Source organism: Lactuca sativa, chromosome 1 (genome assembly GCF_002870075.4).
Source record: "Lactuca sativa cultivar Salinas chromosome 1, Lsat_Salinas_v11, whole genome shotgun sequence".
Lineage (NCBI taxonomy): Eukaryota > Viridiplantae > Streptophyta > Magnoliopsida > Asterales > Asteraceae > Lactuca > Lactuca sativa.
In genome coordinates, this window is record NC_056623.2 from 149,847,325 (window position 1) to 149,918,955 (window position 71,631).

The window sequence follows — 71,631 nt, forward strand, 5'->3', positions numbered from 1 at the left end:
TTTTGGTAAACTATAGTATGCATAGTTTATGTTCACAGTCACTATTACTATTTCGTGCACTACACCAGGATTGGTTCCGGTTATTGGGTTTAAGTCCACATTAAATTTTCGCATTGTTAGACTTCAACTATAATCGTTGAGCGTATATGCTTGAGTCATACAAGAATTTAGTCTGGATTGGCTTAGAATTGGTGGTGCCCGCCTCATCTCCTGTTCCTCGTTGGGTTGTGGACCTAGGGCAGACCCACTATATTCAACGTTTTATCTAACTTAAATCTTATATAACTTATATACGCTGGACGATTATAGGGGAAATCTACGGGTCAATCTAGGGTTCATTAATACATCATATAGGAATATTCTGTTTACACTTAGCTAAGAAAATATTGGATTTTCTGGAAATCAACTCTATCGATTTTATAAGGAAAACGGTTTCTACTCCAAACAAAACTCTTATGAACTCACCAACTTAATTGTTGACACTCTTTCAAAACTACTTGTATTCTCAGGAAATCAGTGAAACAGGAAAACTTCAGCGCTTTGAGGATGGGACGTTAAACCGTCATAAATTTTTTTTTGTCATCATAATGTAATTGATTTTGAAACATGTAAACATATACTTGGTGTAACTTTTTCAATTATATTTATGAAGGTTGTATTTACTTTGAGCACTATTATACACGTTGTTGTGATACTGTACATGAAGTCCTCCACCCCTGGACGTTTCCGCCATCCTTGGTTTGGGGGTGTGACAAAATTAGCCGACAGAGCCTAAATGAAAGTTGTAGAGCATAGTCTCACCTACGCGTGGATATAAAGAACGTCGAAAACGGAGCTCATATGCGAATGTTACGCAATTTTGAAGTTTGGTATGTCGGTGTACGCTAAGCGTAATGGAGTACGCCCAGCGTACCCATATGCATGAACTGAAATGGGCCACGTCGACCTGACCCAACACTCGAGTACCCAGGATCGTAAGCGATGACGTATTTGGCCTGATCCAAAGCGTACGCCCAGCGTAACGCTTAGTACGCCCAACGTACTCCGAAATTACGCCCAGCGTAATCCTAGATCCAGCACCCTGTAAATAGAATGCAAGGGCAGCCGATTCCTTTGCTCATTTTCTCTTCTCTCTCTCTCCCGTTTTGCATCGTTTTGCGTGTAACAAATATCCCAAAGCCCCGGTATCATTCCCGAGACCCGAAGCAAGTCCCGAGGCCCCGAAGATCCCAAGAAGTGAAATTCCCGAGCCAAAGCTCTGCCTGCGAGGAACCCGGTTTTTGTGAAGATCTTCCAGATATACCGAAGAATACTACTTCTACAAGTCGTAGTGATGTCCGGGTATCGTCTAATCCAGTGAGTGTATAGTTACTTTCTTCTAACACATAAATATGAAGTATTTGCTGTGAAATACGTGCTATGTGTTTATATATTACTTGTCTATTTGAGATGGACGTGGAATTGATGTTGTATACAAGTGTCAAATGATTTAAACTGTGTAAGTATTTATATCTACGAAAATGTTGGGTAGAACTTGGGTAGATGGGATAGTTGGTGACTATGGAGTTAGCGCCTATTGTATAAACCTTGGCGACTATGGAGTTAGCGCACGTTGAGTAAACCTTGGCGACTATGTAGTTAGCGCTTGTTAAGTGAACCTTGGCGACTATGGAGTTAGCGTTTGTTAAGTGAACCTTGGTGACTATGGAGTTGGCGCCTGATAAACTATGGATTTAGTACTTGATAAATAAACTTTGGCAGCAATGGATTTCGTGCCAATTCCTTAGGAATAAATGAATGAAGGATAGTTGGTTCTTAGGGTAAAACCTTAAGAAGATAATAGGGATGGGTAATTGGGTTGATTGTTTGCTGATTAAATATAATAATTATATTATTGTGGGTTGAAAACCCTATATGCTCACTAGGCTCCCAAGCCTGACCCACTCGGTTTTCTTTTCATTACAGGTAATGGCATAAGGGTATAAGTTCGTGGACTTGACGAGAGATTTTGGATTATAGATCAGTAGTTATAAATAACTATTGTAAGGTCTATTTTATACTGTTTATGCTTTTGGTCTGTATCAGAACATGACATCCCGAGGTTTTATTATTCAAGGAAAATACATTTTCTTTAATAAATGCTTTTGATAAATTCTTATCATATTTTATTTTGGGAACAAATTCCGCAACTCTTTTAATCAAAAGACTGCTCTGATTTTATAAAACAAAACATAAACAAATTGGTCTTTTCTGGCCGTGAAATTTGGGGATGTCACAGTTGGTATCAGAGCATTAGTTTAAGCGAACTAGGAATTTGTAGGATTTCTAGACTTAAACTTAGAATGCTAAGCGATGATTGTGAGATGAGTGTCTACCATATTTTAGACACAAGCACTAGTATATTTTAGGAAAGATGCCTAAAATGCTTTTACGTGCTAAATGTTATATATTTTCCGTATATGATGTTATTTGTTCGGATCTATGGTCTGTTGCCGACCGGATCTGGAAAACTTATGTGTTTAGGATTTAAGCTTATGTCTACGATATTAGAACTAGCATGTAAACGTTTCGGAGTGATAAGGATGATTTGAATATCTACCATGAATAAAGATCTAAAATCACCTTATTCGGTGTATAGATAAAAAATGACAAGAACCAGGAGTGGAGTTGGAAACGTGAACGAAAATAGGAATCAACCACCTGTGGTTGAGTGAGTGGCTGTTGTAGCAGCAACACCTGAACAAATTACAATGGTTGGAGTGCGAACCATGATTCAAGCTATGATGGTTGAACAAAAGGAGGAAATGAGACAATTGTTGATGAACAACAGGAGTGAACCCTCAATACCAGTTGAAGAGCCTGAGCTGAATGAGGGGCAATCAGAAGAAAGGAACTATAGTGGGACCATTGGTCAAGCCAACCCACCAATAGTTCGCCGAAACAATCAGGATGGAGACAATGATGGACGTGGATGCAAGTACAAGGATTTCATGGCATCCAAACCACCATGTCTTTATGTGAGCCTGACACCGGTGCAAGTCATGGACTGGATCTCTGAGATGGAGACAATGTTTGAAAGTTGCGAGTGTAGCAACAGATAGAAGACCGCTCTTGCAATCCCTCTATTAAAATCTGGAGTACTGAGCTGGTGGAAGTTACTGGCTGGTTCGATGCCCAAGGGGGAAGCTAGCAAGATGTCTTGGGAAGAGTTCGTGGTGCAACTGAAAATGCAATACTGCTCTGAGCAAGATCTTTTGGAAATCAACAATGAGTTCCAGAATCTGAAGAAAGGAAAATTGAGCGTCACTGAATACGCTACGAGCTTTACGGAGAAGATGAAGCTTATTCCATACCTAATTCCAACTGAATTTTCCAAGGTCAACAAGTTTGCCAATGGATTACCAGCGGACATTGGTCCGATAGTCAAGCAAGCAACCACTCTGAAAGCCGCCATTTGGGCAGCGAAGAATGTTGAGACCCAAATAAAAGAAAAGGGTCTGGAAAGAGCTGAAGTTGGAGAGAAAAGGAAGCATGAAGGATCTTCAATAATCGACAAAGAAAGCAAATTCTCGAAATCTGGGGGAAGAGATGAAGCTAAGTGGTGTGAGAAGTGTAAGAAGAAACACTTTGGGAAATGTAGCGAGGAGATGACTTGCTACAAATGTGGGAAGACAGGGCACTACGCCAACAAGTGTGCACCTATCAAGAAGGTGTGCTATAGATGTAACGAAGAAGGGCATATTTCTAAAGACTGCCCAAAGAAAAACACACCTCCACAGCCAAGGGCATTCCACATGCTCCTCGATGAAGCAGAAAACGATGGGAGGATTAAGAGATGAAGACTTCATATTAATATATAAAGTCTGTATCAGGAAGCATAGCCTGTTAGAGGCATAGTATAGGGTGAACTTGAACTTTTGTGTAATAGTTTCAAGAAATAATATAAACCCTAGTTTTGTTATCTGATATGTTGAATGATTATATGATTTATGTATGGTAACTTGGTTGACTGCGAGACAATACTTGGGACGAGTATGAGTAGGTGAATGGTAGTAGAGATCTATACTACCGGAAGCACAGGACTCACGCTTAGATTAGGGAAAGTCACAAGGTTACCAAGAAGCAAGTAACTGATTCCATTTTATTCAAGTATGTCATTACCCTTGTTTCGGTAATGGCTAGTAGGATGATGGTTATTCCGACCCTAGTGGTCGTATCAAATTGAGTTCGACTACGATGAGAGATCATCAGGACACGACTCATCGGTCTATTACAATAAATAAAAGAATATATTTATCCTAAGAAGAAGAAGGAGTCCACAATAAGGATTTATTTTGTAACTTGAAGGTTTCGATTGAAAATCCAACATAGTGTGAAGAGCAGATGAAAGATTGAGCATCACAATTATTAATTAGGATGGAAAGTTAACGTATGGAATCATTGTTCAAGCCCTATTTCGTTGATGATATCCCGAAGCCCCGGTATCATTCCCGAGACCCGAAGCAAGTCCCAAGGCCCCGAAGATCCCGAGAAGTGAAATTCCCGAGCCAAAGCTCTACCCGCGAGGAGCCCGGTTTTTGTGAAGATCTTCCAGATCTACTGAAGAATACTACTTCTACAAGTCGTAGTGATGTCCGGGTATCGTCTAATCAAGTGAGTGTATAGTTACTTTCTTCTAACACATAAATATGAAGTATTTGTTGTGAAATACGTGCTATGTGTTTATATATTACTTGTCTATTTGAGATGGACATGGAATTGATGTTGTATACAAGTGTTAAATGATTTAAATTGTGTAAGTATTTATATTTATGAAAATGTTGGGTAGAAGTTGGGTAGATGGGATAGTTGGTGACTATGGAGTTAGTGCCTATTGTATAAACCTTGGCGACTATGGAGTTAGCGCACGTTGAGTAAACCTTGGCGACTATGGAGTTAGCGCTTGTTAAGTGAACCTTGGCGACTATGGAGTTAGCGCTTGTTAAGTGAACCTTGGTGTGTATGGAGTTACCGCCTGATAAACTATGGATTTAGTACTTGATAAATAAACTTTGGCAGCAATGGATTTCATGCCAATTCCTTAGGAATAAATGAATGAAGGATAGTTGGTTCTTAGGATAAAACCTTAAGAAGATAATGGGGATGGGTAATTGGGTTGATTGTTTGCTGATTAAATATAATAATTATATTATTGTGGGTTGAAAACCCTATATGCTCACCAGCCTCCCAAGCCTAACCCACTCGGTTTTGTTTTCATTACAAGTAATGGCATAAGGGTATAAGTTGGTGGACTTGACGAGAGATTTTGGATTATAGATCAGTAGTTATAAATAACTGTTGTAAGGTCTATTTTATATTGTTTATGCTTTTGGTCTGTATCAGAACATGACATCCCGAGGTTTTATTATTGAAGGAAAATACATTTTCTTTAATAAATGCTTTTGATAAATTCTTATCATATTTTATTTTGGGAACAAATTCCGCAACTCTTTTAATCAAAATATTACTCTGATTTTATAAAACAAAACATAAACAAATTGGTCTTTTTCTGGCCGTGAAATTTGGGGATGTCACAATGGGGATTAGTGTTTAGGGGGTGTGTTAAAATATCATCACTAGCCCAATTGAACCAATATACTATCTAGAAGAAGTTAACTTGTGATAGAATGCTCTGGAAGATTCTATAACGTTATGGAAGAATATGGAGGACTATAGAAGATGCCAGAAGACTATAGAATATTCTAGAATGACATGGAAGACCCTAGAAGGTCATGGAGCATCCTAAAAGATACTGGAAAGTCATAGACTTCTCTAAAACATGGTAGAACATTATAGAAACATATGGAAGCTTATAGAGCATCGTAGATAGTTCTGGAGTTATCTTGTAAGTAGTAAGTGTATAGTAGTATCTGAAAACTCCCTAATATGCCTATAAATAGGTGTAGAGCTCATTGGATCCAAACCATCTAAGAAAAAACTCAAAGTAAGGAAAGTGTAGTGGTATATCAAAGTGTAAGTTCTTCTCAATTGTTCGTGATAAAGTATTGTTATTTCCCACATAAAGAGTCATGCTCAATATAAGCAATGAATGGGTGTAGCCTTTTTATACTTGTTATTGCCACCCTACTGATGATGGCAGTGGAGTTGCCCATCTTAAACATATCATTTTGCGTCCAATTTTGTAATTGATAAATAAAATAATAAGGAAGATAAGATATAAGAATTAACTAGAAGGAGATAGAAGATGGTTATGGTCGTTAGTAGAAGGGAGATTGCAGAAATCAAGGAGTGGGAAAGTATTGGTGATATTGATATCGGTGGAACGTAACGCAACGATGGTGGTCGCAACCATCATACTAAATTTTTATTTTTGTAAAAGTAAAAGTATTTAAGTTGATTTAAAATTGGTAAAAAAAAATGTAAAGACTAAATTTCAGAAACGATCCACATGTTTCGTTAAATATTATATTTTTAGTCTAATTTTTTAATTTGTATCAGTTTTGTCCCTATTATTTGCAATTTTTATATAATTGGTTCATCCCCATTAAAATGGGTAAAGAAAATTTACTTATTTAATTATTGGGTTGTTAACAAAAACAAAAATTTATATCTTGGGTTAAATGCAAGAAACATCAATATACATTCATTTATTTGTTTACTATAGCATCTTACTTGTATTTCTTTCTATTATCACTGTTATAGCATTATATTCATATTTGTATAGTTAACGTAGTGTATTATAAAACAATTATTGAAATGTAGCATTGCACTTTGAATTTTTTTTTCTAAAGTGTTTACTTCAGATAATTTACCTGATTGTAGCAATCAAGATTGCTTTGTAATGACATGAGATTGTTATAGTTGGCAATATTTTTCATTTAGTATTTGCTTTCATTTATTATAAATTTATCTTTGATTGTGAATTTGTAGGTTTTAGTTTTTGGTTAAGATTTTTATTCCAAATTAGAGTTTATCGTTAGGATAAAAGAATAATTAACACCATAATAAATTTTGCTAAATAAACGTTAGAATATAGTACAAAACTATGACATCCCCAAAGTTCATGGTCCGAAAAGAGTTTTTGTTTATGCTTATTTAATTCAGAGTATTCTTCAAAATAATGTGTTTATGCGGAATTTGTCCCAAAATATGATTAAATCATTTCCGAATAAATGTTTTTCATTAATATTTTAATATTTGGGATGTCAAAACTGATATACAAAACATAAGCATAAACTGAATATTATGTGCCTTGCCACAGTCTTTTATTCTAGCGGCCTATACTCCTTAAATCACTCAGTGGATTGTTCCTTTGTACTGCTTCCTGTTATACATGAAACTAAGTGGGTCAAGCTTCGGATCCTGGTGAGCACATAGGGTTTGAACCATAATACTATAATTATATATTTTTCACAATAAGAAAATAAGTTGAATACCCATTCCCGTTATTCTTACCCCTAACCCTACGATGATGATCTCGTTGGACCTATCCTCTAACACTTGTTTTGGATTTGCTTCATTATTCGGGGCTACGACCCAATCACCAGTTTTCATGAGTTTTAGGGCCTTGGGGAAGAAAGGATTTGACCCTTTTTGGATGTGGGTGTTATGGTTTAAGTGATCCAAGTGTTCGATGGTATTTTCGGAGCCCAAGGGTATAACCGTAATTTGATAACTCGGTCTTCTATGCATTTTGGGTTTTGTTCAGGAAGTTTTAAGGCCATGGTGTATTATTAGGAGCATAGGGCTTCTTGCCACCTTTCAATGGATATAAAGAATGTCAAAAACGGAGTTGGAACGAAGAAGTTATGGTTGTTTGAAGTTTGAGTGGTTCGGGTGAGTGATCGTTGACTTGTTGACCAAGCTTATTTAAGGCTCACGGCGTGAGCATAAAGTTCTCACGACGTGGGACGCACCTGATGCTCCAAAACCCTTATTTTCGAGTATATAAAGGTAAAGGATGATTAGGGTTGCTTCTCCTCAGCCTCCTTCACTCCCAAGACCTCTGGAAACCCTAATCTCAGCCTTCATTGAAGTCCTTGGTCATTTTTAGTGTTATTCAAGAGTGTTTGGATCTTTGGAGCTCATTAAGTGTAACAGCCCAGATTCCCAGGTGTTAATTATTATTGTATTTTGGTATTTGTGAGGAGACTCGGCGAGTTAGAGCCCAAACTCGCCGAGTAGGATCGCGATTTTGGATGCGGGTTCGCATCTGGACTCGGCGAGTCCAAAGAGTGGACTCGGCGAGTCCATGCTGTTTAATGAAACCCTAATTCCCTGGGTTTGGAGCCTATTTAAGGGCACTTATAGCCACCCATTGCGGCTACCAGTCCCTTGAGAGAACCCTAAGAGAGCTAATTCGTTTTGGGAGAGAGGAAGTCATTTTTGGGCATTTGTATTCCTTGTATAGCTAGAAGAAGGTGACAAGAGCAAGGAGGAGGTGAGATTCAGCAGATCCAGAGTCCAGAGGCTTCATTTGGAGGTAATAGTTCGAACCTCCTTCAGTTTTAGGGTTAATCTTTAGAGTTAGGGTTTTCTAACCCCCTTTGGAGAGTGATTATGAGAAGCAAATGGTCCCTCCTCAATTTTGTGCCTTGGATCTGGACTCAAAGAGGTCCAGAGACCTTAACCCTCGGAGCTTTTTGGGTTATTATGGAGTTATTGGACCTAGGTGGTCATTTTTGGGACCAAATCTCCTATTGATGCCTTGTGGGGGTTATTCAAGCATCAAGTTTCAAACTTTACGTGGCATTCATGCTTGGGAAGGCTAGATCTATGGTTTAGGAAAGCAGATCTGACCTCAGAAGGTCAATAGAGTTTGTGCATGGCATGAACTCGTCGAGTTGTTCTTGAGACTCGGCGAGTAGGGTCAGGGTTTCACGTAAAGTGTTCAGCGAGTGGACTCACCGGGTTCGGGGATGACCCAGTGAGTCAGGGAGAGTCATTAGGGGGCTGAGTCACGACTGAACTCGCCGAGTTGTTCTTGAGACTCGGTGAGTTGAGTCGTGGTGGCCCCGCGATTCATGTCAGGTGGAACTCGTCGAGTTAGGGAAGTACTCGACGTGTCAAGAGAGGATTCGAGGGAGTCAGTGAACACGTATAGACTCGCCGAGTCGCTTTAGTGCACTTGCCGAGTCCGATCAAAGTTGACCATTGACCAAAGTTGACCAGTGTTGACTTGACAGGGTTAGTCAACCTTAGTTGTGAAAGTGTTAATTAGAGATATATTGTAATATAGGAGGATTATAGCTCGGGAGATCGAGCACGAGTGATTTCAGGGATTTGCGAGTTATCGAGATATACGAGGTGAGTCTTCTCACTATACTTAACATTGAGTAGGTAACTAGAGTTATGTGATACAGTGTTTGTATGCTATATATGTGTTATGTGTTGCATTGCATTATAGGGGTGAACAAAAACCAAACCGGCTAAAGAAAAACCGATAAAACCGCAATAAACTGCAACCGAAAAACCGAAACCGATGCAAAACCCAATGGTGCGGATTTAATTTTTGCAAAAACCGAAGGTCAACGGTGCGGTGCGGTTTTTATCCAAAAAACCGGTCCGCAAAAACCGAACCGCACCGCAAGCATGTATATTAATAAATCAATTAATATATATTATATACATGCTATTTAAAATACTTATAAACGATAATATATTTATTATATGTTTACTTTGTTTTTGTGTAAGACTATATGGGGTGCAAAACAAATTTTCTATTGTTAACCAAATGTACTAATCGACATGTGTAATAAGATTGTAACAAATTAAGACAAAGTTAACCAACCTTTGATTATTAATTAGTTTGTGAGAGTAGTCACATGGTCTTACGCTTTAAAAAACCGTACCAATAAACATAAAAAACTGCATCAAAGTTTAGACATGGTTTAAAACCGAAACCGCACCGATACAAACCAAAACCGCATTTAAAAACCGTAAAACCGAACCGTTGCAAAACCGCACCCAACGGTTTTAAGAATGCAAAAACCGCACCATACGGTTTGTGGTTCGGTTTGGCCTTAAAACCGCACCAAACCGCACCATGCTCACCCCTATTGCATTATTCTATGTGATTTATGTTGTGCATGTTTACAGAGTTAGAACCTGAGGGTTCACAGAGTTTGGGTGCACGGACCCACAGAGTTATAGCCTCAAGTGGCTAATATGCGTTATATTTGGTATTTTGGGGAACTCACTAAGCTTTGTGCTTACTGTGTTTGGTGTTATTGTTTCAGGTACTAGTGATGACCGTGGGAAGGCGCCGGCTTGATCTGTACACATGCACGAGACTTATATATTATGAGATCTTGGGATTCTTATTTGGCATGGATTGAGTTTAGGACAATGATGTTTTTATGAATATTAAATGAACTATGTTTTTGTAAATGCGAAAAATTGTTTTGAATTTTACGGTGTTACAAGTTGGTATCAGAGCCTTGGTTTGAGGGATTCGGGTACAGCTTCGGGAGTATTTGAACTCAAACTGAGGATTTGGAAAATACTTTCAAAAGAGAACCAAAATTTTCTAAAAGAAGTAAAAGGTTTTTAGAGAAACTCAGAGCAGAAACGTGTGTACGATCAGTCAGCGCCCGAATGGTGATTTCCCAAAATACCCTTATATTATATGTTTATGAGATTGATATGATGTATTCTCTAGCTAGAGTGGGCTAGGTATTCCTATTAGGACTAGAGTGCCCTGATTTGTGATGACTTAGCCTAGGGAGAGGTGAGCTGCTATGAGATGCTTGAAAGTGAATAGGTAGCAGCGAGGAGCTTATGAGAGGTCTGTTAGAGAGTGATTAATGCATAATAGAGTACTTGGAACTTGGGATCCGAAGAGGAGGATTTGGAGTGTATACTGAAACGGTGCGGACAGTAGTATTGGGCCCGTACTACTGAAAGCACCGGGGCGGTGTACAGTTCAACAAGAAACGGTACATTTTGGTAATTGTTGATGATTTTTCATAATTTACTTGGGTATATTTTCTCAGGTTAAAATCTGAAGTTGCTCAAACAATGATCGAGTTTATTAAGAAGATTGAGATAAGTCTGAAGAAAAATGTTCGAAAGATCAAAAGTGATAATGGATCTGAGTTTAAGAACAAAGTGTTGGATTCATACTTAACAGAAAAAGGAATTCCGCATAACTTCTCTTCGCCTTATACACCACAGCATAATGGTGTGGTTGAAAGACGAAATATGTCACTTTGCGAAACAGCGAGAACTATGTTGACATATGCGAATCTTCCTCAATATCTATGGGCTGAAGCAGTTTCGACAGCCTGTTTCACTCAAAATCGATCTTTCATTCATTGTCGATTCAATATCACTCCTAAGAATATATTAAATATAACATTAATCCTTGAATCAATTCTCTCTAAATATCTTAATAGTAATTGTTATTAGTTATGTGCATTGTGTTAAACCCATGCAGATTAAGAAATCCTAAATGTAGTTCATTAGACAACCTTAAATAACATCACAATAATGCTAGGCATAGCTAAAACCTAATTGGCTGGTATATTTCGGTTATCTTTCTTCCACCAAAAGAAGTTATGTGTGTAGAGTGAGCATCAACAACAATTCCATTGTTATTTCACAGACATATTTAATCGAGCACATGGTGTGCATTGTCACATCGAACATTGTATCGATTCAATATTTGTGTTGTTACTTCTTAAACCAAAAATCAATCCACTGGAATCATATCTTGTTGTCATTTGGACGGATTGATTTGAGATTATTAGGTTCCACTGTATTGGAATTGACATCGATAGATTCCAGTTTCTCCTAACTCCGATTAGGAGGAGCATCGTATACTAAGCATTTACAATAATAAGCATTTCGGTTATCATATACAGAGGAGATCGGATTGCTATTTGGTCAACAATCGCTAGAGGGTGGAACACCGAATCTGCTGAAATAAACCTCTGACCTAATAACGCCATAACCATGTTGTAATTGTGATAACCTTCAATCGATTACTAACATCAGAAAAAGGAGAGAGCATAAAACTTGTGTGAAAGCAGTCCATGATTTCACGTTTCGAGCGGTTTTAATTCATAAGAAAGCATTCGGATTCCCATGCTTCACCGTTGGCATCCCACATCAATGGAGTTGTGAACAAAAAATGAAGGTTATAAGTTTGGCATCCCACATCGCTGGTGGGAGAAAAAAATGAAGGCACACATATCTAATAAAAGGAGACTTAGGTTCCTTTAAAAAATCAAACCCAACTACTCAGTGGGCTAACTGGTTCTTTTGAGCCCATGGTTAGCTGGACGAATTTGGCCCAATTTGGGAGTCCGAGTTAGACTGATTTGGACCGAGTGGGACCGGTTTTGACCGATATTGACCAAGGCTGATTAATCGGCCGCCGATTTTTACAACCATGATATATATATATATATATATATATATATATATATATATATATATATATATATATATATATATATATATATATATATGAGTTGCTGCTAATGTGTTACCAAAGTAATGTGTCTAGAAGCATGGGAATCACCTAGCAGAGTCCACTCATCCCTCTGTGCAAACTATCGTTAAAGGGAAAAAAAATATTATCATCAAATGATAAAAAATTGTTCTTTTTTAAGAAGGCACACCTGATTAATTAAATTGCTGAAATATCACATGAAAAAATTTATGTTATTGATCACTTAAAAATTTGGCAGCAGCTTACACTGAAAATTCTCTAATAAATAAAACATAGTTAAACACAATCTATATGTAATTTATTATTATTATTGTTATTATTTTTTTTTTTTGGTTGGTTGGATGGAATGACCAAGGAACAAGATGGAACAAAAAGGATGGCGGAATATGAAAGGTGAATGTAATGAGTCCACTTACATTCCATGATCTTGTTTGGTTGAAATGTAGGAAAGAAATGAACTTCCAATAAATTCTTCCAACATAGTTGATAAGCCCCAATCATAGTAAGTCCAAGAAATCCAAGAATAGCCCAAAGTGTAATGTAACTTCTATCTGGTATATTGGTCTTTTTAGGATTTATGAATGCTATTGGCTGTTTTGTTATGTGGGAGCACTAACCGTGTGCCAGGTCTGTTTTTATTTGCTCCTTGAGGTTTTTGTTTAGTAGCTAAGAATTTATTTAAAAACAAATTATTATATACAGATATATCCAGATACTCGGTGCTGAATGTTTAATATAGAGGTCTGGTCTTCAATGCGTACAAACTCAACAGCAATGGTTTTCATGGTGCTGCCTGCATTCTGAAATTCATTTAAAAAATATATTAGGGGTTAATTAAGCTTATAAGAACCATCAAACATATTCTTTCATGGAAGTATTTGATATATTAAGACATCCCCTTGTGCATTTATTTATTTTTCTTCAAGCACATAAATCACTATACAAACATGAAGGATAACATTCATCTTTCCAGTCATTTTGAAAAGCTATCAAATACATTTTTTCATTGAATCTTGACAAATTTCTGTCAATTTAAAGCGCATCAAGCATATGTATGGAGCTTGAGAGGAATTTCTGTAGACATATGATACGAAGTATGGGAGGCAGATGATGGGTTTTTTAAGACACACAAATTATAGATAAAAACAGAGCAAAAGGCAGGGGATGGTGATTTTGAACCAACATTTAAGGGGGGCATTACAACGGTGTTTTGGATGATAATTTATGCAAGACATTGATGTGTTACTTTCTCTTTTCTTTTAAGAAATATATATATACAATAAGGTCAGTTTATTAACAAAAATATGTGTCATTGATGTGATCAATCCTGTTGTGCAATTGGCTGTGTGTTTTTGGCAAAGTAGATAAATATGTATGAATTAAAATGATCCAACTCTCTGGGACAAAACACCACCAAAATAAAATCACCTTTCATTAGTGTTAGAGAACATTAATAAATAAATAAAGACTGCTTAGAATGACAAAGCTGTAGAGCCACAAGTGTATGTCTGTTGAGTGACAAAGCTTAGCCTTGACTGCCAGCTGGAAATTATTTATTTATGTGATGGAAAAAGGGTTTTTGGGATATAAAAGTACCTTATGTGGCATTCTCTGGTAATCCAGACTTCCTTTGTGATAAAGCTTTGAAGTACAGTCGAACATCTAGTGAAAAGAAATAGATTAAAGTTTTTACAGTGATTGCAGAAAATCAAAACATGAAATCTTTATAACAAAAACACTACAATTTAGTTATTATCAACTTTTTTAGATTAAAAATAATACATAGGAATTCCATCTACCTTTGGAATTGGCGCCTTCTCCTAACTGATAATCATATCCTAATGAAACCATATTAAAGAAAGAATTGCAAAATCTTCTTTTGCTTAGGAAGTATGCTCCTGTTGTTGGCTCAAATGGAATGAGATCTCCACCGATGATGTGATTCCATGACTTGTAATAACCCAACACATCTTCATCTTCTTCTTCTTCTCCATCATCATACACAAAACTCACCCCACACTCCTTAATAACTGCATCACCATCATCATATTGACTCTCATTCAGTGTAATAGTAACATGGTCACCACATTCCATCTCATTCATCCCAAACATCCAATGGCTTGAGAACGTCAAATACATTCCACCTAGATAGACTACGTCAATATAATGGTGGTATATCCAAGTGAGGTTCTTTGTAATATTACTAATTATGATCACTGGAATATAAATGAACACATTTCCTACAGAACCAAGACCCTCATCCAGAGCAAATCGAGATGTCAGCACACAGCAGAAATTCAATCCTCTAAATGTGTTAGGAGATGATGGGATTGTAAATGATATTGATGACCATGTGCATCTATCCGTAATCCAACTCGGCAACTCTTCGCCTTCATAAAGTGTGCTGAATATTCCAAATTCATAATACATCTGCCACATACAACCACATTCAGTAATTGCTACATTAATAATATATATATATTCACACAAAGACAAATAATTATCTAAAGCAAACCTGGATTTCAAATTCTTCCTTTTCTCCGAAGATTGTCGCAGTTCCCACACGCCTTTTGTTAAGGATATCTGGCTTAGTCCAGCCCAAACTACGTAATACCTTTTCCTCAACACCTGCCATTGGTTTGATTTTCACCATGCCTTGAAGCTCAAAAGGTGAAGGTGGTAGCCTATCCCATTGTATCCAGAGCTGAAGTGGGGAACTTTCTGGATCAAGTACAAGTTTTTGCAGCATAGGCTTATCAGAATAGAGGTTCAAATTTGTGAGTGTATGTGGAGGATGTTCGACTGTAGTCAGCTTTTTACAAAATCTCATACTAAGTGTCTCAAGCCTAGGAAGACTTCTCACACAACTAGGGAGGGAAACGATAGGATTTTCATCTAGATATAATTCCTTTAACATTGACAGGCAACTAAAGTCCATGGGAAAGGATTCGGTTGACAAATTATTATTAGCAAATGACAAGCTAACTAAAGATGTCGGTAAATAGATTGTAAAGAACTTTGAATAATTTGGTATAGCCTCCACAACGGTAGATGGAACGACAGATGAACAGGTTGATGTGTGTATATCTACAATCCCAATTCGAGATTCACCAAGATTACAACCAACTAGCAATAGTGTTTTAACTTTTTTTAGCATGCCTAAGCTTCTTGGAAGTTTTTGAAGCTTGCTGCAGTAGCTCAGATCAACGAAAAAAGTTCAACACATTGCTCAATTGATTCACAAACATCAAACAAACCAATGCAACCTCTAAGTATTAACTTCTCAAGTACAGGGAGGTGGTCAAAGCCAACAAGACTACGAAGTTGTTCACAAGAACTTAAATTAAGAATCTTCAATGATCCAAGCAACCATTTGTCTTTTGAGAACGATCCAATCCATTGCTGAAATTGAGAAAATTTAGAATAGTAGTGAATTTATCTACTTGACATAGAAAAGTAATAAATGGAGACAAGTTACCGTTAGCCTCCTGTGAAGTCGTTGTGGATAGCTACAACAAATGCCAAACGATTCAATATTGCTATGCGACAGGTCAAGAACAACCAAATTCTCCATTGGTAAGTCCGATGGTATAAACTTCAAAGGGAACCCATGCATACACAACCATCTTAATTCTTCTGGAAAATTCTTGTAAGAGTCGGTTATTTGCACATAATTGAGTTGTAGAAGCATTAGTCTATCCATCTTACTCAATGCATCTGTTTTCAACTCAAGTGATCCATGTAACTTCTCTTTCACAAGCATTCTCATGTCAAGGGTGAGGCCTAGAACATTTTCTGTAGCCTAAAAAGAAAGGGATATGCAAAAATATTTTAGAATGTCATAGCCATATATATAAAAATACAAAATGATTAGAACAAATAGACATGACCTATTACCTTTTTTTGTTTCAGCACTTTGAATGTCTCCTCATGACACCATAATCTACTTCGTTCCCCGGGCTTATCAGGTGATTCTTCACATATTAAGAATCTTTCCATCTCTTGAACCAATTGATGCATCATCAATTCATTATTCCTTCTGTAACTAAGAAGACATCTGTCAATAAGATTTGTGATCCCGGATTTGGTTTCTATATCACAAGCCTTTAATATTGTTTCGGTAACATCTTTATCCAAATTTAAACACATCAAAAAATATAACTATTAGATGATTATGATGAAACATATTGAAATGCATAAGGAAAAGATGCTATTGAGTTTCATGCACTAATTTATCAATATAAAAGGAGTAAGGAAATATGGATTAGAAAGTAGTTACCTGCCATTTGCATCTTTCCCTTTTAAATCAGCAACTTCTATAAGCGCCTTCTTCCATCTGTCCATCTTTTGAGCCCATTGACTTCTTTTATTTTCATCTGTCTCTGCCTCCATCTTTTGTCTATGCTTAGCCATTGCATCTCCAAAGCTACTTTGTTGTTTCCTGACATGGGTGGGCTCCACATGATAAAAGATGGGAATTACAATATGTTTGGATGTCCTACGTTGCTCAAGGATCAACACAAGTTCATCAAGACACCATGTGGAAGTAGCATAATTCTTGGACAGTACGATAGCAGAAGCCTTGGATGATTTAATCGCACTCTCCAATTCTGGTTTCAGATCTTCCCCTGTTTCAATCTCTTCATCATCCAAGAAGGTAGTGATGTTGGCATGCATGAGAGCATTATAAAGGTGATTAATGAAACTATTACGAGTGTCAACACCTCTGAAACTTATAAATACATCATATGCACGACCATGAGTTGATGAAGAAGATGAAGATCCTTCTGAAATCTCATGGAGTTCAACCATTATGAGTTATGGGTTGGGGAGCCTTCACCCTTCCCAACAACCTCTGAAACTCAGTTTCCTCCAGACATCATCAGAAAGTAAATAAGTGCGTTCTGAAGCTTTAGATCCCACGCTTTCCTTACTTGTGCCTCAATCTCAAGATCCCATACGTAATGTCTCTATAGTCTACGTAAAATCAAAAGTATTAATACCTTATGCAACTTAATTCTCATCAAACAGTTTAAACCCCTAAAATAACACCTTATAGTCTTCAAAATAAAAACTGAAGTGTTTAATAAACTAGACAGATGCACCTCCAACTTTGCTGTGTGAATTAATATGATTCAGAAACAAAGAGTATATATGGCTATTTGAATTAATATGCTTATATCAATACCGTATGCAACTTAAGTCTCATCTAACAATTTAAACCTCAACAATAGAACATTATATCTTTATAATAAAAAATTGAAGTGATTAAAACCAAAAAAGAATTAAGTTTATTGACATGATTGTTTAAAGAGCCCCAAATTAGCAACAAAAAGCTTTTTCATATATGAAATTATTTATCACTAGATCTAGTATAAAATATCAGCATTAGTGAGCTTTTTTTAAATTTATATTTTTTAAATTAACAAGCCACACCATTATATATTTGCTCAAACAGACAAAAACTTAATGGCTCTTTTAAAAATAGATAAGCTCTAAAAAAAAGCAAAACCATAAAAGACCAGGTCACATGTTTCAAATATATGTATTAGTCTATTGCTATTAGACTAGTCTTTATAGTATATGGTACCAAAGTGTAACATTGTTTTAGTATATATATTCCTTGTATCTTATTCACGTGAATATACAATTTTACCAATTACTAAAGTCTGATTTGGTATCAGAGCCAATTCACCCTAAACCTAATTTGCTGCTGCAGCCGTCATTCTCCTTCCAGAAGTCGCTGATCACCATTGTCTTCTTCCTCTACCTGTTCATAAAATCAATACAAGATAAAGATGTCAACCATCGTAGCTTTTACCCAAGCCGACAAAGCTGTTCACAACTCACATAAGTTTGGTTTCAAATTATCCTCGACAAATTATGGGTTTTGGAAAACAATGATTCAACCCTTTCTCATAACAAACAATCTATTTGGTTACATTGACGGTACTGTTTCTTGTCCTTCATCTACTGTCTTATTGGCTGGATCTTCCTCTGATAAAGACAAGGAGCCGACTGCTACCACACAAGTCAACCCGGAGTATACAACATGGGTATCGAATGATGCTCACGTCAGGATGATAGTTCTGTCCACGATTTCTGAAAGTGCTTTTCAACATGTTCAAGGAGTAACTTCTCGGGAATTATGGTTGGCTTTGGAACGTGCTTATGCTCCGCACACTGCTTCAAGGGAATACACATTGAAGACTCAGCTACTGAAGATACAGATGAAGCCTGATGAGTCATCATCAGCCTACCTTACTAGAGCTCAAGAATACTCGGATGCCTTAGCCAATATAGGCGAACCCATGAAAGAGAAAGACGTGGTCATGCTTGTCCTATCCGGTCTCCGTGAAGAATACAATGGTTTCAAATCAACCATTCTTGCCCGTCAAGTACCCATTGCTTTTGTTGACCTTCACGCTCTACTGCTAGATCATGACTATATGATCTCAAAAAACTCCATTGAGGTTAACCCTGCGCAAGCCTTTACTGCAGCAGCATCCATTCGCAAACCGGTAACCACAACCGGCCCGTCACAGGTCTCTACAGATGCAGTTCAAGCCATCCAGCAACTTGCTGCTCAGTTAGGCTTTCAGTTGCAACCAATTGGTTCCCAACAGCCCCAAGCACACTATACAAATCGGTCTCAGAACAACCGTGACCGGACTCAAAACAATCGGTCAGGCAACTCCACCAACAACCGAGGACGTGGGAACTACAACAACCGTAATCAAGGCGGAGGTACTCGTAATCAGTTTAGTTGGGCATCTAATCAAAATACTGTGTATGGCACTTGTAACAGGTGTGGTATAGGGCATGTACCATCCCAATGCCCAAACCGTGATCCCAGTACTTTCCGATCGAGACAAGCACCATCTGCCAACTTTGCTGATTCCCGCTCCCAATCTTCAAGCACGTGGCTTCCAGATACAGGGTCAAGTCACCATGTTGCATCGCACCTCTCTAGTTTTGACACCTCTGAAGCCTACTATGGCGAGGATAATCTTCATGTTGGTGACGGTAAGGGTTTACCCATTTTACACATTGGATCTTCCCGCTTTTATTCACCTAACAAAACATTCAACCTTAAACACATTCTACATGTTCCAGCCATTACAAAAAATCTCCTTTCTGTTCAACAGTTTTGTCACGACAGTAATGTTTATTTTGAATTTCATTCTACCTTTTTCACTGTGAAGGACACGTCTACACACAATATCCTCCACATGGGTCCAAGTAACGGGGGTCTATATTCCTTCAATCTTCCAAGAGTTCAATCTAAAGTATCCTTCTCTGCGCGTGCTTCTTCAACTACATGGCATCACAGATTGGGTCATCCGTATCCACAACTCTTGCAGTCTATGTTTTCTAAGTTTCGTTTACCTTTGTCAAACAATTGTTCTAGTATTTCTTGTGATTCATGCTCTATTGGCAAGTCTTCAAAACTTCATTTATTACCGTCTAATATTAAAACTGCTCATGTTTTGGATCTTGTCTTTTGTGATGTTTGGGGCCCCGCTCCGGTTACATCGTTCGGTGGTCACCATTATTTTCTATTGTGTGTAGATCATTTTACTAGATTCATGTGGATATTTCCTTTGAAACAAAAATCTGATGTTTTCTCAACCTTTAAGCAGTTCCTCCTTATTGTTGAACGCCAATTTACCACCAAACTTAAATCTGTCCAAACCGACTGGGGGGGTGAATTTCGAAACCTCTCCTCATTCTTTTCCACTCTCGGCATTATACATCGCCTCTCTTGTCCATATACAAGTGAACAAAATGGCTTTGTTGAACGTCGCCACCGCCATGTAGTCGAAACCGGCCTTACCTTATTAGCCAAATCCAACGTTCCACAACGGTTTTGGCATTTTGCTTTTGACACCGCCACTTACCTGATAAATCGTATGCCCTCACGGACAAACTCCAACACCTCCCCTTTTGAACTTGTTTTCGGTCGTCCTCCTGATTACTCTTTTCTACGAGTGTTTGGGTGTCAATGTTTTCCCCACCTACGTCCTTACAACAAACATAAAATGGACTTCCGCTCAACATCGTGTGTGTTTCTCGGTTATAGTACCTCCCATCATGGCTATCGATGCTTTGATCCACAAACCGATCGCATCTATATTGCCCGTCACGTTCGATTCAATGAACAATCATTTCCCTTTACCATCTCTACCACTCCTCCAAGTATTTCACCCTCCACCGAGCCATATTACTCCTCCTATCCCGCTTCACAACCAGTTGCCAACTTAGACCCGTTATCTTCCACTCCGCTCCATCCCATCCAGGAAATCCCACCCCTACCTCAAACCGACCCACCACAACCATCACCCTCTACGCAATCGTCTCCTTTACCGACCCAAACGTACTCCCGTCGACCAACAACACACCAACCCACTACCTTCACCCCTTCCGCCTATGACCGGTATACCCATACTCAACCGTCTTCCGGTCCTTCTGATTCTGCCACACCGACACCACCAATCATACCACCCACATCCAACCCACCACCTCGTACCCGTCCACCAAACTTAAGACCGACTCCTAAAGCAAATCCCAAATACGCTGCCACCTCCTTTCACGCCCATCCCACCGTCTCTCCTACCGAACCCACCTCCTTTACCGTTGCTAACAGCTATCCCGAATGGCGTCAAGCCATGGCTGACGAGTACTCGGCACTCTTAAGAAATGGCACATGGTCTTTAGTACCACGTGTCCCGAATACCAATGTGGTTGATTGCAAGTGGGTCTATAAGCTAAAGCGTGATCAACGAGGGGCTATCAAACGTTACAAAGCCCGATTAGTGGCTAAAGGCTTTCGCCAACAACCGGGGGTCGACTATCATGAGACTTTTAGTCCTGTTGTGAAGTCTACAACCATTCGTCTTGTTCTCTCCTTAGCCGTCGCCCAGAATTGGCAGTTGTGCCAACTTGATGTCCAAAATGCCTTTTTGCATGGCGACTTACGCGAGACCGTGTACTTAAAGCAGCCACCGGGCTTTGTTGATCCACACAAACCGGATCATGTGTGTCTTTTACATAAGTCATTATATGGGTTAAAACAGGCTCCCCGGGCATGGTTTCACCGTCTCTCAGGTTCCTTACAGGATCTCGGTTTCAAGGGTTCCAAAACTGACCCTTCGCTCTTTATCTACTCTAAGGCTGGCACACTACTCTATATGCTTGTCTACGTTGATGACATTATTTTGACAGGCAATAATCCAAAGGCGATCAATCATGTGGTCCACAGTCTTAGTCTCTCTTTTGCAATCCAAGATATGGGCAGACTCTCTTATTTTCTGGGGATTGAAATTATTCCACGAGGAGATGATATTCTTCTCTCCCAGCAAAAATATATTTTGGAGTTACTCGAGCGTGCTAATCTATCAAAATCCAACCCTATGCCTACACCGATTGCCACCAATGCAAATCTTGCCCTTGGTGATAGCCCTCCGCTTGATGATCCGGTAAAATATCGGCAAATTGTTGGTGCTCTCCAGTATGTCACTTTATCTCGACCTGACATCACGTATGCTGTCAACAAAGTGTGTCAATTTATGCATTCGCCTACGGTAAATCATTGGTCCACCGTTAAGCGGATATTGCGCTACTTGAAAGGAACATCGACACATGGTCTCCTAATACAACACCACTCCGGGACTACTCTTCATGCTTACACCGACTCCGCCTTCAATAACCTCAGTGCCTTCTCTGATGCTGACTGGGCTGGTTGCCCGGATGACCGTCGTTCCACGGGGGGATATGCTATATACATAGGGTCAAATCTCATTTCTTGGTCTGCACGCAAGCAGAAAACTGTCTCTCGGTCCTCAACGGAGTCGGAATACAAAGCATTGGCTGACACGGTTGCTGAACTCACATGGTTACAAACATTATTAAATGAACTCCGAGTTCCCATGAAGAAAGTCCCCACACTATGGTGCGATAATCTAGGAGCAACGTACCTTTCAGCAAACCCAGTATTCCATGCACGAACAAAGCATGTTGAAGTGGATTTCCACTTTGTTCGGGAAAAAGTTGCTCACGGGAGATTGTCGGTTCAGTTTATTTCCACAGAGGATCAGATCGCAGATATCTTTACAAAGCCTCTGTCTTCTCAAAGATTCCTAGATTTAAGGAACAAGCTACAGGTCGCTCACCGGCCTTAGCTTGCGGGGGAATATTAGACTAGTCTTTATAGTATAAGGTACCAAAGTGTAACATTGTTTTAGTATATATATTCCTTGTATCTTATTCACGTGAATATACAATTTTACCAATTACCAAAGTCTGATTATTGCAAAAGAAAACCCTTTCCATTGCACCTTACCAAATCCAGTGGTGTCTACCTTCATTTTGGATAAATTTCTCATTTTTTAGTAATAAAAATTCACCTTTTATATTAACACATCAGTGGTATCATACTGATCAATAAATACATAAATTGGCCCCTGTCTAAGACAACTAAATGAAGGACTAGAACAATGAGTGTTCAGTAGGCCGTGTTTCCCCTTCTGGTAATCTAATCAGTTGCTTATGGATGGAATAAAAGAAGCATAAGCTTTGCTGACGAACATTGTAGGTGTTAAATTGACAAGGAATTTGACCATAACTTTACTGATTTAGAATCTGACACTCCTCTAGCAAAATCCTAATTTTGGAATATAACACCCAAAAGTACTTCACGAAAACTGAGATGTCTTATAATCTAGTTTCAATAGTTCAGAAAGCTTTACAGAAAGGGTGTTGGAGTAATTCAGAAATAATTGTTTTAAATTGGCTTGTGTCACGTGTTTTTAGTTTTGAATAAATCAAAGCGATGTAGGCTGTTAAGTCTGGGTCTTATGCCACTAGGGTAGTTGCAGTCTTTTTAGCACTCGTTGAGTTTAAATAGCTTGTTTAGAATGTATGTTGAGTTTATCACCTCCCCTTTCAATTCAGTAAATAAAAAGCATTAAGCTTTAAGTATTGCTTTGTTCTTGCTCTGTTACTGTTTCATTGCCATAATCTTGATACAGGCTTGTGAAAAGCCAACATTTGGTATCAGAGCGAACCTGGTACATGCCCAAGTATCAACCCCGAAAAGAAGAAATGACATGCGGCACCAGCAATGGGAATGGTGACAAAGACGGGCAAATCACACTCCACTATCCGATGTTAACAAGAAGCAACTATGGGGCATGGGCAATAAAGATGCACGTGTTTATGTTGGCCCAAGGTGTTTAGGATGCTGTAGAACCCATAACACCCAACACCCTTGTTGAAGCAAAGAAGGATACCATGGCCTTGGGTGCCATTTATCACGGAATACCCGAGGATCTGCTCATGACATTGGCAGAGATGAAGACTGCCAAAGAAGCCTGGGAAGCCCTTAAAGTTATGTTTGTAGGGGCAGATAGAGTGAAGGTTGCCAGAATTCAAACACTCAAGGCTGAACTCGAAGCCATGAGCATGAAAGAAACGAAGAGTGTTGATGACTTCACCGGAAAAGTCATCAACACAGTCAGCACATTACGAACCTTGGGAGAAAAGGTACAAGAATCTCAAGTGATGAAGAAGTTACTCAGGGTGGTGTCGTCCAAATTTCTTCAGATTGCCTCAACACTCGAGCAATTTGGAGATTTGGAATCAATGTCCGTTGAAGAGGTGATCGGAAGACTCAAGGCATATGAAGAGCGCATGAAGAGGACCGGTGAAAGTGACGATCGAAAACTCCTCTTAACTCACAAAGAATGGTCTGATAGAAACAAAAAGAAGTCAGAAAGTGATTCAAAGCAGAGATCAAATCGATGTGGATTTGGTGCTTCACGTGGTGGTCGTGGCAGAGGTAGAGGAAGAAACAGAGGAGGTCGTGGTGGCAGAGGCGGAACGCATCACCAAAAGGAGAGCAATTCTGGTGCATTGAGTAGTCATGATAAGAGTGACATTCAGTGCTATAATTGCAAAAGTGTGTGCATTATGCATCCGAATGTAAGAACCCACGAAAGGAACGAAGCCACGAGAATAACCTGGTCCAAGAGCATCACAATAATGAGCCTTCCTTGTTACTGACAACATGCGAAGATGAAAGTTGGGTATTTCTGAATGAAGAAAATCTCAGTCCTCAATTGAGAACCCATGGAAATTTGAAGAAGTCGTCTTGCACATGGTACCTGGATACAGGTGCTAGTAACCAAATGACTGGAGACAAAACCAAATTCAGAAGTTTGAATGAATCAATTCATGGCTTTGTGAAGTTCGGGAATGAATCGAAAGTGAGAATTGAAGGAAAGGGCTCTATAGTTTTTAAATTCAAAGATGGTGGGCGTCGAAAATTGAATGATGTATACTACATACCTGATTTATGTAGCAACATCATCAGTCTGGGTCAATTAGCAGAAGGGGGAGATGAGATCAAGATTAAAGACCCATTTATATGGGTTCATGATTCAATTGGAGAGCTACTCATGAAGGTTAGAAGATCAGCAAACAAACTCTACAAAATTGAGTTAGAAGAAGATACTGCAGTGTGCTTTGTTGCAGAAGTTGATGACCCAACCAGGCTATGGCTTAAACATTTGGGGCACATAAACTTCAATTAATTAAAATAGATGGTTGATAAGAAAATGATAGAAGGAGTGCCATAGTTAACAATCCCCACACAACTCTGTGAAGGTTGTTTAGTGGGAAAACAAACAAGGGATCCATTTCCAATTCAGACGAACTTTAGAGCAAAGAAAAAGCTTGAATAGATCCATGGTGATTTATGTGGACTACTTACTCCTCCAACACCCTCTAGGAAGAAATACTTCATGTTGATGGTTGATGATTTCAGTAGAGTAATGTGGGTATATCTGTTAAAGTCAAAGGATGAAGCTCTACAAGGGTTCAAGACTTTTAGAAGCAAAGTAGAGAATGAAGCAGGGGAGAAAGTTAAGGTGTTCAAAACCGATCGCGGAGGAGAATTTCTCTCAAATGAATTCACTAAGTACTGTGAAGAAACCGGATTGGAAAGACATTACACGTCTCCCTACTCTCCACAGCAAAATGGAGTAGTAGAGAGACGTAATCGAACTATATTGAAGATGGTGAGATGCAACTTGAAGTCAATGTCCATGTCTAATGTATTGTGGGGAGAAGTTGTATCGTACTCTGTTTATGTCATAAACAGAGCTCAAACTAAAGCCTTGAAAGAGATAAATCCTTATGAAATGTGGACTGGAAGAAAGCCATATATAGCACATCTCAGGGTGTTTGGCTGCGTAGCTCATATGAAGATTGTCAAAGGGTATTTGAAAATTTTGGAAGCTAGAAGCATGCCCCTGGTACATCTCGGTATAGAAAAAGGGTCAAAAGCTTATAGGCTTCTGCACCCTGGGAGGTTGTACATAAGTCGAGATGTCATATTTGAAGAGAATCGGAGTTGGACATGGGAGAAGAGCATAAAGATCAAGGCTATATCAAGTGTAAGCTTCACAGTCGCCGGATTTGATTTAGTCGGAGAAGTCAATGGCGAAGAAAAAGAATGGGTACCAGACTCCCCGGATCATGAAAATGGGTCATCATCTAATTGGGCCGACAGTGTGCAGTCTACTGTCTCGGGTCAACCACAAACAAGCCCATCGGGTAATCCAACACCGTCAAATACCCCAAATACCCCAGTCGCACAAAACTCTCCCATTACGATTGATTCATCGACAGCGACTCCGAACACAGCTTCTAGCTCTACGGGTGGTGGTGCTCTAAAGTGGTTCAGGTCTCTTACAAATTTGTACAAAAGCACAGATAAAATTCATATACCCCGTGAAGATCTTATGCTGGTACGAAGCGATGAAGAACCTACATCGTATCTTGAGGCTAGTAGGAAAAAGGAGTGGCGAGAAGCAATGGATGCAAAATTAGCTTCAATCGAAAAAAATTACACCTAGAGATTGGTTGATCTTCCAAAGAATCGCAAAGCTATCGGATTGAAGTGGGTATTCAAACTGAAGAGGGATCTAAGCGGGAAGATCGTCAAGCACAGAGCCAGGATTGTAGCGAAGAGGTATGTCCAAAGGCATGGGATCGATTATGATGAGGTATTTGCCCCATTGCCTCATCCTAGCCCTAGCAGGTTCAAATGGTTGGAGGGTTCACCATCTGGATGTCAAATTGGCATTCTTAAATGGAAACCTAGAAGAGGAAGTTTATGTTAGTCAACCTGATGGTTATCAGAAGAAAGGCCAAGTTCACAGGGTGTACAAGCTATCCAAAGCCCTTTACGGGCTCAAACAAGGTGTGCCCATGAGTACTCTGTCTATACCAAGAGGTATGATGAACACGTCCTGATTGTAGGAGTGTATGTAGATGGTTTAATTGTCACAGGGAGTTGCCCTAAAAGTGTTCAGTTGTTTAAGAAGGAGATGAACACCAAGTTTGAAATGAGTGATTTGGGGTTCCTAACTCACTACTTGGGGATTGAAGTGAACCAAAATGAAGATGAGATTTCACTAAAACAAGAATCCTATGCCAAGAACCTGCTTGTCAAAGCAGGTATGCAAAATTGTAATTCTACAAAGACTCCTATGGAACACAAGCTCAAGCTCAAGAAAGAAGATGAATATGAATTGGTGAACCCCACTGAGTATCGAAGCATAGTTGGTGGATTAAGGTACCTAACTCATACCGGGCTAGATATATCCTTTGTTGTTGGAATTGTGAGCCGTTTTATGCAGAAGCCATCTATGAATCACCTTCAAGCAGTAAAGGGTATATTAAGGTACATAAAGGGCACTTTGGACATTGGGTTGAAGTACTCAAAAGGAAAAGGAAATGTCACACTTAATCGGTACACTGATAGTGATTTAGAAAATGATGTCAATGATCGAAGAAGCACAGGGGGCACGGTGTTCTACATGAATGGAAACTTAATCACATGGGCATCACAGAAGCAGAGGTGTGTGACACTATCTACCTGTAAAGCAGAATTTATGGCTGCAGCCTGTCAAAGAATTTGGCTTAGAAGACTGATCAGTGAGATAACTGGACAAAAGATGCCACCTGTTGAACTGATGGTTGATAACAAATCCTCACTATATTTAATGAAGAACCCGGTTTTCCATGGCAGAAGTAAGCACATAGATATCCGGTTCCACTTCATCCGAGAATGTGTTGAGAATGGGGACATTTCGGTCACTCATGTATGTAGCAAGGAACAGAAGGCTGATGTTCTGACCAACTGGGAAGATTGAAGTTTGAGGAGATGTGAAGTCTCCTTGGAGTAGTGAAGGTATGATTTCTGAATTAAGGAGGAAAATGTTGGAGTAATTCAGAAATAATTGTTTTAAATTGGCTTATGTCATGTGTTTTTAGTTTTGAATAAATCAAAGCTATGTAGGCTGTTAAGTCCGGGTCTTATGCCACTAGGGGTAGTTGCAGTCTTTTTAGCACTCGTTGAGTTTAAATAGCTTGTTTAGAATGTATGTTGAGGTTATCACCTCCCCTTTCAATTCAGTAAATAAAAAGCCTTAAGCTTTAAGGATTGTGTTGTGTTCTTGCTCTGTTACTGTTTCATTGCCATAATCTTGTTACTGTTTCATTGCCATAATCTTGATACTGGTTTGTGAAAAGCCAACAAAGGAAACATCACCATGCAATTTAGTGTTACTACAAAATGTCTATATATGAGACGTAAAATGTGCTTTCATAATTCATAGTTACCTGCCTACGCGATAACAAAGAGGTCTGAAGCGGCGACGATACAAGACGAACAAACAGCGACTAGAAAGGAAAACGACTGAAAATTAGAAAAGCGAACGGCGATAAGTCTTCAGGCAAACGGCCAGTCAACAAGGAAGGGAGACGACAAGAGACGAGAATGTTTTTCGGTTCACAAGTTTTCTTAATATAGTATCAAGCAGGATGAACATTAACGTTGGTTGCCTTATCCTAACTCAATCGTAAGGTGCTTGTTGAATGTTGATTCTCTGCTAATAGGTCACGTGTTTGAGTTTTTTTATTTATTTATTTAGTGTACGTCCATTTTTTTTACATGGATTAAAAAATATAATGTATTCGGATTTTACCCGCCCCATATACCCAGCCCAGATCTAGGTCCAAGTCCCCTAAGTAGTTTTTTACATCTTCACCTTAAAATTTAAATTCATTCATGAACTTTGCTTTTACAATGTTGTTATTATAGGTTTAACTGATTTTTTAACATTTCTTATGATTTAATACTGAAACCGGATCGCAGCCATTAAATTTCTTTTTTTAGATTTTAGATCCAATTTTATTTTATTTTAAGAATTTTGTACCTACAACTTACATTTTTCTCATTGGTAATAACATTCATTTACTTTTACCACTTTTTATGAAATTAGTACAATTTTTTTAAAGAAAAATTCCAAACTTAATTTCAGATTGTTTATATATGTATTTTAAACCTTTGTTTTTTTTCAAATAAATACATTTTACATGTTTTTATATTTTTTTATTACAATATTGTTTTTTACAAGTTTGTTTTACATTAAAACATAATATTTTTTTCACGTATAATTAATACATCTTAGTTATCATCGTACAACGAATGAGAAGGTAAACGGGCAACAAGTTATGCCGCTAAACCTTTTTGTATGATAAAATCAATTATTTTGAAGACTACATCCATAGATCTAGGGGATATAACATTGCTATGTATGATCAGTTGTAATCTACTAAGAAATTTCACAACATCCGGCGCAAGGAAACCAAACGTATCAAATGCAAAAGGTATGAACACGTGTTGATTTACCAGATTATTGTTTTACATCTTTGTTTTTATGCATTTATTTATGATATTTTTTATGCTTTTACAAAAAAAATCAACTTTAATTTTATGTAACGTTAAACATTGGTTTTCTTTGGAAAATTACTTTTTTTGGCAATCTCTTTTATAATTTATTATTGACTTTTTAATTTTCGTTTTAACAAAAAGAAATATAAATTATTTTTCTACATTTCTATAACATTTTCTTTTTTGAAATATAATCTTTTTTCAACTTTGTTTTTCAAAATAGCTTTTTACAAGATTTTTTATTTTTTAATTTAATTCTCTTATAATTTTTTATATCTTCGCTTTATGCATGTTTAAAAGAAGTTTACAATTTAACATAGAGTCAATATATAAGAATATACAAGCTCAATTAAATGATGAAAAAAATCACAACTATTTCCATATTGTATATAGCCAAAGCAACCTTATGGAAATTACTTTATAATCTTTGTCTACATGTTCTATATAATTAAACCTAATACTAATATTATAATTGCACCCAACGAGCTTATACATACATGTTCTATATAATTAAACCTAATACTAATATTATAATTGCACCCAACGAGGTTATACATTCTAGTAAGATATACAATTATCAAGGTTGATGAGACAAAATGAGTAATATTTTTAATACTATTTTATTAATTACCATTTTGTTTATATTTATTGTTTGGCAGAGGATAAGTTAAATGAAGACTTTGCAAGTGGTGTATCTATTTTATCATAAAAGTTACACCACGAGTTCGAATCCAACCTGCTTCATCTTTTGCCTAACCCAACTTTTAAATTTTGCATATTTCATCCCGTATCTATATTTTGTTTCATATTTGGTGTCATTCAACTTTTTTTTTTTAATTACAATTATGACCAATTTGTAGTTTCTATTTTAAATTTGATCCAAGTATTGTTTTTTTTTTCCTTTTAATTTAGACAAAAAGAATATTACTATATATTTTGTTAACTTCTTTTTTTACAATTTTTTTCCAACAATTTGGTTTACAAATCCTTTTATATTTTGCAACTTTATTTTTGATGAAATCGATTTCGCACAATTATTTTTTTTATGAGATCAAATTCTTATATTTTTTGCATTTTCGTTTTTATCATTATTTTCCTTTTTTCTACATCTTTGTTTCATGTGTCATTTTTAATGATTTTTCCATTATGGGTTCTTACGTTAGGGTTTCTGAGAAATTTACACGATGCGTAAATTATGGTGTTTAGGCACTACAAGAAAAAGGTGCTTTTGTAACTAAAATATCAGAAATTGATTAATCAGTCTTGGATACCATGCATCGGAAAGTCTTGGATACCATGCATCGGAAACTGATGAATTAGTCTCGGATACTATTTAGGACTTATTTGAATGTGTGAAACATTAGAGACTAACCAAAATTATTTGAGAGTAAAATTTAATCCCTTATTTGTTTACGCTAGTTTAGGCTTGGTGTGAAACACATTAGTGATTGAATTTTATTCTCGAATAGAGTAACACATTAGGGACTAAGTTCGGTCGCTGATAGACTTGTGCTAGTTTTTATTATGTGTGAAAAATTTTAGGAACTGAATTTCAGTCATTGATACAACTACACAAATTTATCCTTTGGATGTGAAACTTTTTAAAGACTGAATTTTAGTCCTAAATAGACATGCACTTTTTGACTTTCGAATGAACACTTATAACTAACTGAATTTTAGTATCTAATAGTAATTATTTAGTCATGGATGCCATATAAATCATAAACTAATGAATCAATCACGAATAACTTAAAAAAAAATATTAGGAAATTCAGTCTTGAATAGACTAACTACTTTAGCCATATCGCTACACACAAATGGCATTTATTGACATATCTTTTGTGCCGTTGTGGAATACTCTTAGTGACACTTTTTCCATGTCACTATAAAAATTATTAGATACAAGTTTTCATAGCTATTAGACTGCACAATGTGGATTGTGAAATGACATCGACCTTTCTAGTTGGGCATCATTACTTATGAAAAACACCACCATGTGACCATATTTGTTATTGACGACAATATGTTGAAGGCCTACTTTTACCGTTGCTTTTGTTTTTGAATTAGAAGATAGATAATTGTGTGTTATGTTTTTTCATTGTTGTGTGTTTGTTGCTTTTTTATTAAAACACAAATTTTATTTTCTTTGATTATTTTCTTAACTTGTAATAAGAAAATTAAATAATTTATATTCTTATTTCAACATCCTTACTTAATAATCAAAATAACCAAAATAAATGTAATTTATTAGGGAAAAGATAACCATAAGACAAATTTATGTATTTTTAAAGTTTTGATTTTTTTCTCCGAAAAATATTGTTTTTTTATGAAGGTTGTGAATTGGGCTAACATGCCATGTCACATCTTCCGACATAGTTCATACCACATCAACATCCCTTCCAGCTTGACATGCCACATGTGCAGATGAGCTGTTGAACATGGGTTTTTTTATTAAATTTTTTTTTACGACTAACACATAACTTTTCTCAAAATATTACAACTTTTCTAAAAATTTCTCTAAAAAATATGGTCAGCTGTCATATTTCTCAAAAATGTGTAATTAAGTACGTGGGTTTTTGTGTTAAAAAGTCTAATTTTTACCGGATAATGATAAAAGGGGATACTTTCTACAACTCAACAAAAGTTCCTTATTTTTCCTATACATTTTTTTCTATTTTCCTATACAAATTAAACAAAACATTATGCCAAAAAACTACAAAAATACACCAAAGGAAGAGCTAAGTTTCTATGATGTATCATTCCATCCCAAGCAAGAGGGCCTTCAAGGTCTCCTATGATCTGGACAATCAGCAAATCACACCACTGCTTGCATCCTGGTCATTCTCATACTATAAAAGAACTACCCAAAAGTCATAAATCATAAGAATGAAGTCTTTAAAAGAATTTAAGTTGAAAAAAAAAAACTCACCATTAGCTTGTAAATATCGTTAGCCTTCTTTGGGAGAGATTGATATCTCCTGAATTATTGACAAAAGACATGAGGCTATACAACTTCCTTTCATCATCATATTCGCTACTTTCACACAACTTTCTTGCTTTCCGGTCAATCTCTCATACATGTGAAGCGGTTGTTTTAGCAATATCTTTTTTCCTTGAACATTCGTCTCCAACAGTCCATGGATGCATCTTTCTTGTCTTCAAATTCCTTATCTAAGATTGAAACTTATTCTTAGGCATTACATGACCCTTAGTACTTACCAATTTTTGGCAATAAGACCAAATACCCAGATGAATTAAACCTATTAAGAATCAAGGATGGCATTGATTATGAAAAAATCGAACAACTTTTAAGGAAATCCATTTGGGATCCAAAAAAGAAATTGAATCATAGAAATTCAAAACTTGCAAAATCAAAACATTGATGAAAAGTGGGTTGAGACACAAACCGGTTGTCAGCATTACCTGAGGAAATCATTGATAATGCTCTACTGAACCAATAAAGGGGTACAAAACCATCAGTTTTTTCGCACAGACCCCATCGTTAGTGGAAATTATTCTCGGTTCTGCTAAAATTGATTCCGATAATTGTGGATTGACCATGAACGAATGCATAAAACATCAAGAAAAGTAAGCTAGGGTTTTAATCGAATTTCAGAGGCTCCGTCGATGCTGGGAGTCGTTCTTCGTTCACTATTCTACGTCGGGGATGTGAGTCATGAGGAAGAAGAAGGGCTCGGAGGCATACTGAAGTTCTAATTTTTAGATTCTGTAAAAAAAAAAAAGCAGCGCTTTTAAATTTTAGGCCAAAACTACATAGTTTAATGGTTGGGTATATAAAGTTGTATATGGTTATGTATATTCATCTTTTCCAAACATAAAATAAATATTAATACTTATTATACAAAAAAAATGGCTTGATTGATGATTGATAATTAATACTACTCATGATAATTTAAATGGTTTTTTATGTCAAAAGTAGTGTTAATTATCGTTATTTCAAAAAGATATATATATATATATATATATATATATATATATATATATATATATATATATATATATATATATATCATTCTTTTTTTTTTCTATCTACATTTTAACCATACGATTTAGAACTTGCGATTAAGATGAAATACGTATTTTAAATAAGATATCCAAATAGGTTTTTTATTGTTTTTTAAATACATATAACCGAAAAAGGTTTTTAGAAAACCGATTGGACCAAACCAAAAACATATTCGGCCGATTTTGCCTTCCAATATAACGTAATAACATATCATAAGAAAATGTATTTTTAAAGACATAGAAAAATAATTTAGGTAAAATAAATACATAAAAATACATATAATAAAAAGCTATTTTTTTATAATGCGCTAAAATACATTTTGTTTTATTTAAAAAGAATTATGTAAAAAAAATATTTTTTGTAATTTATTTATTGTTTATGTTTAACAATTTTGCCCAAAAGAATGTGTCATGTCATCAACTCTGTTGGCAATAGGCTGTGCTTTCTGGTGGAGGAGATAAATATGTATAAACAAAATACATCCAACCCAATATTGGAAAACTTTTAAACATGAACGTTTTGAAGATCCTACTCTTTAGGACAACAAAACAATAAAACAAAAAGGACCTCCATTGTCATTAAAAAATACAAAAACAAACCGTGAGAGATACCCATGGATGGAACACCATGCTCTCTGCTCCAGTTCAGGTAGGTACCATCATCTCATTTATTTTCTTTACCATTCAATGCACATAACAGAATATATATTAGAAATGAGCTCGTGACAGTTAGTTTTCGGGATATAAAAGTACCTTAGGGGCCATTCTCCAGTACACTGGACTTCCTTTGTAGAAGTAAAATCATCGGGTCTCTCCCACGAGATAGTAATAGTAACCTGGTCGCCAGCTTCCATCTCACCCGTTCCAAACATCCAATGTAGCTTTTCAATGTAGTTGTGGTATATCCAGGTGCGGTTCTTTGCTATATTACTAATTATGATCACTGGTAAAAGAATTAATGTAGCCCTTACAGATCCAATCCTCTGAGATGTCAGCACATAGCAGAAATTCAATCCTGTGAAGTTTTTAGGAGATGATGGAATGGTAAATGATATTGATGGCCCCTTGATTCTATCTGTAATCCAATTTGGCATTTCTTCGCCATCATAAATTGTGCTGAATATTCCAAATTCATAATACATCTGCCACATACAACCACATTCACTAATTGCTACATTAACGATCAATATATATATATATATATATATATATATATATATATATATATATATATATATATATATATATATATATATATATATATATATATATATATACACACACACACACACACACGCACACACACACACACAAAATGACAAATAATTATCTAAAGCAAACCTGGATTTCAGATTTTTCATTATCTCGCAAGGATGTCAAAGTTACCACATGCCTTTCGTTAAGGAAGTCTGGCTTAGTCCAGCAAAAACTACATAATACCTTTTCCTCAATACTTGTCATTGGTTGGATTTTCACCATGCCTTCAACCTCAAATGATGAAGGTGGTAGCATATCCCAGTCTATTACGAGCTGAAGTGGAGACATTTCAGGATCAAATACAACTTTTTGCAGCATAGGCTTACCAGAAATATTAAAGAGGTTCAAATATATTAGTGTATGTGGAGGATGCTCAACTGACATAAGCATAGTACAATTCCCCATACTAAGTGTCTCAAGCCTAGGAAGGCTTCTCACACAATTGGGGAGGGAAACGATAGGATTCTCATCTAGATATAATTCCTTTAACATTGATAGGCGACTAAAGTCCATGGGAAAGGATTCAGTGAACAAATTGTTATCTTCAAGTGACAAGCTAACTAAAGATGTCGGTAAATAGATTGTAAAGAACTTTGAATAATTTGGTATAACCTCTAGAACAGCAAGATTACAACCGTCCAAGAATAGTGTTTTAACCTTCTTTAACATCTCTATGATTCTTGGAACTTTTTGAAGCTTGCTGCAGTAGCTTAGATCAACGAAAACAAGTTCAAGACATTGCTCAATTGATTCACAAACATCAAGCAAACGAATGCAACCTCTAAGTATTAACTTCTCAAGTACAGGGAGGTGGTCAAAGCCACCAAGACTACGAAGCTGTTCACAGAAACTTAAATTAAGAATCTTCAATGATCGAAGCACCCTTTTGTCTTTCAAGCATGATCCAATCCATTGCTGAAATTGAGAAAAGTTAGAATAATAGTGAATCTATCAACTTGACATAGAAGAGTAATAAATGGGGATAAGTTACCTTTAGTCTCTTAGGAAATCGTTGTAAATACCAATAATAAATGCCAAATGATTCAATATTGCTATATGACATGTCAAGAGCAACCAAATTCTCCATCGGTAATTCTAAAGGTATAGACTTCAAAGGGAACCCATGCATACACAACCATCTTAAATGCCAAATGATTCAATATTGCTATATGACATGTCAAGAGCAACCAAATTCTCCATCGGTAATTCTAAAGGTATAGACTTCAAAGGGAACCCATGCATACACAACCATCTTAATTCTTTTGGAAAATTCTTGTAAGAGCCAATTACTGGCACAAAACTGAGTTGTAGCAGCATTAATCTGCACATCTTAGTCAATGCGTCTGTTTTCCACTCAAATGATTCATGTAACTTCTCTTTCCCAAGCATTCTCATGTCAAGGGTAAGGCTTAGAACATTTTATGTACCCTGAAAAGAAAGGGTATCAAAAATATTTTTAAAATGTTATTGTCGTGTATATATATATATATATATATATATATATATATATATATATATATATATATATATATAAGTGTTGAAACAAGAAAAGGTAATAGGTGATGTACTTGTTCTAGTCATTTTGTATATATATATATATATATATATATATATATATATATATATATATATATACAAAATGACTAGAACAAGTACATCACCTATTACCTTTTCTTGTTTCAACACTTTGAATGACTCCTCATGACACCATAATCTACTTCGTTCCCCGGGATTGTCAACTGATTCTTCACGTATTAGGAATCTTCCCATCTCTTGAACCAACTGATGCATTGTCAATTCGATACTTTTGAATTCATAATTCCATCTATAACTAAGAAGACATCTGTTAATAAGATTCGTGATCCCACATCTTGTGTCTATATCACAGGCCTTTAATATTGTTTCCGTAACATCTCTATCCCTTCCAACAAAAAAACAAGCAATATGCTTAAACAACTCCTTATCATTTTTGAATGGCAAAGAGTCAAAGCTCATTCTCAATGCATTAATTACAGGGAGACCATTTTCTTTCTTTAGCATGTCTATGTACGCCTCTCAATATGTTACATCTCGATTATATAGAGACCTACCCAAAACTTTAAGAGCCATTGGATGTCCTTCACAATACTTCACTAGATTTTCTGACACCTCTTCATAACCTGTCTTTGGATCATTGCACATAAATGCATGAAAACACAAAAGTTTTTGTGAATCGATCTTAGATAAGCCTGTAAGCTTGTACAGTGCATGTTTGGGTTTAACGTCCGTTTTGAATAGTGCACAACTCTCTGTGAAGCATGCGTTTTTTGTTGTTATATATATATATATATATATATATATATATATATATATATATATATATATATATATATATATATTAAATTTCAATATTAAAAGAATATATTTTCTTCTATTTATAAAGTTATGTTTTTAACTTATAACATATTATACTTAATTTATTAGGTCTAATATGTTGTTATATGTAAACCATTATCATTTTAAAGCTACAACTTTTGAACAATTTATATAAAATACTTAAATTATTAATTTAAATATAACCTTACAGGATCAACTTAAATATAAATTTTAGTTCAACTTAAACAATCTATAGAATATTTTGTAGAAAGTTAAAAGTGATAAATTTTAGTGTATTTCTAATAATGATTATAAGTTGGTTAATAAGGTTAAATAAGTATCAAACCTAAAGTGTAATCATAAATAAACTAAATGTCAATATTAAAATAATATTTTTACTTCTACTTATAAAGTTACGTCTTTAACTTTTAACATTTTATACTAAATTTATTAAATTTAATATGTTGTTGTATGTAAACCATTATCAGTTTACAGCTACAACTTTTGAACAGTTTGGATAAAATACTTAATTTGTTAATTTGAATATAACATTACATGGTTAACTTCAATATAACTTTCAATTTCACTTAAAAAAACTCAAAGAATATTTTGTTAATAGTTAAAAGTGATAAGTATAGTGATAAATGAAAAAACTAAATTGTAATATAAATTTAACTAAAATATATTCTAAATATATTTTTATAATCGTTAAAAGTTTTTAAATAAGTAACTTAAAATAACTTACAGTAACAATAGTTAAAAATAACTCTATATAATGATTATATTGTTATCTTTAAGAAAAAATTGTTTGATGTTTTAAATAATTACAATGATAGAAATTGAAATGTTAAGCAAATAAAATTTAAAAAATTAATTAAGAATAACAACAACTATAAATAACATTAAACCATATATTATATTTAATTTTATTCATGAGTAACCCGTGTGTAGATGTAGTTCAAAAGATTGAAATTATGCAGTTTTAATAGATTTATATATTATCATATAATTCAAAATAATCAATATATTATATCAACTTGGTATACAAATTATTATATCAAATTCAACAACAATATTGTTATATTAAAAAAACATATATTTGTAAAGATTTCAGTTATATAGATGCTTCTGCGCAACGCGCGGGCATTCGCCTAGTATAGTATAATATAATCGGTGCAATGTCATGATGAGGCAACTGGTTGCGGTTAGAAAATTGCATATTTTTTTGCTTTATATTAATCATAGTTGCACATTTCGTCAAAAAAAAAATGACTTCACTACATAAATTAATAGTGTACATAAAACATCAGTTTATAAAAAGTAAAAATAAAAACATTTAACCATAACAAGGAAACTTTACGTATTTCAAAATATTGTACAATTAGTTTATTTGCATAGGTATTTTATATTTGAATTTTCGGGACAAAGTACCGGTAAGGCTGTAAACGAACTGAACGAAAACGAACAAGAGCTTATTCATGTTCGTTCGCTTAAGTTAGTCGAACGAACACAAACGGATAAACGAACGAGTTTTATTGTTCATGTTCATTTATTTAACAAATTACCTTATTCAAGTTTGTTCGTTTATGTTTGTGGACATGCTAAACGAACATAAACGAACAAACATAAATAAACAAAGATAAACAAACACAAATGAACATATATGAAAGTAAATGAACATATGATATAGTAATATAATAAAAAACAATTGAACATATATGAACATAAATAAACTTAAACAAACAAATATAAACGAACATAAACGAACAACATAAACAAATGTTCACGAACATAAATGAATAAACGAGATCATTGTTCATGTTCGTTCATTTAACTAAACAAACGAGAATTTGTATTCATGTTCATTCATTTATTAAATAAACGAACATAAACAAACTTCCTAGTGAACGGTTCACCGAACTTTTAGTTTGTTTAAAGCCCTATGTACCACAATTCCTTTTAATTCAAAAAGAATATGCGGATGCAGTGAAAGAAGGCATGAGATTGATGGAGATGATTTTGATAATCCCGGTTTCCTTATGATTATGGAGTGTTAGTGTGTCACTTCTCAAAAGTTGTATATATTCGGTCTCACACACTAAAAAAGGACTCAAACTTGAAGTCCCGTCTCAAACCGTTGTTATGTTGTTAGTTTAGCCCTGGTATCATAATCTATATGTGTCGTCTGATATGTTTGAACCCGTTGTAGGTTGAATGTAGAAATAAAACTCATTTTCAGGTCATGGTTTGATTTCATTTTGATAATAAAAAAATAATATGAATTGATTCTGAAGTCGTAGTTTTCTTGTGCACGTTGGCTCCCGATTTAGTTATTGCAGTATAGATAATAAATGTTAAAATTCCTTGTCTAACTGAAATAAATAATTGCCAAGATAGGACACATAAATTTAGAACAATGGCTGGAAAGATATGATTACGAAGTCCATAGGATTTGGGCCTAAATCAATTATTTATTGGGCTAACTAAATGTCATATGTGCGTTTAAATAACCCGCAACATGGCCTTTGGCAGTGGATTGAAACCTGTTAAATAAAAATTGTGAAAAGAGGTTTGTGATGTGTCCTTTTTGAGCTTTTGGCTTTTGAAATTATTTTGTAGAGCATTGTGTGTTGACTAGCTCCCTTTAGAGTTTAGTAATTAAACTTAATAATATATCAGATTATTGATGTATTTTTTCAAACTAGATATATTTTATTGCTTGAAACTATATTATGGATTTTTTTTATGTTACAATTTATCTTTGAATATTCAAGATAATACAGCTAGTTATTAATTGCCAGAAGTTATCGTCTAATCCTCTGTATGTTGGAAAGAAATGAAAATCATTGGCTAAAAAATCATCAAGGAATTTATTTTGATGAATAGAAACGTTACCTGTTTTAGGTTATCAATTTCGTTGTATTAGATCTTTTTTATATATATTTTCGTTTGTTGCATATTTTGTTATTTCATATTTAAGATGATCATCATAAAAGTGTTTAATTTGTTCCCCATCACATTTTAGAATATTTTAGTTTTTCATATTTATTAGTTTGTATGTGGAACCAATTTAAAACTCGATGTTATAGAAGGTTATGAAATTAAAGAAAAATAGTCAGCGTGCATATTTTCTCTTTACGCCTCATGTGAATGATTTCTTACAGATGAGAGGATTGATGTTTGTATGTTTTATTGCAATTGACTATGACCAATGTTTCATCAACAATTATCTCAGTTTGTTGCAGAATGAAGTGAGAAGAGTATGCAAACCTTGATGAATCTTTAAGAAACAAATATGTATTGGTCAATTTTGAGCATAAGATCAGTTTATTACCACAAAAACATGTATTGGACAAACTTTGATCATGAACGTTTGGAAGATCCAACTCTTTGGGACAACATAATACCAAAAAAAAACACTGTTATTGCAATTAGGAAACATAAAAATGAACTAAAAAGAAGACGGCTTTAAATTGCAAATATATTGACAAGTTGTGTATTCGAAATCTACAAACTCCAACTTGAGGGGGAGTAAAGGAAATCACGTATCTTCCTATATTTATTCTTATCATTTGCCTTATTTGTTTTCTTATATTCTTCCTGCATCATTGGAAGTTTGGTTTTACTCTTTTGTATTTATATCCCAAATGTTTGAGAAATAAATCATAACTTTGAGTTCTATTAATATGTTCATGTTCATTTATGTATAATTTGTTGCCATTACGTTTAATATGATACCACATTGTTGTTGTCCATCAGTAGACATTGTTATAATGTGATGGATATATTATACGACACTCTCTGTGCATTTATTTATTTTTCTTCAAGAACATAAATTATTATACGATTATAAAGGGTAACATACAACTTAGAACTTATAATTTGTTGGATACATTAAACATACACCTTGAATTTTAATACGTTTCAGTCAAATAAAAATCATGTCTAGCACTTCTACATAGACTTCCACTTGATGAAAGAAACAAAAAGAAATCAGAAGAGAACTATGACAACTTAAGAGATGTAGATGACCGGTTTTCTAAAGACATGTAAGTTAAAGCTAAAAACAGAGCAAAGGGCAGAATGTGGTGATTTTGAACCAGCATTTGTGGGGATTCAATATGTGCTTTTAGATGATAATTTATACAAAAGGTATGATGTATAACTTGTTCTATCTTTGAAAAGAAACAAGTATATATTAGTAAACTTTGAGCATAAAGCCACTTTATTAGCACACAAATGTACGTCAATCATATGATCGATTATGTTGTGCAATAGGCTGTGTGTGTTTTTTTTGAAACTATGTACAAATATAATAGATCCAGCCCAGTATTTAATAAATAGAAAATATGCATATTTGGAAGATCCAACTGTTTGAGATAACAAAACGCCAAAACAAAAAACACATTCATTGCCATTTGAACATAAGAACGAACTAAAAAGAAGACTGATATGAGTTGCAAAGTTGTAGAGATGAGCAAAGGTCCAGTGAGCCACAAGTGCAAGTCGGTTGAGCTAACACTTAGTCTTGACTGACAGCTGGAAATATATTTATTTTCATGAAAACATATTAGAACAAGCTATGACAATTGGTTTTTGTATTTTTTTTATTTATGTCAAGAAAAATTAGTTTTGGGAAATAAAAGTACCTTGGATTCCATCCTCCGGCATGCCGGATTCCGTTTCAGAGAAAGCTCTGAAGTGCACTCGCTTATCTAATGAAAAGAAATAGATTAAAGATCTGACAATGATTGCATAAATTCACATTATTTATCATTAAAAGACTACTAAAAGAAGTTATGGATGTTGTGTAGGGGGATTTTAGCACAATATCACTTTAGTTATTATTAGCTTGCGAATTGGTTGTAATGATCTCTCCCTTGTACACAGAAAAACAGAGAGTAAGAAAAACAAACAGAGGAAAATTACTGCTGCATTTTATATTGAACTCTAAAAAGTCACATGAAAAACAGAACTAACTTCTAGCTTTATATCTACTAAATTACAGGAAAATATAAACACCAAGTAAATATGCTGCCACATTTTTGAATTTTCTGGATTATTCCAACAGTGTTGGGTTCGAATTTCCCTGTCCCAAATATGCATCGCTGGATCTGGTTATATTTGAGATCAGAGAAAACATGGATAGCCCTAGCTATTATGCATATATATTGATGGTGGAAGAAATTGTTGTGTGAACTTCTGATGGATATTGTCTATGTAAGGAGACAAGTGTGGGTTGTGTGGTCTATATTATGTTCTTGCAACAAAAATACTAGATATATAGTAATACTTAAGAATGATGTCTACCTTTAAAGCTGGCATCTTCTCCACACAAATACTGATACGGCTGTAGAACACTATCAACATCACGCAGCAGAATTCGACTTTTGTTCAGAATATATTCTCCTGTTGTTAACTGAAATCCAGTGAGATCTCCACCAATGATGTGATTCCATGACTTGTAATAACTCAACACATCTTCTTCTTCTTCATCCGTTGCCCCATCATCATAAATAAAACTAACCCCACACATCTGTGTATCTTGCTTGCAAACATGAAATATGTTCTCCCTCACAGTAATAGTAATGTGGTCACCAACTTCCATATCATTCATCCCAAACATCCAATGGCTTAAAAATGTGAAGCACTGTTCACCGACATCGATTACTCCGTCAATACAATGGTCGTATATCCAGGTGCGGCTCTTTGTTATGTTACTAATTATGATCATTGGCAAATATTTGAACTCAACATCCAATGACATCTGTACATAGCAGAAATTCAATCCTCTGAGCTTGTTCAGAGATGATGGGATGGTAAATGATGTTGATGGCCCTGGGTTTCTATCTGTAATCCAATTCGGCATCTCTTTGCCTCCATAAATTGTGCTGAATATTCCAAATTCATAATACATCTGCCAAAAAAACAACCTTCATTAATTATATATACAAAGATATATATAATCGAAGTAGAGCAAACCTGGATTTCAGATTCCACATATGTTCTGTCGCATGAAGAAGTTAGTATACCCCTTTCGTGAAGGATATCTAGCTTAGTCCAGCCCAAACTATGTAATACCATTTCTTCAACACCTGCCATTGGTTGGATTTTGACCAAGCCTTCAAATTCAAACAATGAAGGTAATAGTGTCTTCAACTCTATAAAGATATCGAGTGGGGACATTTTTGTGTCAAAAACAACTTTCCGTAGCAAAGGCTTATACTTCGAATAAAGGTTCAAGTATGTTAGTGTTTGTGGAGGATGTTCAACTGACGTCAGCATTTTACAGTCTTGCATACTAAGCATTTGAAGCCTAGGAAGGTTTTTCACACAATGAGGCAGAGAAACAACAGGATTTTTATCTAAAAATAATTCCCTTAACATGGATAGGCATCTGAAGTCTACAGGAAAGGATTCATTGGACAAATTATTATCTGCTAGTGACAACGTGACTAAAGTGCTTGGTAAAGAAATCACAGAGAACTTGGAATCATTGGGTATGACCTCGAGAACGGCCCTGGAAGCAGCTTTTGTGTTCAAGCCGGTGTTATTGGCCTTAAGCAATTCGGCTGAATTCATATCCTTAATCTCAATTCGAGATTCACCGAGATTACAACCATCTAGCAATAGCGTTTTAACTTTGTTTAACATGCCTGTGATTCTTGAAAGTTTCTTAAGCTTGTTGCAGTAACTAAGATCAACGAGGACAAGTTCGAAACATTGCTCAATCGATTCACAAATCTCAAGCAAACCAACACAGCCTTTAAGTATTAACTTCTCAAGTGCAGGGAGTTGGCCGAAACCACCCAGACTAAGAAGTTGTTCACAAAAACTTAAATTTAAAATCTTCAATGATGGAGGCAACCTCTTGCCTTCAAAGCATGATCCAGTTAGCTGCAGAAATGGAGATAAGTTAGAAGAGCAGTGAGGTTTATCATGTGAACAGGGAAGAACAATAAATGGAGATCAGTAACCTTTAGCCTCTTATGAAGTCTTTTTGGATTGCTATAAAAATTCCCAAAGGATTCAATATTGCTATACGACATGTCAAGAGCAACCAAGTTCTCCATCGGTAAGTTTGAAGGTATAGACTTCAAAGAGGACCCATGCATACACAACCATCTTAATTCTTCTGGAAATTTGTTGTAAGAGCCGGTGATTTGCACATAATTGAGTTGTAGCAGCATTAGCCTATCCATCTTACTCAATGCATCTGTATTCAACTCAACTGATCCACATAACTTCTTTTTCTCAAGCATTCTCATGTCAAGGGTGAGGCCTAAAACATTTTCCGTACCCTAAGAAGAACAAGGATGCATATATATTTTAAAAATGTCATAAATATTACATGGAAATACAAAATACTGTAAAAAAGTATACATGGCCTCTTACCTTTTTTTGTTTCAACACACTCAATGAGTCATGATCCCATATTCGACTTCGTTTCCAAGGCTTGTAAAGTGATTCTTCACGTACCACAAATCTTCCCATCTCTTGAACCAACTGATGCATCACCAACTCTTTATTCCATCCGATACTAAGAAGGCATTTGTCGATGAGATTCGTGATCCCACTTTTAGTTTCTTTATCACATGCCTCTAATATTGTTACAGTAACATCTATATCCATTCCAACAAAAATACAAGCAATATGCTTAAACAAGTCTTTATCATTTTCTGATGGCAAAGAGTCAAAGCTCATTCTTAAGATATTATTTATAGGGGAATCATTTTCTTTCTTCAGCCTGTCCAGATACCCCTCCCAATAAGCTACCTTTTGCTTATGTAGAGACCTGCCCAAAACTTTAAGAGCCATTGGATGTCCTCCACAATAATCCACAAGCTTTTCTAACACCTGTTCATAATCTGGCTCAGGGTTATTGCCCACGAATGCATGAAAACAGAAAAAACTTCGTGATTCAATCTTAGATAAGCATTCAAGCTTGTGATGTTCATACTTGGGATTAATGTTCATTTTGAATAGTGAACAACGTGTCAACCATGCGTCCTTTGTTGTTATTATAATTTTGCTTCCTGTACAAAACCCTTTGCTTCCAAGTAATGCATCCAACTGGTCGGGACTACTAATATCATCAAGAACTAGTAACACCTTTTCTTTATGGGATACTACATTCTCTATCATTGATGTGTAAATAGAAACATCATGAACTTGAACTTGAACTGAACTTGGTTTTGAAATATCATCATAAAGTTGTTTTTGTACATCAAGCAGCCCATTATACTTTCCATCACATCTCCTACTAATATCTTCAATGAAGCTGCTTGTGTCAAATTCATGAGAATTCAACACATAGATATATTTTGCTAAAGTTGTCTTCCCCATCCCACCCATACCCAAAATAGTGAGTATATCTGTTGTATGTGATGATGCATCTTTCAACCATGAAGTGATGAAGTTAACAGAATTGCCCATCCCAGTAAGTTGTGGCAGTGGAAACCTTGAGGATATGAGTAATCTACGGTAGATGTCTTTAACAATTTCTTCGATAAAATCCGCCTCTTCCCTGAAACTTGATTTGAGTAAGAACCACAAAACACAATCCAAAAAACTAATATACTAGATTGGAGATTCAAGTTACCAGGATATCCAAATAAAATTTATATCATATTAAGTTAATTCCTAACTAATTTTTTTAACATCAAATAATTATCATATTTGCACTTCTAACCATATGAGCATGAAACGTGGAAGGTCAAAATTGTAATCTATAAAAAGACCAGAGCCACCAATGTAATATATGATTTCATTAATAGACGACCGAATTTCATTATGTTTCTGCAAGACCATCAAACTTAAATATCAATGTGGTTTTGCATTAATATGAAGAAAATGTCATAGAATAGTTAATGGTTAAACTTTACTACTTACACATAAGAGCAATTATTTATCCTAATAAAAGATGATATGATTTGAAGGTAGAATGATATTAAAAGGCTAAACGCAGTAGACACATATCAGCCATTCAAAACATTCGCTTTTAAAAGAAAGCATACGAAAATCATTAAAATGGTTGATCGAAATAAAATAATTTATGAAAAAAAAAAGACACTTATCAAATGTGAATAAAAACAAGCAGGATGGTTGGTAAACCTACCTATATAAATTAATTTATGAGATCAAATAATTGCAAAATTCGATTCAATTTCAAACATTTATTTATCCAATTTCAATACATAAAAAATATATGCTTATTTAATGATTAAAAAATTCTAAATGCATAGGTAGAAGATGATATCAACTTTTCATGCGCTAACTAAACAAAATCAAGGAGTATAAATGGAAATATGGGTAAGAAAGAGTTACCTGTCATTTATGTGCTTCCCTTTTAAATTAGCAATTTCTGTAAGTGCTTTATTCCACCTGTCCATCTTTTCAGCCAATTTACTTCTTTTATTTGCATCTGTCTCTTCCTCCATCCTCTCCAAAGCTACTTTTTTGCCTCCTGACTTGGGTGGGTTCAACATGATAAAATATGGGAATAACAACATGATTGGATGTCCTCCGTTGCTCAAGGATCAACACCAGTTCATCAAGACACCAAGTGGAAGTGGCATAATTTTTGGACAACACGATAATAGAAGCCCTAGATGCTTTAATGGCACTCTCCAATCCTGGTTTCAGATCTTCCCCGATTTCAATCTCTTTATTATCCAAGAAGGTACTGATATTGACAAGTATGAGGGCTTTATAAAGGTGACTAATGAAACTATGACGAGCGCCAAAACCTCTAAAACTTAAAAATACGTCATATCTATGACCTTTATGAGTTGATGAAGAAGATGAAGATCCTTCAGAATGTTCAGAGAGAAGAACCATTATGAGTTATGGTTTGAGGACCCTTCAGGCTTCCACAATTTTGTGTAATTATTTTTTGTTTCTCCTTATATGTGGGTGTCTCCCAATAAGCTCTGAGAGTAATTATTGTGTTCCCAAGCTTTTGGATCCCAGGATTTCCTTACTTGTGCCTCAATCTCAAGATCCCATACATAGTGTCTCTACAGTCTACATAAAATCAAATTTATTAATACCTTATGCCATCAAACAGTTTAACTCTAAAATAACAGCTTATAGTCTTCAAAATATAAACTGAAGTGTTTAATAAACCAGACAGATACACCTTGAACTTTTCTGTGTGAATAAATATGCTTCTGAAACAACCAACACATAAGGCTAAGTGAGTTAATATGCTTATATTAATACCTTATGCAACTGAAGTCTCATCAAACAATTTAAACCTAAACAATAAAACCTTACATCCTTATAATAATAATAATAATAATAATAATAATAATAATAATAATAATAATAATAATAATAAATAAATAAATAAATAAATAAATAAATAAATAACTGAAGTGATTAAAACCAAAAAGAATAAGTTTATTGACATGATTGTTTAAAGATCCCCAAATTAACAAGAAAAAGCTTCTCAATCTCAGGATCCCATGCATAATGTCTCTACAGAAAATCCAAATTATTACTTTATTTTCTACAAAATAAAACTTTTAAGTGTTTGAATAACAAAACATATGCACTGGCCTCCAAACTTTTTATCTGAATTTAATATGCTTTGAAAATAAGAAACAAATAGAAAGAACCAACATATGTGCAGCTATGTATTGATATAGAATTGCCATAACATTAAGATGAGAATTGTTTAAAGTTTGGTTACTCAGTTAATTAACACCATCAACTAAAAGACAAACGCAAGAAAAAGTCCCTGGAATTAACAAGAACATCTTTTGAAATGTGAATTTTTCTATCATTAAATCTAGTATAGAATATTGATGGGTTGCTCCACATGATAAGTTTTTGAAAGTCACAAGTCCCACCATCTCTAAGCTTTTAATTACAAGGTCTATACTAGATGAAACTTTAAAGATAAATTAACATCATACACAAGAATATATACATCATCATCAATTTTGAGTTGCATCTTTTTTATTTTCAAAAGCCATGTGAAAGCTTTGCTTTGTGCTGCCCCTGGAACAAAAGTTTAAGTCAACCAAACCCTACTTGTACTTACAACATCTGAAAATAGCCAAAAGTAAAAGCATCTGAAAGCTGAAAACACCCCTGTTTCATATAACACAACTAAAGTACAACTATTACAATCGCGTATTAAAGTTTATTCATTGTGTTTGTGAGTTGGAATATAAGGAATTAAGAAGTCAAGGATAAACTCTGTACTATCCGTACTGAAATAATCGAAATTTCAATCCCTAATTAATGTAAAAAAAAAATAATTATGATGTGATTTTTGATTAATCAGATATAATTGTCTAACAACATGTGAAACTAACTTGAAAGAATGTTCATTCACAGTTACCTGCATACAGAGCTACAGCGACACCTGAAGCAGAGAGAATGCGGACGATCCAACAGCGACGCCGTCGAAAATGACATCGAGTGAAAAATCCAGAGCGAACGGCGCGAAGTCGGCCGGTATAAGGCGAGTCAACGAGGAAAGAAAAGGAGCCGGCGAGAGAGGTGAGACACAGAGACGTTGGATTTTTCTTTTTACCTTTCACGATATTTCCTCTTTTAGTGATATTAGATTTTCTAGAGTAAATTACAGGAATGGTCCTTGTCGTTGTCAAAATATTACGGTTTTAGTCTAAATTTTCTTTTTATCATAGTTTCGCCTTAAATATAGGCATTGTTGCGGGTTTGATTAGAACCGTCTTCTTGGCGTCGTTTGGATGAGCTAGAACCCAAACCAGGGTTCATTTCATGAAGTCGCACCCTAAGAGTATGATCTGCAAAATAAACACAACCTTCTTCTTTGCTTGATCGTTACCGAAATCCGAGACTTGCAAGACTTTTAAGGAGAGAATATAGAGGATGTGAAAGAGAGGTTTTGGAGTGAAGAGAGTTGAATCTCTTATGATCGGTTCCTCTTTATTCTTAGGGTTTATGCTTTATTATTGGTAATTACCATTTTGTTGGCTGATAAGTTATCATTATACTAAAATAAAAGATAATGACAAACAATGGATATTTACATTTAACTCTTGACCTTAATTATTTTCAAATTAACTCATCATAATTTGGCTCCCCTACCATCCACTATAGCTTCCTAGAATTGCGAGGATATGGGTAGGGTGAGCAAAATCAAAAAGATCTAAAAGAAACCGAAAAACCCGCAACAAACTGAAAAACGATACAAAAACCGACTCTACGGTCCTTAATTTGACGAAGACCAGTCAAAGTCGGTGCGATGCAATTTTATCTTAACAACTCACTCTTAAAAAATAATGTTTTAAAAACCAGTTTGAACTGGCCGGTCGAACCGGTTGGACCGGAAACCGGGAGAGAAAGCGGTTTAACAATCACTGATTTTACGTCGATTTCTGAATTTGATTGAACTGACCGGTTTTTAGTAAAAACCTGGTCAGTCAAAAAAACCGGTTTAACCGAATGAAAACACATGGAAAAAAATCATTTTCATAATAAATGTTATAAAGTTTTATGATATGTCTTTATTCATCTGAAACCATATTTTATTTTGGTATTATATTTTATTTCTTTTCGATGTATATGGATTGATGTAAAACATTAAAACTTATGATTATATATTATTTTAATATATTTGGATCGATTTACAACTTATTTATATATATATTTTTTATGTCTGGACTTCTAAACGTCAAGTTCATGATTTATATATGTATATATGTATAGAAAAATAGGAAAAAATATGAAAATTATAGAACCTGGTTGAACCGGTCACCATACCGGTTCAACTAAAAAACCGTTTTTTAAAACACTGAAAAAAAGTAACCGCGCCGATATTCATTTGACTTTTACTAAACTTTGAATTTGTTATCATAGATGTTTAAGATTCTTTTATGTTATTATGAATGTTTATGACTATGATTTTTTTTTGTTGGCGAATCAAATTCAACATCACAATTCATAAGAGTCCAAAATTATGGCTATGATTGTGTTTATGAACCAAAACTATTATGTAACCAAATTTCGATTGTGGGCTAAAAAAGAACAAAAAAAACTAAAATTGTTTCATGTTTCTTGGGATATGGTGTATTGGACAAAAGGCTAAAGGCTAAAATTTTAATTGGAAAATTGTTTCATTTCTGGTCTCTTGTGTTTCTAAAATCGCATCATTTTCACTGCTACATATGTAAAGGCTTCGCCATAAGCGATGTGCTAATCGGCCCAATTCATAATAATTTCACAACCCAAACTCCTTGTTATATATGTTTGAAAACACCGTGATTCAAATTTGGGTTACTTATAAGGAGATGATTTCAAAATCTTATCTTATGCGAAATTTCCCAAAAGGAATAGTAAATTATTAGGTCAAACATCATTTAGAGAATGACATATGATATTATCGTGAAACCATTAATAACCACATAAAACTCAATATGCCAGGATTTTCGCTTATGAGGGCCGAGGCGGTGATATATTGTAAAGAAACTAGAAAGAAACAAAAAGGTCATGATATATTAATATCTCAAGGCCTCAAGGGAGTGAACGTCATTTTCATCTCGAGACCTTAATTATATCCTAACATCCAAACCACATCACATGGACTATGACATTTTATTTTTATCTTCTTTTTTCTACAATCAATCAAAATGTTATTGGATGGCAAAACAGGCAAAACAATGTCAGACTTTAAACATTTCAATATTAATTTATACCAAAATTAACAAAACAAAGTCAGACTTTAAACACTTCAATATTAATTTATACCAAAATTAACAAGTTGCTGACATTTATATATCTTGATGTTTATCTAGTAGTTCTTCTAAATCTTAAAACATATTTTTTCCTAGGGGTGTCGAACGGGTAAAATTTTCAGGTTTCGGGTAGAACGGGTATTTCCTTAAGAAAATAATATCCGATACCCGACCTATATTGTAATTCGGGTTTTCGGGTTTCGGGTATTCGGGTTTGAGGTCAGGTCGGGTAATTATCGGGTATACCCGAAAATATCTTAAATGACACTTATTGATAATTTTTTTTCTTTATTTTTTTGTTTTTACATGTTGGTTGGTTTAATAAAGAATCGGGTAGAAAAATACTTCATACAATTAACAAGTACATATATAATAACAATACAAATGATTATAATATGTTATGTACTTTTTTAATTTCATTCCGTGTGATAGTGAGAAACTGAGAATTGTGATGACGGTTCAGAACTTCAGCTTCAGCGTTGTATTCCCTTTGCAAGTTTGCGTCGACTGTCGAGATGTTGTTCATTTGAAGGAAACGAAGGGTTTTGTTTTATTTGAAGTGTGCGTACATGACTGCATTGTATATTTGGTATTATTTAAAAAACGAATTCGGGTATTCGGGTATACCCGAAAATAAATATTCATACCTAAAACCCGACCTATATTATTATCGGGTTAACCTATTACCCGAATGTTCATACCCGTTACCCGTTCTACCCGACCCATTCTACCCGAATTCGGAACGGGTCGGGTAGGTAGAACGGGTTTCGAGTTTTTTCGAAATGCCTATTTTTTAATGTGTCTAGCAGAGTCGACTCATCCCTCTTTGTAAACTGTCATTAAAAGGAAGAGAAAAAAAAACTATTATCATCAAATCATCAAAAATTGTTTTCTTTCAAATACACACCTAATTATAAGAATTGCTGAAATATCAACATGAAAAAATTTAAGGTATCGACCACCCATAAATTTGGCAACAACAATGGTTTTCATGGTGCTGCCTAGCTACATTCTCAAATTCACTTATAAAATACATTTGGAGTTAATTAAGCCTATAAAAACCATCAAAATTTATTATTCATGGAAATATTTGATATATTAAGACATCCACTTGTGCATTTGTTTACTTTTCTGCAAGCACATAAATCACTACACAAACATAAAGGATAGCATTCATCTTTCCAGTTATTTTGACAAGCTATCAAATCCATTTTTTGCTTGAATCTTGATAAGTTTCTATCAATTTAAAGCACATCAAGCATATGTATGGAGCTTGAGAGGAATTTCTGCAGTCATATTACCTTCATGAAAGAAATCAGATGTCAACTATTATAATACAACATATGGGAGGAAGATGATGGGTTTCTTAATACACACAAGTTATATATATATATAAAAAAAAAAAAAAAAAAAAAAAAAAAAAAAAAAAAAAAAAACAGAGCAAAAGGCAGGGGATGGTGATTTGGATGATAATTTATGCAAGAGGTTGATGTTCTACTTAAAAAATATATATACTATAAGGTCAGTTTATTAACAAAAATATGTGTCATTCATGTGATCAATCCTGTTGTGCAATTGGCTGTGTGTTTTTGGCTAAGGAGATAAATATGTATAAATAAAAAAGATCCAACTCTCTGGGAGAAAACAACACCAAAACAAAATCATATTCCATTAACATTAGAAAACATTAAGAAAAACTAGAAGACTACTTAGAATCACGGAGCTGTAGAGATACGAGAAGGTTGGGTGAGCCACAAGCATAAGTCTGTTGGTTTGTGTGATTTTATATTATGGTGATGAGAAAAGAGTTTTTGGGATAAAAGTACCTTAGGGGCCATCCTCAAGTCAGTTGGACTTCCTTTAAGAGAAAGCTCTGAACTGCACCTCATCTAAAGAAAATAAATAGATTAAAGACTTGACAACAATTACAGTAAATCAAATCATGAATTATTTATTACTAAAGCACTATCATTTAATTATTATCAGCTTTTGATATAAAGTAATAGATAACAAAGAAATCTACCTTTAAAACAGGCGCCTTCTCCACACAAACTGTCATATTTTGGTATATCCATATCAACATAAGGCAGCACAATTCGAATTTTGTTTAGGATGTATTCTCCAGTGGTTGACTGAAATGCCGTGAGATCTCGACCAATGATGTGATTCCATGATTTGTAATAACCCAACACATCTTCTTCTTCTTCTTCTTCTTTTCCATCATCATACACAAAACTCACTCCACACTCCTTTGTAACTGCACTACCAATATCATATGGTTTCTGCCTTAGGATAACAGTAATAGTAACGTGATCACCACATTCCATTTCATTCATCCCAAACATCCAATAGCTTGACAACGTCAAATACATTCCACTTAGATAGACTATGTCAATGTAATGGTTGTATATCCAAGTGAGGTTCTTTGTAATATTACTAATTATGATCACCGGCAAATTAAGAGGTACATCATCTACAAATCCAAACCCCTCCTCCAGAAAAAATTGAGATGTCAGCACACAACAGAAATTCAATCCTCTAAACGTGTTAGGAGATGATGGGATTGTAAATGATATTGATGGCCCACTGCTTCTCTCCGTAATCCAATTCGGCATCTCTTCTCCTCCATAAATTGTACTGAATATTCCAAATTCATAATACACCTGCCAAACACCACCACCTTCATTAGATCACCATATTATATATATATAATATCCACAGAAAGACATACTTAACAAGAGCAAACCTGGATTTCAGATTCCTTTGGTCCAGAAAACCAAACATCAGTTCGCACACGCCTTTCATTAAGGAAGTCTAGCTTAGTCCAGCCCAAACTATGTAATAACTTTTCATCAATACCAGCCATTGGTTGGATTTTGATTAAGCCTTCAAATTCAAATGACGAAGTTGCAAACATCTTCCAGTCTACTGACAACTCGAGCGGGGACATGTCAGGATCAAACACAACTTTTTGTAGCAAAGGCTTATTAGAATTAGAATGAAGGTCCAAATATGTTAGTGTATGTGGAAGATGATCGACTGACGTTAGCAAATTACAATTTACCATACTAAGTGACTCAAGCTTAGGAAGGCTTTTAACACAGTAGGGCAGAGAAACGATGGGATTATCATCTAAATATAATTCCTTTAACATAGATAGGCTACTGAAGTCCATGGGAAAGGATTCGGTCGACAAGTTATTATTTGCAAGCGACAAGCTTACTAAAGATCTCGGTAAAGATATGGTAAACAATTTTGAATAAGTTGGTATAGCCTCTGGAATGGCGGGGGAAAAGATTACTATGCTTTTTTCAGGGGAATCAATATCCTTAACCTGGATTCGAGATTCACTGAGATTACAACCCTCTATCAATAGTGTTTTAACTTTCTTTAACATGCCTATGATTCTTGGAAGATTTTCAAGCTTGTTGCAGTAGCTCAGATCAACATGGACAAGTTCAACACATTGCTCAATTGATTCACAAACATCAAGCAAACCAATGCAGTCTATAAGTATTAACCTCTCAAGTGCAGGGAGTTGGTCAAAGCCACCCAGACTATGAAGTTGTTGACAAAAACTTAAATTTAGAATCTTCAATGATCGAGGCAACCTTTTGTCTTCTAAGAAAAATCCAGTTGACAGCTGATATGGAGATAACTTAGAATAGTACTGAATTTTATCAAGTGAACATGGAAAAATAATAAACTTAGATAAATTACCTTTTGCCTCTTTTGAAGTCGTTGTGGATTACTATAACAAATTCCAAATGATTCAATATTGCTATATGACATATCAAGAGCAACCAGATTATCCATCGGCAAGTCCGAAGGTATAGACTTTAAAGTGAACCCATGCATACACAACCATCTTAGTTCTTCTGAAAAATTCTCATAAGGCCCAGTAGTTTGCACATAATTGAGTTGTAGTAGCATCAGATTGTCCATGTTACTTAATGCATCTGTTTTTAGCTCAAATGATGCATGAAACTTCTTTTTCTCAAGCATTCGCATATCAAGGACAAGGCCTAGAACATTTTCTGTACCCTATGAAGAGATGTAAATACAAAAAAATAATAATAAGTATATAGACAATACAAAATACTTTGAAAATACCTATTAGTTATGCATGTTACTAAGGGATAATGAAAGGCAAGAAATAGCAAAATACTTTCATTTATTTGTGTATTATAGCATCCTACTTGAACTTAATTCGTTTACAACATTGTACTTTCAATTTCTTTTTTCTTTTTAAGACACTGTACTTTGAATAATATACCCAATTATAGTATTGTGTTCTCAAATTTTTATTAGTATACTATATACAAAATTTACTAGTGTATATATACTAATAAATCTATACAATTTAGCAGTCAAAAATGCTTTGTATTTGAATGACATTGTAATAACAAGGTACATTTTTCAAAGTATAATGTTGTAATAGGAAGAAATGAAAGCAGAAATCAACAAATCAAAGAAAGTACGATCATATTTCTTGCATTTAATCCTATTACTAATGAGTATACATGGCCTCTTACCTTATTTTGTTTCAATACTTTGAATGACTCTTCATGACACCATAATCGACTTCGCTTCCATGGCTTGTGAGGTGATTCTTGATGTACTATGAATCTTCCCATATTTTGAAGCAATTGATGCATCATCAATTCGTTATTCGATCCGATACTAAGAAGGCATCTGTCAACAAGATTTGTGATCCCAGATCTTATGTTTATATTACATGCCTCCAATATCGTTTCAGTAACATCTCTATCTTTTCCAACAAAAAAGCAACCAATATGCTTAAACAAATCTTTATCGTTTGTTGATGGCAAAGAATTAAAGCTCATTCTCAAAACATTATCTATAGGAGAACCGGGTTCTTTCGTTAGTTGTTTTATCCAATCTTCCCGGTATGCTACATCTCGATTATGTAAAGACTTGCCCAAAACTTCAAGAGCCATTGGATGTCCTTCACAATACTTCACAAAGTTTCCTGTCACCTCTTCATAATTTGCCTTGGGTGTGTAGGACATGAATGCATGAAAACACAATAGTTTTCGTGATGGAGTTTCATCTAAGACTTGAAGAAAGTGTTTTGCATGATTGGGTTTAACGTTTGTTTTAAATAGTGCACAGCTCTCTGTCAACCATGCGTCTTTTGTTGTTATTATAACTTTGCTTCCCGGATGAAAACCTTTGCTCCCAAGTAATGCATCCAACTGATGGAGACTATCAACATCATCAAGAACTAGGAACACTTTTTTACGAGTTACTACATTCTCTATCTTTGAGGTGTATATAGAAACCTCATGAACTTTGATTGAACGTGCCTTTGAAATATCATCATAGAGTTGTTTTTGTAACTCAAGCAACCCACTAAATTTTTCATCACATCTCCTACTGATATTTCCAATAAAACTGCTTGTTTCGAATTCACGACAATGTAATCCATAGACATATTTGGCTAAAGATGTCTTCCCGATCCCGCCCATACCCAAAATAGTGAGTATGTCAGTCGTATGTGATGATGCATCTTTCAACCATGAAGTGACCAATGTAATGGAATCCTCCATTCCAATAAGCAGTGGCAAAGGACTGTTTAAGGGTAAACGTAATCTATGGTAGATGTCCTGGACAATTTCTTCAATGAATTCCATCTCTAGCCTGAAACTTGATTTCAATAATAAGTACAACACAATTCCCAAAACTAGTAAACTAGATCTGAAAATTTAATTTATCCAAAGACCCAACTGAAAATTATATCATATTAAGCTATTACTTTAATTAAGTTTTTCACATAAAACATATATCATATTTTCACTTCTAAGTTCCGACCATATAAGCATCTAATGTGCATGGTTATAACTTTCATATAATAAGACCAAAGGACCACCACTGTAATACAAGATTTCACTAATGGGCAACTAGGTTTCATTATGTTTCTACAATGCCATGTGTTGATCAAACAAAATTGAAAGTTGAAGATATGGGTAAGAAAGTGGTTACCTGCCGGTTACGTCCTTCCCTTTCAAATCAGCAACTTCTTTAAGTGCTTTATTCCATCGATCAATCTTTTGATCCCATTGACTTCTTTTATTTTCATTTGTCTCAGCCTCCATCCTCTGTCTATGCTTAGCCATTGCATCTCCGAAGCTACTTTGTTGTTTCCTGACATGGGTCGGCTCAACGTGATAAAATACGGGGATGACAATTTGGTTGGATTTCACACGTTGCTTAAGGATCATAACTAATTCATCAAGGCACCATGACGAACTAGCATAATTCTTGGACAAAACAATAACAGAAGCCCTAGATGCTTTAATAGCACTCTCCAATTCTGGTTTCAGATCTTCCCCTGTTTCAATCTCTTCATCATCCAAGAAGGTAGTGATATTGGCATCCACAAGAGCCTTATGAAGGTAAGCAGTGAAACTATTACGAGTGTCGAGACCTCTGAAACTTAAAAACACGTCGTATCTATGACCATGAGTTGATGAAGATGATGAAGATCCTTCTGAAAATTCAGAGAGGACAACCATTATAAGTTATGTGATGATGACCCTTCACCCTTGCTCAATTTTGTGTATATATGTTTTGTTTCTCCTTATATGTTTGTGTATCCCAATAAGCTCAGAAACTCAGTTTCCTCCGGACATCATCAGTTATGAATGTTGGTTTCACAGGTTTGTGTCTTCATTTTACAAAACTAAATGCACATCTAGAAGAAGCATAGTTCAGTTATCCCAAGTTTTCCCTTCTGGAACCTTATGAGGTGCGAGAAAAGATCAAATAAAATCTACCCATGAGCCAAGTATACTGACTCAAGCAGATATAAATGCTGTAAATTAGACTGCAATTAAAAGAAACCCTCTGTTATTTTGTAGCCAAAAGAAAATCTATTCCAGTTTATTTCCAAATAAACTGGAGCACAAATTAAGTGATTTATGATTTAAACTTTGCACTAGCAATATCCCAATTTAAAGAAACAACCTTTTAATTTGTAGCTAAAAAAACCTAATCCAATTTATTTCCAAATAAACTGAGCGCTAATTAAGTGATTTATGAATTAAACTTTGGACTAACAAAATCCTAATATTGCTTCAAGAAATATAACATCCGAAACAACTTGGCAAGAACAAAACTTCTTACAATCTGGTTTAGTCAGTAAGTTTTGCACAGTGGAATAGAGCTTATACAATAGAATATTAAAGCTTGTTCATTATGAGTGTTCAGCTTCCCTTTTTATATCATTCAAAAAGATTTACATGTAAAAAATCATGTTAATAAATTGGAAAATATAAAAGAAATAATCAAGAACTTTTCACAATATGCACAAAGTTTTGTTAGAAATTCTCGATATCCTAATTGACATACAGAACGGAACAAAAAGTAATTTGAATAAACGGAAAAATATAAAAGAAATTCTCGATATCCTTAATTAATACCTGTTTACGAACGACAACGAGACCTGAAGCAGCGTGATATAGCGCACCAACGGCGAAGAGAGCGAACGGCGGTAAGTCGTCAGGTAAACGACGAGTCAACGAAGAAGAAAGGGCGACAGAGGAGACGACGAGAATGTTGACTTTTCTTTCATTTTTGTAAGTAATTTAAATGTTAACAAAAGTAGACGAATTCAGACAGCAAAGAGAACTCTTATGCTCTTGGTACTTGTGTTTTCATTTATTGTTTATTTGGTCCTTCCAATTTGTAAAAATGACATTTATGTGAACTTTAATTTATTTTAGACTTTTTATGAGTTATTTTTTTTAATTAAAAAAAAAAAAAAGAAATTAAATATGCTTCTATTTTTTGTTCTTATAAATTCTCCTACCAAATTAAATAATAACATGTGTAACATTTAATGTTCATTGAATGATATTTTAATACATTAATATAACACATGTCATCATTTAATTTGATAGAAAGATTTGTATGAACAAAAGTTGGAGAATATTTAATTTCTCGTTAAAAAAAATGTTGTCCCTAACTACAGTTTTCTTCGAAACATACACATAATAAAGATATGATTTTCTTCTCTAATTTTCCTCAAAACATACACACAATAAAGATATGATTTTCTTCTCTAAAAAAACCTGAAAACCGACATATGAACTTTTGTCTCTAAAAAACCCTAAAACCTTTTCTTATCATTAATGATGAAAAACTTAGGATGTGTTTAGTTATGGAAAATTTTCTAAGAAAAACAGAAATTTTGAAAATACGTTTGGGTCATTCAGTCTTCCAAAGTTTTTTAAGAAATGAAAATTTTTATTTTTCCAAATTGTATGTAAATTAGAAAATTGATTTTTATAGTTTTTCAAAGTTTTGCAAAATTTTTAAGATGAAAAATGAAAACTCCACCCGTTCTAACCAAACGTGTTTTTTAAAGTTTCCAATGAAAACTAAAATGAAAACTCAATTTATTTTCTCAAAACATTTTCTTGGAAAATAAAAATAACTTTCCACAACCAAACGCAACCTTAAAAAATCAGAAATTGTTATTCCTAAAGAAACCTCGAAATTACCTTCTTTATCATCTTTATGATCTTAACAAAACCCATACACCCAAAAGCAAGGTAGTAAAAAACGCTCGGCTAGACCTCTGCCGTCGATTAGGGGTTAAGGGATTTATCGGTCGAGGCAGGGATTAATCGGAAACTAACCAGAGACCCTAAATTATTAATAATACTCTTTAAAAACTTAATATATCCTAAGAAAATAAGTATTTGAACTTTTAAAATTTTCAAAATTGGAAAATATGAAATATTTTGTATAATATTTGAATATTTAAAATTTTGTATTGCTGTAAATTTTGATGTAATATTTAAAATTTTGAATTTTTTAATTTTCCAGGCCTAAGAGTAGTAAGGACCGTCAAGACTTGACCATTTTCTACCAGGCACCCCTAATTGTAATCAGTTGTAGACCGTCAAACGATTAATCCCCGTTTAATGGCCGATTTCTGCAACACTGCCCAAAAGTCGACATGATTCTTTTGTTTCAAACCCATAAACTCATAAGTTGGTGGGATTCTTTAATGTCATATAGAATCAAATACAGAAAGGCCATCTAAGTAGACATTGTTAATGGCTACACAAGATCACCTTCAGCCCCATTGATTAGCTACATAAGATCTCCTACACCTTCATTCATAAATCAACAAACTTACTTGCATCTGTGTGACATCCATAAAATTTCATAAAAATTTAAACCTTTTAAAACAACCCATTTACTAAAGAGGTTTTTACAAAAAAAAAAAAAAAAAAAAAAAAAAAAAAAAAAAACCATTGTTTCCAAAACATTATTTAAAACCGGAATCGTTTACGACATAGTTTTCAAAACATTTTCATTATCAGAGTTTCCTAGAAATCATAAGTTCCAAAAACAAGACGATATGTACGGTCATGCCTTCACCTTGCTACGGTCCACTAAAGTACCTAAAGCCATAAACCAAAATTGTATGCACAAAGCTTAGTGATTTCCCCTACAGTACCAACACACAACACAAAACTAGAATAATACAATAAACAACATGCATACAGAGCCTTCATCCCGTCTGGACTGCCTCACTGGGCCTTCATCCTGTATGGACCGCTCACAGAACCTTCAACATATCTGGACTGCCTCGCCGGGCCTTCATCCTGTCTAGACCTTTCTCCGGGCCTTCGGCCTGACTGGTACACTCCACTGGCCTACAACCTATCCGGGCCGCCCTAGGTCTATTAGCCTTCAACACTAAGCAGGACCGCCTCAACCCAACCATACACACAAACCATGTCGACATATACATAACAGATAAGCATTCATATAACATACCGATATAAATATCATCGTGTAACACCCCAAAAAATTCAAGCCAATTTAAAACTTTTTAAACAACCCAAAAACCATTAGTTATTACAAACTTGTTTTCAAAATGTATAATATCGGAGTATCCTAGAAACATAGTCATAAAAAGTGAGGAGTTGTACGATCATACCTTTGCCCTGTCACGATCCCCTGATGCACCTAAAACAATAAACTGAAACTGTAAGCCCGAAAGCTTAGTGAGTTACCCCCAAAATACCGATACACATACAGTCCACATAAACATATCATAAGAAACTGAACAGAACAGCATGCAATGGATCCACAGCTTTACAAGCTGGATTACCCCTGGGCCCTCAGTATGAGTCTGGAATGCCTATCGGGCCCTCAGCTCGTATCTGGAATACCATCGAGCCCTCAGTATGAGTCTGGAATGCCTATCGGGCCCTCAACTCGTATCTGGAATGCTCCCGAGTCCTCAGTATGAGTCTGAAATGCCTACCGGGCCCTCAGCTCATATCTGGAATACTCTAGGGTTTGTTGGCTACCACACGGAGCAGTACCACCTCAACCCATCCCACATAACATGTCGACATGTAACAGATAAATGCACATACAGGTAATAAATCAGTGTCACAGGTAGTTCTACAGACCTACCCTCTAGCATATCAACTAGCATGTGTAACCAACTCATACTCAACATAATACAACTACTAGGATATCACATTCAATCGGTCGGCCTTGGTGCCTTAGACCCCTTAGTATAGCGAGGATAACTCACCTGACACTGTTGAAGTCCCGTAGACACAATCATACACTACTTAAGTTCCGCAAACTCAACCCCAGCTGTTGGATGACAGATTCCCGAACTGTTAACACCAACATAACACCCAATTAATAATTGGATCCCAACACATAACCATAAATGCATCCTTGGATAATTACTACATGACCCCAAGGTCCGCTTCATTCAAGCCCAAGGCCCAACCCATAGGCCCAAAGTCAACTGGGAATCAAGGCCCAACTTATGGCCCAATTTTCCAAATTAGGCCCAAGCTTTACATGGTCTTATTCTAAGGCCCAACATCATATGATCATTAAGGCCCAGGCTATGGCCCTTCTATGGCCCAATTTTCCAAATTAGGCCCAAACCACTTACATGGGCCTTATCCCAAAGCCCATTAATTATTCTAGTCCATTTGTTTAGTCTTGTATAGCCCATTTAATAACCCAATCATCAAGGCCCAATAGAAATGCCTAATAATAAACCCAAGTGAAATTAGCGTTTCACATAAAATGATGATTAGGGTTAAGTTTCCTACTTAACCCATTAAGGAATTAATCCACTAAGTCCCTCACTTTACTAAATAAGTCATATGGTGTGCTTGAGCTTAATACACAATTCCATTCCAATGGTCCAAATGTGGGTCCCGATAAGTCCAAGCCCATAATCCCAAAATTAGGGTTTTCATATGAAATGATGATTAGGGTTAAGTGTTTCTCACTTAACCCATTAAGGACTTAATCCATTAAGTGCATTATTTTTTTGTGCTAGTTTGCCAATGATTATTAATTATTACTTAGGTTTAATAATTAATTCTTGTGTGTGTCCCAAACGATTCCCATAATTAGGGTTTTATGCCCTTAGAGTCTTCCTAACCCTAATTAGGGTTTTTTTTCCAACCCAATACTATCCCATTAGTTCATTGGTTGGGCTTTTAGGTCACATTGGGCCTTATTGGCCCATTAGGGTTCCATTGGGCCCACTAGGGCTTCTTTGGGCCCATTAGGGTTCCATTGATTCCACAGTGTCCAAACATCCCCCAAACGAGGTCCACACGCAATCAAGCACACACCGCCACCCGGCACGGCGGCAGGAGGCGGCAACCACCACCTCACGGTAGTGGTTTCAAGTTTTTCTATTATTATTCCGACATCGATTACAGTTTACAACCAAATCCGAATGACACACTCACACACTAATCAAATAAAATACACACACACAGTGGCTTATGGTGGCAGCAGGTGGTGGTCTCTTGATTTTTCCGGCCAACTAGCCACACGCACACACACTGACACGTTTTGCTTGTAAACTGGACCCAACCACCCACCTGGTGGCGTTTGGCGATGGAGAGGGCATGAGACGGCGGGCAGCAGCGGCACTGTCGATGACAACAACACTCCACAACCACACGGAGCGGCGACTACGATGGCGCATCAACAGAAAAGGGAAAAGAGGATGAAATTTCTCGGTCTCCCACCGGGATAACGGCAGCGACGTTCGTAGCCACCCTTATTGACGGAAACCACGAATGGAGATGGCGGCCGTTCCAAGTCTTCGGCGGTCATGGCGCTTCGGTGGATCGTCACGCTGCCACAGATGAAGAGGAAATGGCGATAAGGCGCTTCAACTAGGGAGGAGAACGGTGGCTTCACCACAGCTCCACCTCTCTGACAGTGAAATGGTCATGGTGGTTGCTTCATGGGTTCGAAATCTCACGGTGATGGTGGCGCGGCGGCAGAAGAAAACGCAAAGAGGGTAGTGGCCGAGAAACAGCAGCGGCGACAAGCTTCGTTGGCGCTAGCAATAGTGGTCATCGGTCTTGATGATCGGCGGCTGAGGAGGCTCCAATGGTGGTGAGCGTCTACCGGAAGTGAAAAGGGAGGTATAAGGGGGTGACGGTTGTATAGGGTGTGCTATGGTTAGGGTTGGATCGGTGCTTATGGGTCTATATACCCTGATCCCAAAAACATGTTGCCATAATGGCAGGATTGGTCCCTCCCCCATCAATATCTTTGCAAACCAACTCCAAAATTTACTCTTTATACCCCTGCTCCTTTACAAATTAAGTCTAATACTTTCCAAATAGCTCCTTAGCCTCCAAAATCTTTTCAAATGAAGTCCCAAAAGTTACCATGTAACCCCTGGAGTTCAAATCTTGTCGTTTCACTTCCCGAAACCAACACTTTATTAATTATTATTCGATTTTAAGCACAAATAATATAAAATAATAATAATAATTACTTCCCAAGGTTCCTAATTTATTGTCTAATTACTTTACTTAAAACGGGATGTTACAACTCTCCCCCACTTAAATTTGATTTCGTCCTCGAAACCGTTTCTTGTCATTCCTTACACACAAACAACTTGAGCTACTTGGCTACAATCCCGAGCATAACTCTAGCCTTTCCAAGGCAACGATATCCAACCCTTGCAGGGTTCTAAAACCAGGAAAATAAACAAATTCCTTACAATATGATCACAACTACTCAATCCGAAATATGGAGTCTCGAGATGGTCTGGCTTCTTAACAGACTGCCCACCCTGGATCATTGTCGAATGAATTTCACTTAACTCCCAATCTGCTACTCAACTTCTGATAACCTGAGGTTCCCACTAGAAAACAGAATTACAAATCCCACACTGCTAACTATGATCCTTTAGTTCCCGAACCACATACATATAATAACCCGCTCATAATCACAAATACTCATACCTGGCCCAATCCGCCTCGGGTTGGAATACCAGGCATGCCTACGACGGGTCCAGTCATCCCTAGGATGGAATACCCTCGTATCACGCACATGTTTGGTCCAATCAACCCTCGGGTTGGAATACCAAACACGTCAGGTCCAATCAGTCATAGGGTTCGGTCATCCTCGGGATGGAATAGCATAGATAAGAATACCACTATATACGAACTCCGGTCTAAACTCACAACATGATGTTCAGGGACCTACCCTTGTATTTCGTACTAAATCTTCTGATTCCTTGCAGCCGATTGCGGCTCGCTCGAACCTCAAAAATGTGTCCATTCCGAAAGCGCTCTAACAGATGAATGAACTATTATGATCACTAGTCCCACAACCTATGATTGGAATACCCCTACGAGGTCCTCAGCATAGGTCTGGATTGCCTCTGAGCCCACAGCATGAGTCTGGTATGCCCCACCTGACCCTCAGTTCATGACTGGAATGCTCCTGATAAATGATCAACCTTATCCAAAAGAAAAGGTCTAACCAACATCCTTTACAACACCAACCTGCACCACAATGCTGAAATCCCACTATACACGATCCACCTATAGAAAAGTTGCTTACCCAATATCTACTAAGACCTACCTGGTCTCAATTTGTTCGCCAATCATCTGAAATACCGGGCTCCAGCCCGGTCGCTGAGCTAAAGGGCTCCCACATAGTCGTCCCACATGACTTCTGGATGAAATCCTTCTCTGAAACTAGTTGCCACTAGTTAACATGCCACTGCGAATTTAATAACTTTCTGATCCAACCGATCGGATCCATGTGTCGAATCCTGTTGTTACCAAATCCACGGCTAAAGCGATTGCTACATGACCAATGGTGGCCTTACGTCATCAACAACCTTAAGCAATCCATTGCTTCCTTGATCTCTCAACTATAATGACATTCCTACAGTCTTATCGTTGGCTTAACTAGGCCTAATCCCTCTGGGGAAAACCATAAACCCATTCGTGGATTTACATATCCTCACTGCTACACTCGAACCGATGGTTACTACTGCCCCCTTCCGCGTCCTAACAACGCGCTCATGCTATCTACCAACCTAGTGAATGTTGCGGCTACACCCGCAGATTTATAACACTTCTCACACTATCTGATCACAATTGAATGCTACAACTACTCCTATAGTCTTACAACACTTCCCATACCAACTGATCGCTAGTGAATGCTACGGCTACCCCCGCAGTCTTACAACACTTTCCATACTGGTCGAACACGCACTCGACCTAACACACAACTGAATTTAATTCATGGCTAGAATCCCAACATGATTTCCCAAGTTCTGCTATCAAGCACTGAGAAGACGCAATTTACATGCTGAGGAGTTTTACCGAACTCCCCACTCAAATCACACTTAAACCAAGAAGCCACTACAGTTGTCTTCCTTCCCGAAAACGATGTGTAACTTATCCCGATTTCAAAACCGATCCTGCTTCTGTATCCCGGGATGATTCTCCCCCACTTAGATTCAACCAAGTCTTCACAATACATGAAAATGGGAGAATTCCCAATCTTTCTCACTTTCCAACAGTCGATCTGATAACAACCAAGTCCTACTAATTATTGCTCCATTACTGTCCAATCCCAAATTATCACACACTTCTAAGAACTAGGATAACACTTCTTGAAAACCAGTAAAACTGATAGTCCCTAATGTTTGAATGATCCCACACTCAAATCTTGAAGACCAAAAGACAGATACCACCATTAATACCTCAGCAACGAGCTACTTCCTTTGGCGATTTCATCCGCCGATCAATAACGGTTACTAAAAGCACTGAATCCTGACAATGATGAATAACCATCCTGTGGGACCCTGTCCGCAGACCTCCCACATAATACCCTTCTTCCCAAAGTGCTCCAACAAATCCCCCGCTCTCGACTCTAGAACTCATATCATTCAGGGCCTCGCACCCTGACTCACTCACCAGCTCAATCATCCACAGTTGAACTGTAGTAGCTGAAACAACTTGATCCTGGGGTCACAAGCCTGCTCAATCCTTCGAGCTCGTAAACTGAAAGGGCACATCCTTGCCCTAGAAAACAACATTCCAATCCTATTAATTAACCATTCTAATTCCAGCTGCATAACTCCAGCTGAACATAATCATTACTCCTTTCCGGAGTCCCCGCGACTCACATTCCGACCTCGAGCAAAACCCTCGAAGCCTCAAATCTAGAAATGCATGTGCTAGACTCTCCCGCCTAACCCGCAAAATGTAACAAGTACAGAACATCTCCCTGATCCGAGGTAACTGCAGCCCTCTACTTATCAGAATATATCCCAGTCACATGTCCTGGTACTGAAAAGCTCGACCAGCTCTTCCCCTTGCCGTCGTTACAACTGATATAACTATCTTAGCGCTCGTAGAAATACTCAACCATGGAGGTCTTAATAGACTAAAACATCCCCAGAAACTATCCCCAGATAATGTAAAATCCCGAAATATCAATAGTAGAGTTGAAGGGCAAAAAGAGTAAATTGGGAAAGAGTGACTCGGCGAGTCCATGTGCGGACTCGGCGAGTAGAGTCGCGACTTGGTCGTGTGTTAAGTGGCCGACTCGGCAAGTCAGCGTAATGGACTCGGCGAGTAGGCGCTGAGTGGAGAAAACCCTAATTCTCGGGGTTGAGCCTTATATAAAGATCACTATGTTTTCCTCCCAGCCTCTTTATCACCCCTTGAGCCCCAGAAAACCCTAAATCACGGAGAAGCACCATTGTTGAGTGGATTGGAGCTTGGAGAAGTAATGGTTGAAGGAATTTTGGGAAGATTAAAGGCTTGGAGCAAGGGGCTTTGCTTGGGTTCGAATTACATTGCAGTTGGGGCATCACTTAGAGGTAATATCTCGTTATTGACCTGTTGTTATGTTGTTTCTTCATTTTGGGGTGTGTGAGAAATTGTCTATGGATGAAATGGGAAGTCTAGAGGTTAGATCTGAGGTTGCTACCTCAGATCTGGAAGGGAGAAGAATCAGAGAGCATGAAAGTCCCTGTGTTGGAGTGTTTAGTGAAGCTTACATGTCCCAAACCCTAGCCCCAATGTGCAAACGACTTAGATCTCTTTGGATTCACGTAAAGTTTGCCACTTTACGTGATGGATGAGTGGTAGGAGACTAGATCTATGTTTTGGATTAATTGCATGGCCTGAGATGCTTCTGTATGGATTCAGACCGGTGGTACGCGACAAGTCACATGGGGCGACTCGACGAGTTGCTTGAAGATGGCCTGGAACTCGACGAGTTGGAAGAACAACTCGACGAGTAGGTTGAAGATAGCCTTGGACTCGACGAGTCCATTTGGACTCGGCGAGTCTTGTCGAAGAGTCCCAAATATTCTCTGGTTGAGTCGAGAATCGGTGAGTCGAGGGATGACTCGGTGAGCCGTGTGCGAGTGGACTCAGAGTTGTTGGACTCAGCGAGTCTCGGGGTGACTCGGCGAGTTAGGTCGTAGATTGAGTGAAGTTCTTATTATGGGAACTCGACGAGTCACAGGGTTGACTCGGCGAGTAGGGTCAGTCAGGGGTTGACTTAGACTGAGGACTTTGATTTCGACCAAGGGTTGGCCGTTGACTTTTAGGGTTTGGTCAGCGATGTGGCCTTTGGGCCAAGAGAGACGTAAAATAGTCTTTTACCCATAAGAGGGTGTTATGAGAGGATTTATTCTAGTCTCGAGAGTTATATTCATGAGAGTATTTGCCTTACGTGTTAGGCGGTGGCGAGTTCGAGATTCAAGTGTGGGGATATCTGCTTTCTGCTAGCCAGGTGAGTCTTCTCACTATACTTTACCTTGAGTAGGTAACCAGAGTTATGTGATCAGAGTATTTGTATGCTATATGTACGTGATGTGTTGTACTGCATTATTTCTATGTGATTTGTGTTGTGCATGTTTATAGAGTTGGAATCGGAAGGTTCCCAGAGTTAGAACCTGAGGGTTCACAGAGTTTGGGTGCACGGACCCATAGAGTTATAGCCTCGAGTGGCTAATATGTGTTATGTGTGGTATTTTGGGGAACTCACTAAGCTTCGTGCTTACAGTGTTTTGTGTGATGTTTTTCAGGTTTCTTTCAGTATCACGGGACGGCACCGGCTTGATTGTACACACCAGAGAAAGAGTCATGTTTTGGAGGATCCTGGTTTTCTATGCAAGTGAAAATGGAGTCATGTTTTGTAAATCGACTACGAATGAGATTTTAAACAAGTGTTTCTAAGAATAAAATGATTATTTTAAATGAAAAATTTGTCTTGAAATTTACGGTGTTACAAGTTGGTATCAGAGCCTTGGTTTGAGGGATTCGGATGCGCCTTCGGGTAAATCTGGACTCAAACTAAGGAAGTAAGAAAAGTTTTAAGGAAATAATTTTCTAAAAATGAATAAAAGTTCAAAGAGGAAGCAAGAAGGAGCAGTGTGTACAATCAGCCAGAGCCCGAACGGTGATTTCCCAAAATACCCTTATTTTTGTGTTATGAGATATGTATGATGCACTTTATGAGATACTATTGCATGCTAGAGACAGGCTAGATATTTCATATGTTAGGACTAGAGTGGCCTGATTTGTGATGCCTTAGCCTAGGACTCGTTGTTATAGGGGTTATGCTTTTGAGTATGTGATGAGTGAGAGTATCCAGTTAGAACCCATGAGGGGTAGAGTTACAGAGTTCGGTGGTACTTTCGAGGATGATCCGAGAAGGTGGAGTTATCACAGAGAGGGAGTCCTATGTATTCTTCGATGCTCGAATGCTGCTTGCTTTGTGCTTTGAGGAATTCTTGATGATGGGAGTCAGCTACCAAGTGAATATGACGATATTCAGGAGGTAGATGGCTGGCATCATTAGGATTTCTTCAGCAGCTGATAGCAAAGAAGTGGGAGGACAACGAAAGAGCCTAGGGAGTAACCGTATCCAGATGAGTGCGCTTGTAGAATAGAGAATTTCGCTGGGGAGCGAGCACGCGCGATGGGATTGGTGAAAGAGCAGGTCGAGCAGCTATTTAGAAGCTCTGGGATGGTCCGTGTGGAAAGTATGGGTAGATGTGGCAGGTAGTATGGGCCCGTACTACTGAAAGCAAAGGACCCATACTTGATACAGGGAGTATTCTGAAGGTTCTAAGGAGCAGATTTGAGGGGTGATGTTATGGTTTGAGTACCATACATCGGAGCGGATCGAGGAGTGATGTTATGGTTCGGGTATCATACATCAGGGCAGATTGAGGAGTGATGTTATGGTTCGGGTACCATACATCAGAGCAGATTGAGGAGTGATGTTATGGTTTGAGTACCATACATCAGAGCGGATCGAGGAGTGATGTTATGGTTCGGGTACCATACATCAGGGCAGATTGAGGAGTGATGTTATGGTTCGGGTACCATACATCAGGGCAGATTGAGGAGTGATGTTATGGTTCGGGTACCATACATCAGGGCAGATTGAGGAGTGATGTTATGGTTCGGGTACCATACATCAGGGCAGATTGAGGAGTGATGTTATGGTTCGGGTACCGTACATCAGAGCAGATTGAGGAGTGATGTTATGGTTCGGGTACCGTACATCAGAGCAAATTGAGGAGTGATGTTATGGTCCGGGTACCATACATCGGAGCGGATTGGGGAGTGATGTTATGGTTAGGGTACCATACACCGGGGCATATTGAGAAGAGATGTCATGAAATGAGTACCATGGTTCGTAGTGAATGATGTTTGTGGTTCTCCGGTTATTCGGTCACGAGTAAGTTCGAAGAGGCATCCCTTGAGAGGGAGATGGAGAGCCCCTCAGAGTATTTTAGTAAGGAGTCAGTGAGAAGGGAGAATTTCGATCCGAGTTGGGCGATCAGTCGATAAAGGAGATGTCACCTCCTATGATCTGGGAGGTACTGATTATGCTCGTGTGAAAGATATGAGAAGCATGATGTTTTGGTTTTGGGTTTAGGGGTAAACCCTGCAGGTCATCATTGATGATGATTTCCCACCAATGTATCAGGTAGCATGTGTGCCGCGAGGCAGTGATCTATCATGAGCAGATAGTCAGTTGAGACTGGGTTAGTCGAGGGCCACGCTATACCTAATTGAGTTTAGTCGGGTGTACGGTAGTGGTATCAGCGGGTAGTTCAGTCGAGTTTACCGGTGCCGAGAGTTTTCTATCCATGGGGTGTTGAATTTGGGAGTGGGTTCCTGTTCTTGGGATGATCCCGGTGTTGGAGCGTTGGTTAAAGAGTTGAGGTGAGGGGTACGATGATTTTATGGTTCAGTCTATGAGCCCGGGATGTTATCGAGAAGTTGAGTTGTTTGGTACTAAATTGGTACGAGATTTGGAACGACTAGAGGCAGACGTGACGAGAAGTTCTTGAGGAGTTCACCAGAGGTTCAGAGTATATGAGGTCGATTCATTTCCTTAAAGGGGGATTATCGGGCGTTGTGTAGCACTTTCCGGGGGCAGGTGCGATTTTGCTGGAGAATGTAGTTATGGGTTAGTTGCATGCTAATTGGTGATGGTTCGAACCCTAAGTGGGGGAGAACCGGGTGCTGTATGTAAGAAAGCAGAGATTTGTCAAGAGCAGTTATAAGTGGAGTATAGAGATATGCAGTAAGAAATCATGAGACCAAAGATGTCGGTGATTGAGGAAAGGGGTCAGAGTGAGTTAATGCGGGAAGTACTTGTTTGAGAAGGATGAATGTCTCCACGACAGGTGTTTATTAGTCATGAATCTGGTATGGGTCAGTGTTGGGGAAAGTAGATAAAGAATGATTGGGTAGCCAACTCCCGGGTCGGTATGCGTATCCTTGTTTGGATTTTGAGCGGCGGGAAAAAGGGTTTCGGAGAACTATCAGCATGTTTCGTAGCGTTAGCGTTTCTTCGTATTGCAATTGAGAAATTGAATACACCGAAGTTGCAACTTGGGAAAAATGAAGATCTAGTTATGGGGTTCAGAGGGAATGTATTATTGCATCTATATGGTGCTTGGAGCAGGAGATCTGTGGTTGTGGCAGGATCTGGTGATGTTCGGTGGGGGTGTTCCGAGGTATCCGGGTATTAATATCTTTATTTCAAAGTTATTCGTGAATCTTGAGTTGAGACGACTGGTGGTATATCAGGTATCTATGGATCTATTGAGAGCCTTCGAGTATGGGCATCCAGGGAGATTACTTGGGAGAGTGGATCTTCGCAAGGGTGGGCATCTGTTATGACGGTCGCCTCCAGAGTCTGTGATGAATATTCGAGACGAGTATGGGTAGCCGCCTATGATAGTCTGTGGAGCACGAGCTAGTGGAGTCAGAGGGTGTTGTGATACTGCAGAGAGCCGTAGTACTCACTAGTCAGAGGGTGTTGTGATACTGCGGAGAGCCGTAGTACTCACTAGTCAGAGGGTGTGATACTACGGAGAGCCGTAGTACTCACTAGTCAGAGGGTGTAGTGATACTGCGGGGAGCCGTAGTACTCACTAGTCCGAGGGTGCTGTGATACCGCAAGGAGCTGTAGTGTTCACTAGATGGCAAGAGAGTGTGATGATGGAATGTTCTCCGATCAGTGTATGATGTGGAAGAGTTTTGGGCTTGAGTATCCCTAGATGGCAAGAGAGTGTGATGGGGGCGAGACTGGGGTCCCCGTCTCTGTCGGGGAATGTGGTGAGATGCGCAAGGGATATGCGCAGCAGA

The 71,631-nt window shown here is 36.6% G+C and overlaps 6 protein-coding genes across 9 annotated transcripts; 1 reads left to right on the plus strand and 5 right to left on the minus strand.

Moving 5' to 3' along the window:
- Positions 1–13,069: 13,069 nt before the first annotated feature.
- On the minus strand, positions 13,070–16,575 carry LOC111915728 (uncharacterized). Its single transcript, XM_052766780.1, has 6 exons — positions 16,355–16,575; positions 14,973–16,259; positions 14,240–14,887; positions 14,054–14,119; positions 13,174–13,257; positions 13,070–13,123 (listed from the first exon to the last, which is right to left on the minus strand). The coding sequence occupies exons 2-6, from the start codon at positions 15,612–15,614 to the stop codon at positions 13,070–13,072; spliced, it is 1,494 nt and encodes a 497-aa protein (XP_052622740.1). The 5' UTR covers positions 15,615–16,259; positions 16,355–16,575.
- Positions 15,656–17,269, minus strand: LOC111916299 (disease resistance protein RUN1-like). The gene is made up of 4 exons (XM_052766783.1): positions 16,737–17,269; positions 16,355–16,514; positions 15,936–16,259; positions 15,656–15,859 (listed from the first exon to the last, which is right to left on the minus strand). Exons 1-4 carry the CDS (start codon positions 17,267–17,269, stop codon positions 15,656–15,658), a joined length of 1,221 nt encoding a protein of 406 aa, XP_052622743.1.
- Positions 17,270–23,749: 6,480 nt separating this feature from the next.
- On the plus strand, positions 23,750–25,050 carry LOC111916312 (uncharacterized). The gene is made up of 2 exons (XM_023911957.1): positions 23,750–24,416; positions 24,560–25,050. Exons 1-2 carry the CDS (start codon positions 23,750–23,752, stop codon positions 25,048–25,050), a joined length of 1,158 nt encoding a protein of 385 aa, XP_023767725.1.
- Positions 25,051–31,869: 6,819 nt separating this feature from the next.
- On the minus strand, positions 31,870–36,815 carry LOC111916336 (disease resistance protein RPV1). 2 transcript variants are annotated; one of them, XM_023911989.3, is made up of 6 exons: positions 36,213–36,815; positions 35,536–35,972; positions 34,629–35,459; positions 32,685–32,988; positions 32,191–32,521; positions 31,870–32,110 (listed from the first exon to the last, which is right to left on the minus strand). In XM_023911989.3, exons 2-4 carry the CDS (start codon positions 35,671–35,673, stop codon positions 32,863–32,865), a joined length of 1,095 nt encoding a protein of 364 aa, XP_023767757.3. In that variant the 5' UTR covers positions 35,674–35,972; positions 36,213–36,815; the 3' UTR covers positions 31,870–32,110; positions 32,191–32,521; positions 32,685–32,862. The 2 variants fall into 2 exon arrangements, with proteins under 2 accessions (XP_023767757.3, XP_042758802.2); XM_042902868.2 differs by having other exon boundaries at positions 31,870–32,121.
- Positions 36,816–41,095: 4,280 nt separating this feature from the next.
- LOC111915716 (disease resistance protein RUN1) lies at positions 41,096–48,450 on the minus strand. 3 transcript variants are annotated; one of them, XM_052764242.1, is made up of 8 exons: positions 48,253–48,450; positions 46,227–46,925; positions 44,295–45,426; positions 43,877–44,200; positions 42,882–43,796; positions 42,210–42,816; positions 41,549–41,614; positions 41,096–41,438 (listed from the first exon to the last, which is right to left on the minus strand). In XM_052764242.1, the coding sequence occupies exons 2-8, from the start codon at positions 46,409–46,411 to the stop codon at positions 41,422–41,424; spliced, it is 3,246 nt and encodes a 1,081-aa protein (XP_052620202.1). In that variant the 5' UTR covers positions 46,412–46,925; positions 48,253–48,450; the 3' UTR covers positions 41,096–41,421. The 3 variants fall into 3 exon arrangements, with proteins under 3 accessions (XP_052620202.1, XP_052620201.1, XP_052620200.1); XM_052764241.1 differs by adding an exon at positions 47,041–47,071 and having other exon boundaries at positions 41,096–41,614; XM_052764240.1 differs by having other exon boundaries at positions 41,096–41,614.
- Positions 48,451–51,678: 3,228 nt separating this feature from the next.
- Positions 51,679–58,240, minus strand: LOC111915696 (disease resistance protein RPV1). The gene is made up of 8 exons (XM_023911344.2): positions 58,078–58,240; positions 56,639–57,482; positions 55,168–56,296; positions 54,353–54,676; positions 53,379–54,275; positions 52,656–53,295; positions 52,459–52,521; positions 51,679–51,933 (listed from the first exon to the last, which is right to left on the minus strand). The coding sequence occupies exons 2-7, from the start codon at positions 57,169–57,171 to the stop codon at positions 52,493–52,495; spliced, it is 3,552 nt and encodes a 1,183-aa protein (XP_023767112.1). The 5' UTR covers positions 57,172–57,482; positions 58,078–58,240; the 3' UTR covers positions 51,679–51,933; positions 52,459–52,492.
- Between the last annotated feature and the right edge of the window lie 13,391 nt (positions 58,241–71,631).

What these genes read in the sequence shown, in the direction of transcription:
- LOC111915696 (XM_023911344.2), bottom strand. Translation starts at nt 57,171, where the DNA reads ATGGTTGTCCTCTCTGAATTTTCAGAAGGATCTTCATCATCTTCATCA. An exon ending in GGGAAGGACGTAACCGGCAG is followed by an intron (nt 56,297 to 56,638) that starts GTAACCACTTTC and finishes ATCAAGTTTCAG; the next exon opens with GCTAGAGATGGAATTCATTG. An exon ending in GACTTCAAAAGAGGCAAAAG is followed by an intron (nt 54,276 to 54,352) that starts GTAATTTATCTA and finishes TCTCCATATCAG; the next exon opens with CTGTCAACTGGATTTTTCTT.
- LOC111916336 (XM_023911989.3), bottom strand. Translation starts at nt 35,673, where the DNA reads ATGCATGGGTTCCCTTTGAAGTCTATACCTTTAGAATTACCGATGGAG. An exon ending in GATTTCCTAAGAGACTAAAG is followed by an intron (nt 35,460 to 35,535) that starts GTAACTTATCCC and finishes TCTCAATTTCAG; the next exon opens with CAATGGATTGGATCATGCTT. An exon ending in ATGAAAAATCTGAAATCCAG is followed by an intron (nt 32,989 to 34,628) that starts GTTTGCTTTAGA and finishes TTTTTTTTACAG; the next exon opens with AATCTAAAAATTAGAACTTC.
- LOC111916312 (XM_023911957.1), top strand. Translation starts at nt 23,750, where the DNA reads ATGGCCTTGGGTGCCATTTATCACGGAATACCCGAGGATCTGCTCATG. An exon ending in TCAGTGCTATAATTGCAAAA is followed by an intron (nt 24,417 to 24,559) that starts GTGTGTGCATTA and finishes TTCTGAATGAAG; the next exon opens with AAAATCTCAGTCCTCAATTG.
- LOC111915728 (XM_052766780.1), bottom strand. Translation starts at nt 15,614, where the DNA reads ATGCTAAAAAAAGTTAAAACACTATTGCTAGTTGGTTGTAATCTTGGT. An exon ending in AGGAAGAATTTGAAATCCAG is followed by an intron (nt 14,888 to 14,972) that starts GTTTGCTTTAGA and finishes TGTATGTGGCAG; the next exon opens with ATGTATTATGAATTTGGAAT. An exon ending in AAGGTAGATGGAATTCCTAT is followed by an intron (nt 14,120 to 14,239) that starts GTATTATTTTTA and finishes TCTTTTCACTAG; the next exon opens with ATGTTCGACTGTACTTCAAA.
- LOC111916299 (XM_052766783.1), bottom strand. Translation starts at nt 17,269, where the DNA reads ATGGTTGAACTCCATGAGATTTCAGAAGGATCTTCATCTTCTTCATCA. An exon ending in GGGAAAGATGCAAATGGCAG is followed by an intron (nt 16,515 to 16,736) that starts GTAACTACTTTC and finishes TCTTATTGACAG; the next exon opens with ATGTCTTCTTAGTTACAGAA. An exon ending in AAGTGCTGAAACAAAAAAAG is followed by an intron (nt 16,260 to 16,354) that starts GTAATAGGTCAT and finishes CTTTCTTTTTAG; the next exon opens with GCTACAGAAAATGTTCTAGG.
- LOC111915716 (XM_052764240.1), bottom strand. Translation starts at nt 46,411, where the DNA reads ATGTTGTTATTCCCATATTTTATCATGTTGAACCCACCCAAGTCAGGA. An exon ending in GGGAAGCACATAAATGACAG is followed by an intron (nt 45,427 to 46,226) that starts GTAACTCTTTCT and finishes ATCAAGTTTCAG; the next exon opens with GGAAGAGGCGGATTTTATCG. An exon ending in GTGTGTTGAAACAAAAAAAG is followed by an intron (nt 44,201 to 44,294) that starts GTAAGAGGCCAT and finishes TGTTCTTCTTAG; the next exon opens with GGTACGGAAAATGTTTTAGG.